The sequence below is a fragment of the Pan troglodytes genome, chromosome 6 (assembly GCF_028858775.2).
Source record: "Pan troglodytes isolate AG18354 chromosome 6, NHGRI_mPanTro3-v2.0_pri, whole genome shotgun sequence".
NCBI lineage: Eukaryota > Metazoa > Chordata > Mammalia > Primates > Hominidae > Pan > Pan troglodytes.
The window spans coordinates 64,739,416-64,811,504 of record NC_072404.2 but is presented as its reverse complement, the minus strand read 5'-3'; positions in this window follow the sequence as shown (position 1 = coordinate 64,811,504).

Sequence of the window (72,089 nt, the reverse complement as noted above, 5' to 3'; positions counted from 1 at the left end):
CATTCCATTGCATTCCATTCCATTCTATTCCATTCCATTCCATTCCATTCCATTACATTACATTCGGGTTGATTCTGTTCAATTCCATTCCATTCCATTCCATTCCATTCCATTCGTGTTGATTCCATTCCATTCCATTTCATTCCATTCCATTCAGTTTGATTCCATTCCATGCCATCCCATTCTATTCCAGTTGATTCCATTTCATTCCATTACATTCCATTCGTGTTGATTCCATTCCATTCCATTCCATTCCATTCCATTCCATTGCATTGCATTCCATTCGGGTTGATTCCATTCCATTCAATTCCACTCCGTTCCATTCCATTCCATTCCATTCAGGTTGATTCCATACCATTCCATTCTATTCCAATCCATTCCATTCCATTCCATTCGCGTTGTTTCCATTCCATTCCATTCCCTTCCATTCAGGTTGAGTCCATTCCATTCCATTCCACTTCATTCCATACCATTCCATTTGGGTTTATTCCATTCCATTCCATTCCATTCTATGCAATTCCATTACATTCCATTCGTGTTCATTCCATTCCATTCCATTCCATTCCATTCCATTCCATTCCTTTGGTGTAGATTCCAATCCATTCCATTCCATTGCATTCCTTTCTATTCCATTCCACCCCATTCGGGTTGAATCCATTCCATTCCATTCCATTCAGGTTGATTCCATTCCATTCCATTCCATTCCATTCCATTCCATTCAATTCCGGGTTATTCCATTCCATTCCATTCCTTTCCATTCCATTCCATCCCATTGGGGTTGATTCCATTCCATTCCATTCCATTCCCTTCAGGTTGATTCCACTCCATTCCATTCCATTCCATTCGGGTTGATTCAATTCCATTCCATTCCATTCCTTTCCATTCCATTCCATTCACTTTGATTCCATTCCATTCCATTCGGGTTGATTCCATTCCTTTCCATTCCATTCCATTCCATTCCATTCCATTCCATTCCATTCGGGTTGATTCCATTCCATTCCTTTCCATTCCATTCCATTCCATTCCATTCCATTCCATTCCATTCCATTCCATTCGGGTTGATTCCATTCCGTTCCATTCCATTCCTTTCCGTTCCATTCCATCCCATTGGGGTTGATTCCATTCCATTCCATTCCATTCCATTCCATTCCCCTCAGGTTGATTCCACTCCATTCCATTCCATTCCATTTGGGTTGATTCGATTCCATTCCATTCCATTCCTTTCCATTCCATTCCATTCACTTTGATTCCATTCCATTCCATTCGGGTTGATTCCATTCCATTCCATTCCATTCCATTCCATTCCATTCCATTCCATTCCATTCCATTCCATTCGGGTTGATTCCATTCCGTTCCATTCCATTACATTCCATTCCATTCAGGTTGATTGCATTCCATTCCATTCCATTCCATTCCATTGCGGTTGATTGCATTCCATGCCATTCCATTCCATTCCATTCGGTTTGATTGCATTCCGTTCCATTTCATTGCATTTCATTCCATTCCATTCAATTCTTTCAGGTTGATTCCATTCCATGCCATTCCATTTCATTCAATTCCATTGCATTCCATTCCATTCCATTCCATTCCATTCCATTCCAATACGGTTGATTCCTTTCCATTGCATTCCATTCCATTCCATTCCATTCCATTCCATTCCATTCGGGTTGATTCCATTCCATTCCATTCCATTCCATTCGCGATGATTCCATTCCATACCATTCCATTCCATTCCATTCCATTCCATTCCATTCGGGATGATTCTATTCGATTCCATTCCATTCCATTCCATTCCATTCCATTCCATTCGGGTTGATTCCTTTCCATTCCATTCCATTCAATACCATTCGGGTTGATTCCATTCCCTTCCATTCCATTCCATTCCATTCGGGTTGATTCCATTCCATTCCATTCCATTCCATTCCACTCCATTCCACTCGGTTTGATTCCATTCCATTCCATCCCATTCTATTCCAGTTGATTCCATTCCATTCCATTCCATTCCATTCTTGTTGATTCCATTCCATTCCATTCCATTGCATTCCATTCCATTCTATTCCATTCCATTCCATTCCATTCCATTACATTACATTCGGGTTGATTCTGTTCAATTCCATTCCATTCCATTCCATTCCATTCCATTCGTGTTGATTCCATTCCATTCCATTCCATTCCATTCCATTCAGTTTGATTCCATTCCATGCCATCACATTCTATTCCAGTTGATTCCATTTCATTCCATTACATTCCATTCGTGTTGATTCCATTCCATTCCATTCCATTCCATTCCATTCCATTCCATTGCATTCCATTCGGGTTGATTCCATTCCATTCAATTCCACTCCGTTCCATTGCATTCCATTCCATTCAGGTTGATTCCATACCATTCCATTCTATTCCAATCCATTCCATTCCATTCCATTCGCGTTGTTTCCATTCCATTCCATTCCATTCCATTCAGGTTGAGTCCATTCCATTCCATTCCGCTCCATTCCATACCATTCCATTTGGGTTTATTCCATTCCATTCCATTCCATTCTATGCAATTCCATTACATTCCATTCGTGTTCATTCCATTCCATTCCATTCCATTCCATTCCATTCCTTTGGTGTAGATTCCAATCCATTCCATTCCATTGCATTCCTTTCTATTCCATTCCACCCCATTCGGGTTGAATCCATTCCATTGCATTCCATTCCATTCCATTCAGGTTGATTCCATTCCATTCCATTCCATTCCATTCCATTCCATTCAATTCCGGGTTATTCCATTCCATTGCATTCCTTTCCATTCCATTCCATCCCAATGGGGTTGATTCCATTCCATTCCATTCCATTCCCTTCAGGTTGATTCCACTCCATTCCATTCCATTCCATTCGGGTTGATTCAATTCCATTCCATTCCTTTCCTTTCCATTCCATTCCATTCACTTTGATTCCATTCCATTCCATTCGGGTTGATTCCATTCCTTTCCATTCCATTCCATTCCATTCCATTCGGGTTGATTCCATTCCATTCCTTTCCATTCCATTCCATTCCATTCCATTCCATTCCATTCCATTCCATTCGGGTTGATTCCATTCCGTTCCATTCCATTCCATTCCATTCCATTCCATTCCATTCGGGTTGATTCCATTCCGTTCCATTCCATTCCATTCCATTCCATTCGGGTTGATTCCATTCCAATGCATGCCATTCCATTCCATTCCATTCCATTCAGGTTGATTGCATGCCATTCCATTCCTTTTCATTCCATTCCGTTTTATTGCATTCCATTCAATTCCATTCCATTCCATTCCATTCGGTTTGATTCCATTCCATTCCATTCCATTCCATGGGGGTTGATTCCATACCATTCCATTCCATTCCTTTCCATTCCATTCCATTCCATTCCATTCCGGTTGATTACATTCCATTCCACTCCATTACATTCCATTCCGTTCCATTCCATTCCATTTGCGTTGATTCCATTCCATTCTTTTCGGATTGATTCCATTCCATTCCATTCCATTCCATTTGTGTTGATTCCATTCCATTCCATTCCACTCCATTCCATTCCGTTCGGGATGACTCCATTCCATTCTATTCCATTACATTCGCGTTGATTCCATTCCATTCCATTCCGTTCCATTCCCTTCCATTCCATTCGGGTGGATTCCATTCCATTCTACTCCATTCCATTCCATTCCATTCCATTCGGGTTGATTCCATTCCATTCCATTCCATTCCATTCCATTCGGGTTGATTCCATTCCGTTCCATTCCATTCCATTCCATTCGGGTTGATTCCGGTCCATTCCATTCCATTCCATTCGGGTTGATACCATTCCGTTCCATTCCATTCCATTCGGGTTGATTGCATTCCATTCCATTCCATTCAGGTTGATGGCATTCCATTCCATTCCATTCCATTCCATTCCGGTTTATTGCATTCCATTGTATTCCCTTCCCTTCCATTCCATTCCATTCGCGTTGATTCCATTCCATTACATTCCATTGCATTCGGGTTTATTCCGTTCCATTCCATTTCATTCCCTTCCATTCCATTCGTGTTGATTCCATTCCATTCCATTCCATTCCATTCACGGTGATTCCATTCCATTCCATTCCATTCCATTCCACTCCATTCCATTCCATTCCATTCGGGTTCTTTCCATTCCTTTCCATTCCATTCCATTCCATTCCATTCCATTCGGTTTGATTCCATTCCATTCCATTCCATTCCATTCCATTCGGGTTGATTCCATTCGATTGCATTCCATTCCATTCCATTCCATTGCATACCGGTTGATTCCCTTCCATTCATTCCATTCCATTGCATTCCATTCCATTCCATTCAATTCCATACGGATTGATTCCCTACCATTCATTCCATTCCAATCCATTCCAATCCATTCCATTCCAGTTGATTCCAATCCATTCCATTCCATTCCATTCCATTCCATTCCATTCCATTCCATTCCATTCGGGTTGATTCCAATCCATTCCATTCCATTCCATTCGAGTTGATTCCATTCCATTCCATTCCATTACATTCCATTGCATTGCATTTCATTCCATTCGGGCTGATTCAATTCCATTCCATTCCATTCCATTCCTTTCCGTCCACTGCCTTCGGGTTGATTCCATTCCATTCCATTCCATTCGGGTTGATTATTTTCCATTCCATACCATTCTATTCCAGTGCATTCCATTCCGGTTGATTCCATTCCGTTCCATTTCATTCCATTCCATTCCATTCCGGTTGATTCCATTCCAATCCGTTCCGTTCTACTCCATTCCATTCCATTCGGTTTGATTCCATTCCATTCCATTCCATTCCATTCCATTCCATTCCATTCCATTCCACTCGGGTTGATTCCATTCCATTGCATTCCATTCCATTCCATTCGGGTTGATGCTATTCCATTCCATACCATTCCATTCCATTCAATTCCATTCCAGTTGACTACATTCCGTTCCATTTCATTCCATTCCATTCCATTCCGATTGATTCCATTCCAATCCATTCCGCACTGTTCCATTCCATTGCATTAGGGTTCATTCCATTCGATTCCATTCCATTCCGTTCCATTCCATTTGTGTTGATTCCATGCCATTCCATACCTTTGCATTCTATTATATTCGGTTGGATTCCATTCCATTCCATTGCATTCCATTCTATTCCATACGGGTTCATTCCATTCCATTCCATTACATTCCATTCGGGTTGATTGCATTCAACTCCATTCCATTCCATTCCATTCCATTCCATTCCATTCCATTCGGGTTGTTTCCATTCCGTTCCATTCCATTCCATTCCATTCCATTCGGGTTGATTCCATTCCATTCCATTCCATTCAATTCCATTCGGGTTGATTCCATTCCATTCCATTCCATTCCATTCCATTCGGGTTGATTCCATTCCATTCCATTCAATTCCATTCCATTCCATTCCATTCGGGTTGATTCCATTCCATTCCATTCAATTCCATTCCATTCCATTCGACTTCTTTCCATTCCATGCCATTCCATTGCCTTCCATTTCATTCCATTCCATTCCATTCAGGTTGATTCCATTCCATTCCATTCCATTCCATTTGGCTTGCTTTCATTCCAATCCTTTCCACTCCATTCCATTCCATTCCATTTCCTTCCATTCCATTCGTTTTTTTGCCATTCCATTCGATTCCATCCCAATCCATTCCATTCCATTCCATTCGGGTTGACTTCTTCCATTCCATTATATTCCATTTCATTCCATTCCATGGGGGTTGACTCCATTCCATTCCATTGCATTCCATTCCATACCATTCGGGTTGATTCCATTCCATTCAATTCCATTCCAATCCATTCCATTCGAGTTGATTCCATTCCAATCCATTCTACTCCATTCCATTCCATTCCATTCTAATCCTTTCCGTTCCATTCCATTCCATTCTGGTTGACTCCATTCCATTCCATCCCATTCCATTCCATTCTGGTTGATTCCATTCCATTCCATTCCATTCCATTCCATTCGGTTTGATTCCATTCCATTCCATTCCATTCCATTCCATTCCTTTCCCTTTGGTTTGATTCCATTCCATTCCATTCCATTCCATTCCATTCCATTCCATTCCATTCTGGCTGATTCCATTCCATTGCATTCCATTCCATACCATTCCTTTCGGGTTGATTCCATTCCATTCCATTCCATTCCATTCAATTCCATTCCATTCCTTTCGGGTTGATTCCATTCCATTCCATTCCATTCCATCCCGTTCCATTCGGGTTGATTGCATTCCATTCCATTCCATTCCATTCCATTCCATTCCATTCCTTTCAGGTTGATTCCATTCCATTTCATTGCATTCCATCCCGTTCCATTCGGGTTGATTCCATTCCCTTCTATTCCATTCCATTCCATTCCATTGCATTCCATTCCATACCATTCGGGTTGATTCCATTCCATTCAATTCCATTCCAATCCATTCCATTCCGGTTGATTCCATTCGAATCCATTCTACTCCATTCCATTCTAATCCAATTCTTTCCGTTCCATTCCATTCTGGTTGATTCCATTCCATTCCATTCCATTCCATTCTGGTTGATTCCATTGCATTCCATTCCATTCCATTCCATTCCATTCGGTTTGATTCCATTCCATTCCATTCCATTCCATTCCATTCCATTCCATAGCATTCCATTCGCATTGATTCCATTCCATTCCATTCCATTCCATTCCATTCCATTCCAATCCATTCCATTCCATTCCATTCGGGTTGTTTCCATTCCATTCCATTCCATTCCGTTCCATTCTGATTGATTCCATTCCATTCCATTCCATTCCATTCGGGTGAATTCCATTCCATTCCATTCCATTGCATTCGGGTTGATTTCATTCCATTGCTTTCCATTCCATTCCATTCCATTGCATACGTGTTGATTCCCTTCCATTCCATTCCATTCCTTGCCATTCCCTTCCAGTTGATTCCATTCCGCTTCTTTCCATTCCATTCCTTTCCATTCCATTCGGGTTGATTCCATTCCATTCCATTCCATTCCCTTGCATTCCATTCTATTCCTTTCGGGTTGATTCCATTCCATTCTTTTCCATTCAATTCCATTCCATTGCACTGCATTCCATTCCATTCGGGTTAATTCCGTTCCATTCCTTTCCATTCCACTGCATTCCTGTTGATTCCATTCCATTCCATTCCATTTCATTCGGGTTGATTCTATTCCATTCCATATCATTCCATTGCATTCCATTCCATTCCGGTTGATTCCTTTCCGTTCCATTTCATTCCATTCCATTCCATTCCGGTTGATTCCATTCCAATCCATTCCGTTCTATTCCATTCCATTCCATTCCGGTTTATTCAATTCCATTCCATTCCATTTCATTGCATTCCATTGCATTCCATTCCATTCCACTCCATTCCATTTGGTTTGATTCCATTCCGTTCCATTCCATTCCATTCCATTCCATTCTATTCCATTCGGGTTGATTCCATTCCATTCCATTCCATTCCATTCGGGTTGATTCCATTTCATTCCATTCCATTCCATTCCATTCCATTCCATTCCATTCCATTCCATACGGGTTGATTCCGTTCCATTCCATTCCATTCCATCCCGTTCCATTCGGGTTTATTCCATTCCTTTCCATTCCAATCCATTGCATTCCATTGCATTCCCTTCCATTCCATTTATTTTAATTCCATTCCATTCCATTCCATAGCATTCGCGTTGATTCCATTTCATTCCATTCAATTCCATTTGTGTTGATTCCATTCCATTCCTTTCCATTCCATTCCATTCAAATCCATTCCATTCCATTCCGTTCTATTCCATTCCATTTGGGTTGATTCCATTGCATTCCATTCCATTCCATTCCTTTCCATTCCTTTGCATTCGGGTTGATTCCATTCCATTCCATTCTGCTCGATTCTATTCCATTCCATACCATTCCATTCTATTCCATTCCAGTTGATTCCATTCCGTTCCATTTCATTCCATACCATTCCATTCTGTTTGATTCCATTCCAATCCATTCTACTCCATTCCATTCAATTCTAATCCATTCCTTTCCATTCCATTCCATTCGGGTTGTTTCCATTCCATTCCATTCCATTCCGTTCCATTCTGATTGATTCCATTCCATTCCATTGCATTCCATTCCATTCGGGTGAATTCCATTCCATTCCATTCCATTCTATTCCATTCCATTCGGGTTGATTCCATTCCATTGCATTCCATTCCATTCCATTCCATTGCATACGGGTTGATTCCCTTCCATTCCATTCCATTCCTTGCCATTCCATTCCAGTTGATTCCATTCCGCTCCTTTCCATTCCATTACTTTCCATTCCTTTCGGGTTGATTCCATTCCATTCCATTCCATTCCCTTGCATTCCATTCCATTCCATTCGGGTTGATTCCATTCCATTCGGATTAATTTTTTCCATTCCATTCCATTCCATTCCATTCCATTCCATACCATTCGGGTTGATTCCATTCCATTCCATTCCATTCCATTCCATTTGTGTTGATTCCATTCCATTCCTTTCCATTCCACTCCATTCAATTCCATTCCATTCCATTCCTTTCCATTCCATTCGGGTTGATTCCATTGCATTCCATTCCATTCCATTCCATTCCATTCCTTTGCATTCGGGTTGATTCCATTTGATTCCTTTCCATTACATTCTGGTTGATTCCATTCCATTCCATACCATTCCATTCCATTCCATTCCAGTTGATTCCATTTCGTTTCATTTCATCCCATTCCATTCAGGTTGATTCCATTCCATTCCATTGCATTCCATTCCATTCCATTCAGGTTGATTGCATTCCATTCCATTCCATTACTTTGCATTGCATTCCATTCAATTCGGTTTGATTCCATTCCATTCCATTCCATACCGTTCCCTTCCATTCGGGTTGATTCCATTCCATTCCATTCCATTCCATTCCATTTAACTGCATTCGTGTTGATTCCATTCCATTCCATTCCATTCCATTCCATTCAATTCCGTTCCATTCGTATTGATTCTATTCCATTCCATATCATTCCAGTCCATTCCGGTTGATTCCATTCCAATCGATTTCATTCCTTTCCATTCCATTCCGGTTGATTCAATCGAATCCATTCCGTTCTATTCCATTAAATTCCATTCGGGTTTATTCCATTCCATTCCATTGCATTCCATTCCATTCAATTTGGGATGATTCCATTCCATTCCTTTCCGTTCCATTCCATTCTATTCCTTTCGGGTTGATTCCATTCCATTCCATTCCATTCCATTCGGGTTGATTCCATTCCATTCCATACCATTGCATTCGGGTTGATTCTATTCCATTCCATACCATTCCATTCCAGTGCATTCCATTCCGGTTGATTCCATTCCAATCCATTTCATTCTATTCCATTCCATTCCATTCGGGTTTATTCCATTCCATTCCTTTCCATGCCATTCCATTCCATTCCATTCCATTTGGGTTGATTCCATTCTATTGCATTCCATTCCATTCTATTCCATTCGGGTTGATTCCTTTCCATTGCATTCCATTCCATACCATTCCATTCCATTCCATTCCATTCCATTCGGGTTGATTCCAATCTATTCCATTCCATTCCTTCGGGTTGATGGCATTCCGTTCCATTTCATTGCATTCCATTCGGGTTGATGCTATTCCATTCCATACCATTCCATTCCATTTCAATGCACTCCAGTTGACTACATTCTGTTCCATTTCATTCCATTCCATTCCATTCCGAATGATTCCATTCCAATCCATTCCGTTCTATTCCATTCCATTCCATTCGAGTTTATTCCATTCCATTCCATGCCATTCCATTCCATTCCATTCCACTCCATTTCGGTTGATTCCATTCCATTGCATTCCATTCCATTCTATTCCATTCGGGTTGATTCCATTCCATTGCATTCCATTCCATTCCATTCCATTTCATACCATTCCATTCCATTCCATTCCATTCTGGTTGATTCCAATCCATTCCATTCCATTCCATTCCATTCCATTCCTTCGGGTTGATTGCATTCAATTCCATTCCATTCCATTCCATTCCATTCCATTCGGGTTGATTCCATTCCATTCCATTTCATTGCATTCCATTCGGGTTGATGCTATTCCATTCCATACCATTCCATTCCATTCCATTCCATTCCAGTTGACTACATTCTGTTCCATTTCAATCCATGCCACTCCATTCCGACTGATTCCATTCCTATCCATTCCGTTCTATTGCATTCCATTCCATTCGAGTTTATTCCATTCCATTCCATTCCATTCCATTTGGGTTGATTCCATTCCATTCCATTCCTTTCCATTCCATTCCTTTCCATTTGGGTTGATTCCATTCCATTCCATTCCTTTCCATTCTATTTCATTCTGTTTGATTCCATTCCATTCCATTGCATTCCATTCAATTCCATACGGGTTGATTCCATTCCATTCCATTCCATTCCATTCGGGTTGATTGCATTCAATCCCATTCCATTCAATTCCATTCCATTCCATTGTATTCGGGTTGATTCCATTCCATTCCATTCCATTCCATTCGGGTTGATTCCATTCCATTCCATTCCATTCCATTCCACTTGTGTTGAATCCATTCAATTCCTTTCCATTCCATTCCATTCCATTCCGTTCCATTCCATTCGACTTGATTCCATTCCATGCAATTCCATTGCATTCCATTCCATTCCCTTCCATTCCATTCAGGTTGATTCCATTCCATTCCAGTCCATTCCATTCGATTCCATTCCATTCGACTTGATTCCATTCCATGCCATTCCATTCCATTCCATTCCATTCCATTCCATTCCATTCAGGTTGATTCCATTCCATTCCATTCCATTCCATTCCTTTCCACTCCCGTTTATTCCATTCCATTCCATTGCATTCCATTCCATTCCATTGGGTTTGATTCCATTCCATTCCATTCCATTCCATTCCATTCCATTCCATTCGGGTTGATTCCACTCCATTACTTTCCATTCCATTCGGGTTGATTCGATTCCATTCCATTCCATTCCTTTCCATTCCATTCCATTCACTTTGATTCCAATCCATTCCATTCCATTCCATTCCATTCCATTCCATTCGGGTTGATTCCATTCCATTCCATTCCATTCCATTCCATTCCATTCCATTCGGGTTGATTCCATTCGATTCCACTTCATTACATTTCATTCCATTTCATTCCATTCGGGTTGATTCCATTCCATTCCATTCCATTCGGTATGATTGCATTCCATTCCATTCCATTCCGCTCCATTCGTCTTGATTCCATACCATTCCTTTCCATTCCATTCCGCTCCATTCGTCTTGATTCCATACCATTCCTTTCCATTCCATTCCACTCGGGTTGATTGCATTCCATTCCATTCGGTTCCATTCCATTCCATTCCATTCCATTCGGGTTGATTCCATACTATTCCATTCCATTCCATTCCATTTGGGTTGATTCCATTCCATTCCATTCCATTTCCTTCGATTCAGTTTGATTCTATTCCATGCCATTCCGTTCCATTCCATTGCATTCGGGTTTATTCCGTTCCATTCCATTTCATTCCCTTCCATTCCATTCGTGTTGATTCCATTCCATTCCATTCCATTCCATTCACGGTGATTCCATTCCATTCCATTCCATTCCATTCCATTCCATTCCATTCCATTCCATTCCATTCGGGTTCTTTCCATTCCTTTCCATTCCATTCCATTCCATTCCATTCGGTTTGATTCCATTCCATTCCATTCCATTCCATTCCATTCCATTCGGGTTGATTCCATTCGATTGCATTCCATTCCATTCCATTCCATTGCATACCGGTTGATTCCCTTCCATTCATTCCATTCCATTGCATTCCATTCCATTCCATTCAATTCCATACGGATTGATTCCCTACCATTCATTCCATTCCAATCCATTCCAATCCATTCCATTCCAGTTGATTCCAATCCATTCCATTCCATTCCATTCCATTCCATTCCATTCCATTCCATTCGGGTTGATTCCAATCCATTCCATTCCATTCCATTCGAGTTGATTCCATTCCATTCCATTCCATTACATTCCATTGCATTGCATTTCATTCCATTCGGGCTGATTCCATTCCATTCCATTCCATTCCATTCCTTTCCATTCCACTGCATTCGGGTTGATTCCATTCCAATCCATTCCATTCGGGTTGATTATTTTCCATTCCATACCATTCTATTCCAGTGCATTCCATTCCGGTTGATTCCATTCCGTTCCATTTCATTCCATTCCATTCCATTCCGGTTGATTCCATTCCAATCCGTTCCGTTCTACTCCATTCCATTCCATTCGGTTTGATTCCATTCCATTCCATTCCATTCCATTCCATTCCACTCGGGTTGATTCCATTCCATTGCATTCCATTCCATTCCATTCGGGTTGATGCTATTCCATTCCATACCATTCCATTCCATTCAATTCCATTCCAGTTGACTACATTCCGTTCCATTTCATTCCATTCCATTCCATTCCGATTGATTCCATTCCAATCCATTCCGCACTGTTCCATTCCATTGCATTAGGGTTCATTCCATTCGATTCCATTCCATTCCGTTCCATTCCATTTGTGTTGATTCCATGTCATTCCATACCTTTGCATTCTATTATATTCGGTTGGATTCCATTCCATTCCATTGCCTTCCATTCTATTCCATACGGGTTCATTCCATTCCATTCCATTACATTCCATTCGGGTTGATTGCATTCAACTCCATTCCATTCCATTCCATTCCATTCCATTCCATTCGGGTTGTTTCCATTCCGTTCCATTCCATTCCATTCCATTCCATTCGGGTTGATTCCATTCCATTCCATTCCATTCAATTCCATTCGGGTTGATTCCATTCCATTCCATTCCATTCCATTCCATTCCATTCCATTCCATTCTGGTTGATTCCATTCCATTCCATTCAATTCCATTCCATTCCATTCCATTCGGGTTGATTCCATTCCATTCCATTCAATTCCATTCCATTCCATTCGACTTGTTTCCATTCCATGCCATTCCATTGCCTTCCATTTCATTCAACTCCATTCCATTGCCTTCCATTTCATTCCATTCCATTCCATTCAGGTTGATTCCATTCCATTCCATTCCATTCCATTTGGCTTGCTTTCATTCCAATCCTTTCCATTCCGTTCCATTCCATTCCATTTCCTTCCATTCCATTCGTTTTGTTTCCATTCCATTCGATTCCATTCCAATCCATTCCATTCCATTCCATTCGGGTTGACTTCTTCCATTCCATTATATTCCATTTCATTCCATTCCATGGGGGTTGACTCCATTCCATTCCATTCCATTCCATTCCATACCATTCGGGTTGATTCCATTCCATTCAATTCCATTCCAATCCATTCCATTCGAGTTGATTCCATTCCAATCCATTCTACTCCATTCCATTCCATTCCATTCTAATCCTTTCCGTTCCATTCCATTCCATTCGGGTTGATTCCATTCCATTCCATTTCATTCCATTCCATTCGGGTTGATGCTATTCCATTCCATTCCATTCCATTCCATTCCATTCCAGTTGACTACATTCTGTTCCATTTCAATCCATTCCATTCCATTCCGACTGATTCCATTCCAATCCATTCCGTTCTATTGCATTCCATTCCATTCGAGTTTATTCCATTCCATTCCACTCCATTCCATTCCATTCCATTCGGGTTCTTTCCATTCCTTTCCATTCCATTCCATTCCATTCCATTCGGTTTGATTCCATTCCATTCCATTCCATTCCATTCCATTCCATTCGGGTTGATTCCATTCGATTCCACTTCATTACATTTCATTCCATTTCATTCCATTCGGGTTGATTCCATTCCATTCCATTCCATTCCATTCCATTCCATTCCATTCCATTCCATTCGGTATGATTGCATTCCATTCCATTCCATTCCGCTCCATTCGTCTTGATTCCATACCATTCCTTTCCATTCCATTCCGCTCCATTCGTCTTGATTCCATACCATTCCTTTCCATTCCATTCCACTCGGGTTGATTGCATTCCATTCCATTCGGTTCCATTCCATTCCATTCCATTCCATTCCATTCGGGTTGATTCCATACTATTCCATTCCATTCCATTCCATTTGGGTTGATTCCATTCCATTCCATTCCATTTCCTTCGATTCAGTTTGATTCTATTCCATGCCATTCCGTTCCATTCCATTCCATTCAGGTTGATTCCATTCCATTCCATTCCATTTGGGTTGATTCCGTTCCATTCCACTCCATTCCATTCCATTCCATTCCATTCCACTCCATTCCATTCCCTTCCATTCCATTCGTTTTCTTTCCATTCCATTCCATTCCACTCCATTCCATTCCCTTCCATTCCATTCGTTTTCTTTCCATTCCATTCCATTCCTTTCCAATCCATTCCATTCCATTCCATTCGGATTGACTTCTTCCATTCCATTCTATTCCTTTGCATTCCATTCCATTCGTGTTGATTCCATTCCATTCCATTCTATAACATTCGGGTTGATTCCATTCCTTTCAATTCCATTCCATTCCATTCCATTCCGGTTGATTCCATTCCAATCCATTCACCTCCATTACATTCCATTACATTCAACTCCATTCCATTCCATTCCATTCCATTCGGGTTGATTCCATTCCATTCCGTTCCATTCCATTCCATTCCATTCAATTCTGGTTGATTCCATTCCATTCTATTCCATTCCATTCCATTCCATTCCATTCGCGTTGATTCCATTCCATTCCATTCCATTCCATTCGAGTGAATTCCATTCTATTCCATTCCATTCCATTCCACTGCATTCTGGTTGATTGCATTCCATTGCATTCCATTCCATTCCATTCCATTGTATATGGGTTGATTCCTCTCCATTCCATTCCATTCCATTGCATTCAATTGCATTCCAGTGGATTCCATTCCGTTCCATTCCATTCCATTCCTTTACATTCCATTCGGGTTGATTCCATTCCATTCCATTCCATTCCCTTCCATTCCATTCCATTCGGGTTGATTCCATTCCATTCCATTCCATTCCATTGCATTGCGTTCCATTCCATTCGGGTTGATTCCATTCCATTCCTTTCCATTCAATTCCATTCCATTGCATTGCATTCCATTCCATTCGGGTTGATTCCATTCAATTCCATTCCATTCCATTCCATTCCTTTCCATTCCACTGCATTCGTGTTAATTCCATTCCATTCCATTCGGGTTGATTCTATTCCATTCCATACCATTCCATTCCAGTGCATTCCATTCCGGTTGATTCCTTTCCGTTCCATTTCATTCCATTCCATTCCGTTTGATTCCATTGCAATCCATTCCGTTCTATTCCATTCCACTGCATTCCGGTTGATTCCATTCCATAACATTCCATTCCATTGCATTGCATTCCATTCCATTCCATTCGGGTTGATTCCATTCCATTCCATTCCGTTCCATTCCATTCCATTCCATTCCATTGCATTCCATTCCATTCCATTCGGGTTGATTCCATTCCATTCCATTCCATTCCATTCCATTCCAATCCATTCCCTTCCATTCCATTCGTTTTTAATGCATTCCATTCCATTCCATTCCAATCCATTCCTCTCCCTTCGGGTTGATTCCATTCCACTCCGTTCCATTCCATTCCATTCGGGTTGATTCCATTCCATTCCATTCCATTCCATTCCATTCCATTCGGGTTGATTCCATTCCATTCCATTCCATTCCATTCCATACCATTCCATTCCATTCCATACCATTCCATTCCATTCCATTACAGTTGATTCCATTCCGTTCCATTTCATTCCATTCCATTCCATTCTGGTTGATTCCATTCCAATCCACTTCTTTCTATTCCGTTCCATTCCATTCGGGTTTATTCCATTCCATTCCTTTCCATGCCATTCCATTCCATTCCATACCATTCCATTCCATTCCCCTAAAATCGGGTTGATTCCAATCCATTCCATTCCATTCCATTCCATTCCATTCCTTCGGTTGATTGCATTCCATTCCATTCCATTCCATTCCATTCCATTCCATTCCATTCCATTCGGGTTGACTCCATTCCATTCCATTTCATTCCATTCCATTCGGGTTGATGCTATTCCATTCCATTCCATTCCATTCCATTCCATTCCATTCCATTCCATTCCATTCCATTCCATTCCAGTTGACTACATTCTGTTCCATTTCAATCCATTCCATTCCATTCCGACTGATTCCATTCCAATCCATTCCGTTCTATTGCATTCCATTCCATTCGAGTTTATTCCATTCCATTCCATTCCATTCCATTTGGGTTGATTCCATTCCATTCCTTTCCTTTCCATTCCATTCCTTTCCATTTCGGTTGATTCCATTCCATTCCATTCCTTTCCATTCTATTTCATTCTGTTTCATTCCATTCCATTCCATTGCATTCCATTCAATTCCATACGGGTTGATTCCATTCCATTCCATTCCATTCCATTCGGGTTGATTGCATTCAATTCCATTCCATTCCATTCCATTCCATTCGGGTTGATTCCATTCCATTCCATTCCATTCCATTCCATTTGGGTTGAATCCATTCAATTCCTTTCCATTCCATTCCATTCCATTCCATTCGACTTGATTCCATTCCATGCCATTCCATTGCATTCCATTCCATTCCATGAAATTCCATTCAGGTTGATTCCATTCCATTCCAGTCCATTCCATTCCATTCCATTCCATTTGGGTTGATTCCATTCCATTCCATTCCACTCCATTCCATTCCATTCCATTCCCCTCCATTCCATTCCCTTCCATTCCATTCGTTTTGTTTCCATTCCATTCCATTCCATTCCAATCCATTCCATTCCATTCCATTCGGGTTGACTTCTTCCATTCCATTATATTCCTTTTCATTCCATTCCATTCCGGTTGATTCCATTCCAATCCATTCTACTCCATTCCATTCCATTCCCTTCTACTCCATTCCATTCCATTCCATTCCATTCGGGTTGATTCCATTCCATTCCATTCCATTCCATTCCATTCTGGTTGATTCCATTCCATTCCATTCCATTCCATTGCATTCCATTCCATTCCATTCGCGTTGATTCCATTCCATTCCATTCCACTCCATTCCATTCCATTCCATTCGGGTTGTTTCCATTTCATTCCATTCCATTCTGGTTGATTCCATTCCATTCCATGCCATTCCATTCCATTCCATTCCATTCCGTTCTATTCCATTTGGGTTGATTCCATTCCATTCCATTCCATTCCATTCTATTCCATTCGGGTTGATTCCATTCCATTCCATTCCATTCCATTCCATTCCATTCCATACCATTCCATTCCATTCCATACCATTCCATTCCATTCCATTACAGTTGATTCCATTCCGTTCCATTTCATTCCATTCCATTCCATTCTGGTTGATTCCATTCCAATCCACTTCTTTCTATTCCGTTCCATTCCATTCGGGTTTATTCCATTCCATTCCTTTCCATGCCATTCCATTCCATTCCATTCCATTTGGGTTGATTCCATTCCATTGCATTCCATTCCATTCTATTCCATTCGGGTTGATTCCATTCCATTCCATTCCATTCCATACCATTCCATTCCATTCCATTCCATTCGGGTTGATTCCATTCCATTCCATTCCATTCCATTCCATTCCATTCCAGTTGACTACATTCTGTTCCATTTCATTCCATTCCATTCCATTCCGACTGATTCCATTCCAGTCCATTCCGTTTCTTTCCATTCCATTCCATTCGAGTTTATTCCATTCCATTCCATTCCATTCCATTCCTTTCCATTCCATTTGGGTTGGTTCCATTCTATTCCATTCCTTTCCATTCTATTTCATTCTGTTTGATTCCATTCCATTCCATTGCATTCCATTCAATTCCATACGGGTTGATTCCATTCCATTCCATTCCATTCTATTCGGGTTGATTGCATTCAATTCCATTCCATTCCATTCCATTCCATTCCATTCCATTCGGGTTGATTCCATTCCATTCCATTCCATTCCATTGCATTCGGGTTGATTCCAATCCATTCCATTCCATTCCATTCCATTTCATTCCATTCCATTCGGGTTGATGCTATTCCATTCCATACCATTCCATTCCATTCCATTGCATTCCAGTTGACTACATTCTGTTCCATTTCATTCCATTCCATTCCATTCCGAATGATTCCATTCCAATCCATTCCGTTCTATTCCTTTCCATTCCATTCGAGTTTATTCCATTCCATTCCATGCCATTCCATTCCATTCCATTCCATTCCATTCCATTCCATTTGGGTTGATTCCATTCCATTGCATTCCATTCCATTCTATTCCGCACGGGTTGATTCCATTCCATTGCATTCCATTCCATTCCATTCCATTCCATTCCATACCATTCCATTCCATTCCATTAAATTCGGGTTGATTCCAATCCATTCCATTCCATTCCATTCCATTCCATTCCATTCCTTCGGTTGATTGCATTCAATTCCATTCCATTCCATTCCATTCCATTCCATTCCATTCGGGTTGTTTCCATTCCATTCCATTTCATTCCATTCCATTCGGGTTGATGCTATTCCATTCCATTCCATTCCATTCCATTCCATTCCATTCCATTCCAGTTGACTACATTCTGTTCCGTTTCAATCCATTCCATTCCATTCCGTTTGATTCCATTGCAATCCATTCCGTTCTATTCCATTCCACTGCATTCCGGTTGATTCCATTCCATTCCATTCCATTGCATTGCATTCCATTCCATTCCATTCGGGTTGATTCCATTCCATTCCATTCCGTTCCATTCCATTCCATTCCATTCCATTGCATTCCATTCAATTCCATTCGGGTTGATTCCATTCCATTCCATTCCATTCCATTCCAATCCATTCCCTTCCATTCCATTCGTTTTTATTCCATTCCATTCCATTCCATTCCAATCCATTCCTCTCCCTTCGGGTTGATTCCATTCCACTCCGTTCCATTCCATTCCATTCGGGTTGATTCCATTCCATTCCATTCCATTCCATTCCATTCCATTCCATTCGGGTTGATTCCATTCCATTCCATTCCATTCCATTCCATACCATTCCATTCCATTCCATACCATTCCATTCCATTCCATTACAGTTGATTCCATTCCGTTCCATTTCATTCCATTCCATTCCATTCTGGTTGATTCCATTCCAATCCACTTCTTTCTATTCCGTTCCATTCCATTCGGGTTTATTCCATTCCATTCCTTTCCATGCCAATCCATTCCATTCCATTCCATATGGGTTGATTCCATTCCATTGCATTCCATTCCATTCTATTCCATTCGGGTTGATTCCATTCCATTCCATTCCATTCCATTCCATACCATTCCATTCCATTCCATTGCATTCGGGTTGATTCCAATCCATTCCATTCCATTCCATTCCTTCGGGTTGATTTCATTCCATTCCATTTCATTCCATTCCATTCGGGTTGATGCTATTCCATTCCATACCGTTCCATTCCATTCCAGTTGACTACATTCTGTTCCATTTCATTCCATTCCATTGCATTCCGACTGATTCCATTCCAGTCCATTCCGTTCCATTCCATTCCATTCCATTCGAGTTTATTCCATTCCATTCCATTCCATTCGGTTCCATTCCATTCCATTTGGGTTGGTTCCATTCCATTCCATTCCTTTCCATTCTATTTCATTCTGTTTGATTCCATTCCATTCCATTGCATTCCATTCAATTCCATACGGGTTGATTCCATTCCATTCCAATCCATTCCATTCGGGTTGATTGCATTCAATTCCATTCCATTCAATTCCATTCCATTCCATTCCATTCGGTTTGATTCCATTCCATTCCATTCCATTGCATTCGGGTTGATTCCAATCCATTCCATTCCATTCCATTCCATTCCTTCGGGTTGAATCCATTCCATTCCATTTCATTCCATTCCATTCGGGTTGATGTTATTCCATTCCATACCATTCCATTCCATTCCATTGCATTCCAGTTGACTACATTCTGTTCCATTTCATTCCATTCCATTCCATTCCGAATGATTCCATTCCAATCCATTCCGTTCTATTCCATTCCATTCCATTCGAGTTTATTCCATTCCATTCCATGCCATTCCATTCCATTCCATTCCATTCCATTCCATTTGGGTTGATTCCATTCCATTGCATTCCATTCCATTCTATTCCATACGGTTTGATTCCATTCCATTGCATTCCATTCCATTCCATTCCATTCCATTCCATTCCATTCCATACCATTCCATTAAATTCGTGTTGATTCCAATCCATTCCATTCCATTCCATTCCATTCCATTCCTTCGGTTGATTGCATTCAATTCCATTCCATTCCATTCCATTCCATTCCATTCCATTCCATTCCATTCCATTCCATTCGGGTTGATTCCATTCCATTCCATTTCATTCCATTCCATTCGGGTTGATGCTATTCCATTCCATTCCATTCCATTCCATTCCATTCCAGTTGACTACATTCTGTTCCATTTCAATCCATTCCATTCCATTCCGACTGATTCCATTCCAATCCATTCCGTTCTATTGCATTCCATTCCATTCGAGTTTATTCCATTCCATTCCATTCCATTCCATTTGGGTTGATTCCATTCCATTCCTTTCCTTTCCATTCCATTCCTTTCCATTTGGGTTGAATCCATTCCATTCCATTCCTTTCCATTCTATTTCATTCTGTTTGATTCCATTCCATTCCATTGCATTCCATTCAATTCCATACGGGTTGATACCATTCCATTCCATTCCATTCCATTCGGGTTGATTGCATTCAATTGCATTCCATTCCATTCCATTCGGGTCGATTCCATTCCATTCCATTCCATTCCATTCCATTCCATTTGGGTTGAATCCATTCAATTCCTTTCCATTCCATTCCATTCCCTTCCATTCCATTCCATTCCATTCCATTCGACATGATTCCATTCCATGCCATTCCATTGCATTCCATTCCATTCCATTCCATTCCATTCAGGTTGATTCCATTCCATTCCAGTCCATTCCATTCCATTCCATTCCATTTGGGTTGATTCCATTCCATTCCATTCCACTCCATTCCATTCCATTCCATTCCCCTCCATTCCATTCCCTTCCATTCCATTCGTTTTGTTTCCATTCCATTCCAATCCATTCCATTCCATTCCATTCGGGTTGACTTCTTCCATTCCATTATATTCCTTTTCATTCCATTCCATTCCGGTTGATTCCATTCCAATCCATTCTACTCCATTCCATTCCATTCCATTCCATTCGGGTTGATTCCATTCCATTCCATTCCATTCCATTCTGGTTGATTCCATTCCATTCCATTCCATTTCATTGCATTCCATTCCATTCCATTCGCGTTGATTCCATTCCATTCCATTCCACTCCATTCCATTCCATTCCATTCGGGTTGTTTCCATTTCATTCCATTCCATTCTGTTTGATTCCATTCCATTCCATTCCATTCCATTCCATTCCATTCCATTCGGGTGAATTCCATTCCATTTCTTTCCATTCCATTCCCTTCCTTTTGATTCCATTCCATTGCTTTCCATTCCATTCCATTCCATTGCATACGGGTTGATTCCCTTCCATTCCATTCCATTCCATTCCATTCCCGTGGATTCCATTCCGTTCCATTCCATTCCATTCTTTTCCATTCCATTCGGGTTGATTCCATTCCATTCCATTCCATTCCCTTACATTCCGTTCCATTCGGGTTCATTCCATTCCATTCCATTCCATTCCATTCCATTCCATTGCGTTCCATTCCATTCGGGTTGATTCCATTCCATTCCTTTCCATTCAATTCCATTCCATTGCATTGCATTCCATTCCATTCGGGTTGATTCCATTCAATTCCATTCCATTCCATTGCACTGCATTCGGGTTGATTCCATTCCATACCATTCCATTCCATTCGGGTTGATTATATTCCATTCCATACCATTCCATTCCAGTGTATTCCATTCCGGTTGATTCCACTCCGTTCTATTTCATTCCATTCCATTCCATTCCGGTTGATTCCGTTCCAATCCATTCCGTTCTATTCCATTCCATTCCATTCTTGTTGATTCCATTCCAATCCATTTCATTCTATTCCATTCCATTCCATTCGGGTTTATTCCATTCCATTCCTTTCCATGCCATTCCATTCCATTCCATTCTATTCCATTTGGGTTGATTCCATTCCATTCCATTCCATTCCATTCTATTCCATTCGGGTTGATTCCATTCCATTCCATTCCATTCCATTCTATTCCATTCGGGTTGATTCCATTCCATTCCTTTCCATTCCATTCCATTCCATTCGTGTTGATTCCAATCCATTCCATTCCATTCCATTCCTTCGGGTTGATTGCATTCAATTCCATTCCATTCCATTCCATTCCATTGCATTCGGGTTGATTCCATTCCATTCCATTCCATTCCATTCCATTCCATTCCATTCCATTCCAGTTGAGTACATTCTGTTCCATTTCAGTCCATTCCATTCCATTCCGACTGATTCCATTCCAATCCATTCCGTTCTATTGCATTCCATTCCATTCGAGTTTATTCCATTCCATTCCATTCCATTCCATTTGGGTTGATTCCATTCCATTCCTTTCCTTTCCATTCCATTCCTTTCCATTTGGGTTGATTCCATTCCATTCCATTCCTTTCCATTCTATTTCATTCTGTTTGATTCCATTCCATTCCATTGCATTCCATTCAATTCCATACGGGTTGATTCCATTCCATTCCATTCCATTCCATTCGGGTTGATTGCATTCAATTCCATTCCATTCCATTCCATTCCATTCCATTCCATTTGGGTCGACTCCATTCCATTCCATTCCATTCCATTCCATTTGGGTTGAATCCATTCAATTCCTTTGCATTCCATTCCATTCCATTCCATTCCATTCCATTCCATTCCATTCGACTTGATTCCATTCCATGCCATTCCATTGCATTCCATTCCATTCCATTCCATTCCATTCAGGTTGATTCCATTCCATTCCAGTCCATTCCATTCCATTCCATTCCATTTGGGTTGATTCCATTCCATTCCATTCCACTCCATTCCATTCCATTCCATTCCCCTCCATTCCATTCCCTTCCATTCCATTCGTTTTGTTTCCATTCCATTCCATTCCATTCCATTCCAATCCATTCCATTCCATTCCATTCGGGTTGACTTCTTCCATTCCATTATATTCCTTTTCATTCCATTCCATTCCGATTGATTCTATTCCAATCCATTCTACTCCATTCCATTCCATTCCATTCCATTCGGGTTGATTCCATTCCATTCCATTCCATTCCATTCTGGTTGAATCCATTCCATTCCATTCCATTCCATTGCATTCCATTCCATTCCATTCGCGTTTCCATTCCATTCCATTCCATGCCATTCCACTCCATTCCATTCCATTCCATTCGGGTTGTTTCCATTTCATTCCATTCCATTCTGTTTGATTCCATTCCATTCCATTCCATTCCATTCCATTCCATTCCATTCCATTCCATTCGGGTGAATTCCATTCCATTTCTTTCCATTCCATTCCCTTCCTTTTGATTCCATTCCATTGCTTTCCATTCCATTCCATTCCATTGCATACGGGTTGATTCCCTTCCATTCCATTCCATTCCATTCCATTCCAGTGGATTCCATTCCGTTCCATTCCATTCCATTCTTTTCCATTCCATTCGGGTTGATTCCATTCCATTCCATTCCCTTACATTCCGTTCCATTCGGGTTCATTCCATTCCATTCCATTCCATTCCATTCCATTCCATTCCATTGCGTTCCATTCCATTCGGGTTGATTCCATTCCATTCCTTTCCATTCAATTCCATTCCATTGCATTGCATTCCATTCCATTCGGGTTGATTCCATTGAATTCCATTCCATTCCATTGCACTGCATTCGGTTTGATTCCATTCCATACCATTCCATTCCATTCGGGTTGATTATATTCCATTCCATACCATTCCATTCCAGTGTATTCCATTCCGGTTGATTCCACTCCGTTCTATTTCATTCCATTCCATTCCATTCTGGTTGATTCCATTCCAATCCATTCCGTTCTATTCCATTCCATTCCATTCCGGTTTATTCCATTCCATTCCATTCCATTCCATTCCATTCCATTCCATTCGGGTTGATTCCATTCCATTCCATTGCATTGCATTCCATTCCATTCCATTGCATACGGGTTGATTCCCTTCCATACCATTCTGTTCCATTCCATTCCAGTTGATTCCATTCCGTTCCATTTCATTCCATTCCATTCCATTCTGGTTGATTCCATTCCAATCCATTTCATTCTATTCCATTCGATTCCATTCGGGTTTATTCCATTCCATTCCTTTCCATGCCATTCCATTCCATTCCATTCTATTCCATTTGGGTTGATTCCATTCCATTCCATTCCATTCCCTTCTATTCCATTCGGGTTGATTCCATTCCATTCCATTCCATTCCATTCCATTCCATTCCATTCGTGTTGATTCGAATCCATTCCATTCCATTCCATTCCATTCCATTCCATTCCATTCCATTCCATTCGGGTTGATTCCATTCCATTCCATTCCATTCCATTGCATTCCATACCATTCCATTCCATTCCATACCATTCCATTCCATTCCATTACAGTTGATTCCATTCCGTTCCATTTCATTCCATTCCATTCCATTCTGGTTGATTCCATTCCAATCCACTTCTTTCTATTCCGTTCCATTCCATTCGGGTTTATTCCATTCCATTCCTTTCCATGCAATTCCATTCCATTCCATTCCATTTGGGTTGATTCCATTCCATGGCATTCCATTCCATTCTATTCCATTCGGGTTGATTCCATTCCATTCCATTCCATTCCATTCCATACCATTCCATTCCATTCCATTCCATTCGGGTTGATTCCAATCCATTCCATTCCATTCCATTCCATTCCAATCCATTCCATTCCATTCCATTCGGGTTGACTTCTTCCATTCCATTATATTCCTTTTCATTCCATTCCATTCCGGTTGATTCCATTCCAATACATTCTACTCCATTCCATTCCATTCCCTTCTACTCCATTCCATTCCATTCCATTCCATTCGGGTTGATTCCATTCCATTCCATTCCATTCCATTCCATTCTGGTTGATTCCATTCCATTCCATTCCATTCCATTGCATTCCATTCCATTCCATTCGCGTTGATTCCATTCCATTCCATTCCACTCCATTCCATTCCATTCCATTCGGGTTGTTTCCATTTCATTCCATTCCATTCTGGTTGATTCCATTCCATTCCATTCCATTCCATTCCATTCCATTCGGGTGAATTCCATTCCATTTCTTTCCATTCCATTCCCTTCCTTATGATTCCATTCCATTGCTTTCCATTCCATTCCATTCCATTGCATACGGGTTGATTCCCTTCCATTCCATTCCATTCCATTCCATTCCAGTGGATTCCATTCCGTTCCATTCCATTCCATTCTTTTGCATTCCATTCGGGTTGATTCCATTCCATTCCATTCCATTCCCTTACATTCCGTTCCATTCGGGTTCATTCCATTCCATTCCATTCCATTCCATTGCGCTCCATTCCATTCGGGTTAATCCCTTTCCATTCCTTTCCATTCAATTCCATTCCATTGCATTGCATTCCATTCCATTCGGGTTGATTCCATTCAATTCCACTCCATTCCATTGCACTGCATTCGGGTTGATTCCATTCCATTCCATTCCATTCCATTCGGGTTGATTATATTCCATTCCATACCATTCCATTCCACTGCATTGCATTCCGGTTGATTCCACTCCGTTCTATTTCATTCCATTCCATTCCATTCCGGTTGATTCCATTCCAATCCATTCCGATCTATTCCATTCCATTCCATTCCGGTTTATTCCATTCCATTCCATTCCGTTCCATTCCATTCCATTCCATTCGGGTTGATTCCATTCCATTCCATTGCATTGCATTCCATTCAATTCCATTGCATACGGGTTGATTCCCTTCCATACCATTCCGTTCCATTCCATTCCAGTTGATTCCATTCCGTTCCATTTCATTCCATTCCATTCCATTCTGGTTGATTCCATTCCAATCCATTTCATTCTATTCCATTCCATTCCATTCGGGTTTATTCCATTCCATTCCTTTCCATGCCATTCCATTCCATTCCATTCCATTCCGTTCTATTCCATTTGGGTTGATTCCATTCCATTCCATTCCATTCCATTCTATTCCATTCGGGTTGATTCCATTCCATTCCATTCCATTCCATTCCATTCCATTCCATTCCATTCCATTCCATTCCATTCGTGTTGATTCCAATCCATTCCATTCCATTCCATTCCATTCCATTCGGGTTGATTCCATTCCATTCCATTCCATTCCATTCCATTCCATACCATTCCATTCCATTCCATACCATTCCATTCCATTCCATTACAGTTGATTCCATTCCGTTCCATTTCATTCCATTCCATTCCATTCTGGTTGATTCCATTCCAATCCACTTCTTTCTATTCCGTTCCATTCCATTCGGGTTTATTCCATTCCATTCCTTTCCTTGCCATTCCATTCCATTCCATTCCATTTGGGTTGATTCTATTCCATTGCATTCCATTTCATTCTATTCCATTCGGGTTGATTCCATTCCATTCCATTCCATTCCATACCATTCCATTCCATTCCATTCCATTCGGGTTGATTCCATTCCATTCCATTCCATTCCATTCCATTCCAGTTGACTACATTCTGTTCCATTTCATTCCATTCCATTCCATTCCGACTGATTCCATTCCAGTCCATTCCGTTTCTTTCCATTCCATTCCATTCGAGTTTATTCCATTCCATTCCATTCCATTCGATTCCTTTCCATTCCATTTGGGTTGGTTCCATTCTATTCCATTCCTTTCCATTCTATTTCATTCTGTTTGATTCCATTCCATTCCATTGCATTCCATTCAATTCCATACGGGTTGATTCCATTCCATTCCATTCCATTCTATTCGGGTTGATTGCATTCAATTCAATTCCATTCCATTCCATTCCATTCCATTCCATTCGGGTTGATTCCATTCCATTCCATTCCATTCCATTGCATTCGGGTTGATTCCAATCCATTCCATTCCATTCCATTCCATTTCATTCCATTCCATTCGGGTTGATGCTATTCCATTCCATACCATTCCATTCCATTCCATTGCATTCCAGTTGACTACATTCTGTTCCATTTCATTCCATTCCATTCCATTCCGAATGATTCCATTCCAATCCATTCCGTTCTATTCCATTCCATTCCATTCGAGTTTATTCCATTCCATTCCATGCCATTCCATTCCATTCCATTCCATTCCATTCCATTCCATTTGGGTTGATTCCATTCCATTGCATTCCATTCCATTCTATTCCGTACGGGTTGATTCCATTCCATTGCATTCCATTCCATTCCATTCCATTCCATTCCATTCCATACCATTCCATTCCATTCCATTAAATTCGGGTTGATTCCAATCCATTCCATTCCATTCCATTCCATTCCATTCCTTCGGTTGATTGCATTCAATTCCATTCCATTCCATTCCATTCCATTCCATTCCATTCCATTCCATTCGGGTTGTTTCCATTCCATTCCATTTCATTCCATTCCATTCGGGTTGATGCTATTCCATTCCATTCCATTCCATTCCATTCCATTCCATTCCATTCCAGTTGACTACATTCTGTTCCGTTTCAATCCATTCCATTCCATTCCGTTTGATTCCATTGCAATCCATTCCGTTCTATTCCATTCCACTGCATTCCGGTTGATTCCATTCCATTCCATTCCATTGCATTGCATTCCATTCCATTCCATTCGGGTTGATTCCATTCCATTCCATTCCGTTCCATTCCATTCCATTCCATTCCGTTGCATTCCATTCAATTCCATTCGGGTTGATTCCATTCCTTTCCATTCCATTCCATTCCAATCCATTCCCTTCCATTCCATTCGTTTTTATTCCATTCCATTCCATTCCATTCCAAGCCATTCCTCTCCCTTCGGGTTGATTCCATTCCACTCCGTTCCATTCCATTCCATTCGGGTTGATTCCATTCCATTCCATTCCATTCCATTCCATTCCATTCCATTCGGGTTGATTCCATTCCATTCCATTCCATTCCATTCCATACCATTCCATTCCATTCCATACCATTCCATTCCATTCCATTACAGTTGATTCCATTCCGTTCCATTTCATTCCATTCCATTCCATTCTGGTTGATTCCATTCCAATCCACTTCTTTCTATTCCGTTCCATTCCATTCGGGTTTATTCCATTCCATTCCTTTCCATGCCAATCCATTCCATTCCATTCCATTTGGGTTGATTCCATTCCATTGCATTCCATTCCATTCTATTCCATTCGGGTTGATTCCATTCCATTCCTTTCCATTCCATTCCATACCATTCCATTCCATTCCATTGCATTCGGGTTGATTCCAATCCATTCCATTCCATTCCATTCCTTCGGGTTGATTTCATTCCATTCCATTTCATTCCATTCCATTCGGGTTGATGCTATTCCATTCCATACCGTTCCATTCCATTCCAGTTGACTACATTCTGTTCCATTTCATTCCATTCCATTGCATTCCGACTGATTCCATTCCAGTCCATTCCGTTCCATTCCATTCCATTCCATTCGAGTTTATTCCATTCCATTCCATTCCATTCGGTTCCATTCCATTCCATTTGGGTTGGTTCCATTCCATTCCATTCCTTTCCATTCTATTTCATTCTGTTTGATTCCATTCCATTCCATTGCATTCCATTCAATTCCATACGGGTGGATTCCATTCCATTCCAATCCATTCCATTCGGGTTGATTGCATTCAATTCCATTCCATTCAATTCCATTCCATTCCATTCCATTCGGTTTGATTCCATTCCATTCCATTCCATTGCATTCGGGTTGATTCCAATCCATTCCATTCCATTCCATTCCATTCCATTCCTTCGGGTTGAATCCATTCCATTCCATTTCATTCCATTCCATTCGGGTTGATGCTATTCCATTCCATACCATTCCATTCCATTCCATTGCATTCCAGTTGACTACATTCTGTTCCATTTCATTCCATTCCATTCCATTCCGAATGATTCCATTCCAATCCATTCCGTTCTATTCCATTCCATTCCATTCGAGTTTATTCCATTCCATTCCATGCCATTCCATTCCATTCCATTCCATTCCATTCCATTTGGGTTGATTCCATTCCATTGCATTCCATTCCATTCTATTCCATACGGTTTGATTCCATTCCATTGCATTCCATTCCATTCCATTCCATTCCATTCCATTCCATTCCATACCATTCCATTAAATTCGTGTTGATTCCAATCCATTCCATTCCATTCCATTCCATTCCATTCCTTCGGTTGATTGCATTCAATTCCATTCCATTCCATTCCATTCCATTCCATTCCATTCGGGTTGATTCCATTCCATTCCATTTCATTCCATTCCATTCGGGTTGATGCTATTCCATTCCATTCCATTCCATTCCATTCCATTCCATTCCATTTCAGTTGACTACATTCTGTTCCATTTCAATCCATTCCATTCCATTCCGACTGATTCCATTCCAATCCATTCCGTTCTATTGCATTCCATTCCATTCGAGTTTATTCCATTCCATTCCATTCCATTCCATTTGGGTTGATTCCATTCCATTCCTTTCCTTTCCATTCCATTCCTTTCCATTTGGGTTGATTCCATTCCATTCCATTCCTTTCCATTCTATTTCATTCTGTTTGATTCCATTCCATTCCATTCCATTCCATTCAATTCCATACGGGTTGATTCCATTCCATTCCATTCCATTCCATTCGGGTTGATTGCATTCAATTCCATTCCATTCCATTCCATTCCATTCGGGTCGATTCCATTCCATTCCATTCCATTCCATTCCATTCCATTCCATTTGGGTTGAATCCATTCAATTCCTTTCCATTCCATTCCATTCCCTTCCATTCCATTCCATTCCATTCCATTCGACTTGATGCCATTCCATGCCATTCCATTGCATTCCATTCCATTCCATTCCATTCCATTCAGGTTGATTCCATTCCATTCCAGTCCATTCCATTCCATTCCATTCCATTTGGGTTGATTCCATTCCATTCCATTCCACTCCATTCCATTCCATTCCATTCCCCTCCATTCCATTCCCTTCCATTCCATTCGTTTTGTTTCCATTCCATTCCAATCCATTCCATTCCATTCCATTCGGGTTGACTTCTTCCATTCCATTATATTCCTTTTCATTCCATTCCATTCCGGTTGATTCCATTCCAATCCATTCTACTCCATTCCATTCCATTCCATTCCATTCGGGTTGATTCCATTCCATTCCATTCCATTCCATTCTGGTTGATTCCATTCCATTCCATTCCATTTCATTGCATTCCATTCCATTCCATTCGCGTTGATTCCATTCCATTCCATTCCATTCCATTCCACTCCATTCCATTCCATTCCATTCGGGTTGTTTCCATTTCATTCCATTCCATTCTGTTTGATTCCATTCCATTCCATTCCATTCCATTCCATTCCATTCGGGTGAATTCCATTCCATTTCTTTCCATTCCATTCCCTTCCTTTTGATTCCATTCCATTGCTTTCCATTCCATTCCATTCCATTGCATACGGGTTGATTCCCTTCCATTCCATTCCATTCCATTCCATTCCCGTGGATTCCATTCCGTTCCATTCCATTCCATTCTTTTCCATTCCATTCGGGTTGATTCCATTCCATTTCATTCCATTCCCTTACATTCCGTTCCATTCGGGTTCATTCCATTCCATTCCATTCCATTCCATTCCATTGCGTTCCATTCCATTCGGGTTGATTCCATTCCATTCCTTTCCATTCAATTCCATTCCATTGCATTGCATTCCATTCCATTCGGGTTGATTCCATTCAATTCCATTCCATTCCATTGCACTGCATTCGGGTTGATTCCATTCCATACCATTCCATTCCATTCGGGTTGATTATATTCCATTCCATACCATTCCATTCCAGTGTATTCCATTCCGGTTGATTCCACTCCGTTCTATTTCATTCCATTCCATTCCATTCCGGTTGATTCCGTTCCAATCCATTCCGTTCTATTCCATTCCATTCCATTCTGGTTGATTCCATTCCAATCCATTTCATTCTATTCCATTCCATTCCATTCGGGTTTATTCCATTCCATTCCTTTCCATGCCATTCCATTCCATTCCATTCTATTCCATTTGGGTTGATTCCATTCCATTCCATTCCATTCCATTCTATTCCATTCGGGTTGATTCCATTCCATTCCATTCCATTCCATTCTATTCCATTCGGGTTGATTCCATTCCATTCCTTTCCATTCCATTCCATTCCATTCGTGTTGATTCCAATCCATTCCATTCCATTCCATTCCTTCGGGTTGATTGCATTCAATTCCATTCCATTCCATTCCATTCCATTGCATTCGGGTTGATTCCATTCCATTCCATTCCATTCCATTCCATTCCATTCCATTCCATTCCAGTTGAGTACATTCTGTTCCATTTCAGTCCATTCCATTCCATTCCGACTGATTCCATTCCAATCCATTCCGTTCTATTGCATTCCATTCCATTCGAGTTTATTCCATTCCATTCCATTCCATTCCATTTGGGTTGATTCCATTCCATTCCTTTCCTTTCCATTCCATTCCTTTCCATTTGGGTTGATTCCATTCCATTCCATTCCTTTCCATTCTATTTCATTCTGTTTGATTCCATTCCATTCCATTGCATTCCATTCAATTCCATACGGGTTGATTCCATTCCATTCCATTCCATTCCATTCGGGTTGATTGCATTCAATTCCATTCCATTCCATTCCATTCCATTCCATTCCATTTGGGTCGACTCCATTCCATTCCATTCCATTCCATTCCATTTGGGTTGAATCCATTCAATTCCTTTGCATTCCATTCCATTCCATTCCATTCCATTCCATTCCATTCCATTCGACTTGATTCCATTCCATGCCATTCCATTGCATTCCATTCCATTCCATTCCATTCCATTCAGGTTGATTCCATTCCATTCCAGTCCATTCCATTCCATTCCATTCCATTTGGGTTGATTCCATTCCATTCCATTCCACTCCATTCCATTCCATTCCATTCCCCTCCATTCCATTCCCTTCCATTCCATTCGTTTTGTTTCCATTCCATTCCATTCCATTCCATTCCAATCCATTCCATTCCATTCCATTCGGGTTGACTTCTTCCATTCCATTATATTCCTTTTCATTCCATTCCATTCCGATTGATTCTATTCCAATCCATTCTACTCCATTCCATTCCATTCCATTCCATTCGGGTTGATTCCATTCCATTCCATTCCATTCCATTCTGGTTGAATCCATTCCATTCCATTCCATTCCATTGCATTCCATTCCATTCCATTCGCGTTTCCATTCCATTCCATTCCATGCCATTCCACTCCATTCCATTCCATTCCATTCGGGTTGTTTCCATTTCATTCCATTCCATTCTGTTTGATTCCATTCCATTCCATTCCATTCCATTCCATTCCATTCCATTCCATTCGGGTGAATTCCATTCCATTTCTTTCCATTCCATTCCCTTCCTTTTGATTCCATTCCATTGCTTTCCATTCCATTCCATTCCATTGCATACGGGTTGATTCCCTTCCATTCCATTCCATTCCATTCCATTCCAGTGGATTCCATTCCGTTCCATTCCATTCCATTCTTTTCCATTCCATTCGGGTTGATTCCATTCCATTCCATTCCCTTACATTCCGTTCCATTCGGGTTCATTCCATTCCATTCCATTCCATTCCATTCCATTCCATTCCATTCCATTGCGTTCCATTCCATTCGGGTTGATTCCATTCCATTCCTTTCCATTCAATTCCATTCCATTGCATTGCATTCCATTCCATTCGGGTTGATTCCATTGAATTCCATTCCATTCCATTGCACTGCATTCGGGTTGATTCCATTCCATACCATTCCATTCCATTCGGGTTGATTATATTCCATTCCATACCATTCCATTCCAGTGTATTCCATTCCGGTTGATTCCACTCCGTTCTATTTCATTCCATTCCATTCCATTCTGGTTGATTCCATTCCAATCCATTCCGTTCTATTCCATTCCATTCCATTCCGGTTTATTCCATTCCATTCCATTCCATTCCATTCCATTCCATTCCATTCGGGTTGATTCCATTCCATTCCATTGCATTGCATTCCATTCCATTCCATTGCATACGGGTTGATTCCCTTCCATACCATTCTGTTCCATTCCATTCCAGTTGATTCCATTCCGTTCCATTTCATTCCATTCCATTCCATTCTGGTTGATTCCATTCCAATCCATTTCATTCTATTCCATTCGATTCCATTCGGGTTTATTCCATTCCATTCCTTTCCATGCCATTCCATTCCATTCCATTCTATTCCATTTGGGTTGATTCCATTCCATTCCATTCCATTCCCTTCTATTCCATTCGGGTTGATTCCATTCCATTCCATTCCATTCCATTCCATTCCATTCCATTCGTGTTGATTCGAATCCATTCCATTCCATTCCATTCCATTCCATTCCATTCCATTCCATTCCATTCGGGTTGATTCCATTCCATTCCATTCCATTCCATTGCATTCCATACCATTCCATTCCATTCCATACCATTCCATTCCATTCCATTACAGTTGATTCCATTCCGTTCCATTTCATTCCATTCCATTCCATTCTGGTTGATTCCATTCCAATCCACTTCTTTCTATTCCGTTCCATTCCATTCGGGTTTATTCCATTCCATTCCTTTCCATGCAATTCCATTCCATTCCATTCCATTTGGGTTGATTCCATTCCATGGCATTCCATTCCATTCTATTCCATTCGGGTTGATTCCATTCCATTCCATTCCATTCCATTCCATACCATTCCATTCCATTCCATTCCATTCGGGTTGATTCCAATCCATTCCATTCCATTCCATTCCATTCCAATCCATTCCATTCCATTCCATTCGGGTTGACTTCTTCCATTCCATTATATTCCTTTTCATTCCATTCCATTCCGGTTGATTCCATTCCAATACATTCTACTCCATTCCATTCCATTCCCTTCTACTCCATTCCATTCCATTCCATTCCATTCGGGTTGATTCCATTCCATTCCATTCCATTCCATTCCATTCTGGTTGATTCCATTCCATTCCATTCCATTCCATTGCATTCCATTCCATTCCATTCGCGTTGATTCCATTCCATTCCATTCCACTCCATTCCATTCCATTCCATTCGGGTTGTTTCCATTTCATTCCATTCCATTCTGGTTGATTCCATTCCATTCCATTCCATTCCATTCCATTCCATTCCATTCGGGTGAATTCCATTCCATTTCTTTCCATTCCATTCCCTTCCTTATGATTCCATTCCATTGCTTTCCATTCCATTCCATTCCATTGCATACGGGTTGATTCCCTTCCATTCCATTCCATTCCATTCCATTCCAGTGGATTCCATTCCGTTCCATTCCATTCCATTCTTTTGCATTCCATTCGGGTTGATTCCATTCCATTCCATTCCATTCCCTTACATTCCGTTCCATTCGGGTTCATTCCATTCCATTCCATTCCATTCCATTGCGCTCCATTCCATTCGGGTTAATCCCTTTCCATTCCTTTCCATTCAATTCCATTCCATTGCATTGCATTCCATTCCATTCGGGTTGATTCCATTCAATTCCACTCCATTCCATTGCACTGCATTCGGGTTGATTCCATTCCATTCCATTCCATTCCATTCGGGTTGATTATATTCCATTCCATACCATTCCATTCCACTGCATTGCATTCCGGTTGATTCCACTCCGTTCTATTTCATTCCATTCCATTCCATTCCGGTTGATTCCATTCCAATCCATTCCGATCTATTCCATTCCATTCCATTCCGGTTTATTCCATTCCATTCCATTCCGTTCCATTCCATTCCATTCCATTCGGGTTGATTCCATTCCATTCCATTGCATTGCATTCCATTCAATTCCATTGCATACGGGTTGATTCCCTTCCATACCATTCCGTTCCATTCCATTCCAGTTGATTCCATTCCGTTCCATTTCATTCCATTCCATTCCATTCTGGTTGATTCCATTCCAATCCATTTCATTCTATTCCATTCCATTCCATTCGGGTTTATTCCATTCCATTCCTTTCCATGCCATTCCATTCCATTCCATTCCATTCCGTTCTATTCCATTTGGGTTGATTCCATTCCATTCCATTCCATTCTATTCCATTCGGGTTGATTCCATTCCATTCCATTCCATTCCATTCCATTCCATTCCATTCCATTCCATTCCATTCCATTCGTGTTGATTCCAATCCATTCCATTCCATTCCATTCCATTCCATTCGGGTTGATTCCATTCCATTCCATTCCATTCCATTCCATTCCATACCATTCCATTCCATTCCATACCATTCCATTCCATTCCATTACAGTTGATTCCATTCCGTTCCATTTCATTCCATTCCATTCCATTCTGGTTGATTCCATTCCAATCCACTTCTTTCTATTCCGTTCCATTCCATTCGGGTTTATTCCATTCCATTCCTTTCCTTGCCATTCCATTCCATTCCATTCCATTTGGGTTGATTCTATTCCATTGCATTCCATTTCATTCTATTCCATTCGGGTTGATTCCATTCCATTCCATTCCATTCCATACCATTCCATTCCATTCCATTCCATTCGGGTTGATTCCATTCCATTCCATTCCATTCCATTCCATTCCAGTTGACTACATTCTGTTCCATTTCATTCCATTCCATTCCATTCCGACTGATTCCATTCCAGTCCATTCCGTTTCTTTCCATTCCATTCCATTCGAGTTTATTCCATTCCATTCCATTCCATTCGATTCCTTTCCATTCCATTTGGGTTGGTTCCATTCTATTCCATTCCTTTCCATTCTATTTCATTCTGTTTGATTCCATTCCATTCCATTGCATTCCATTCAATTCCATACGGGTTGATTCCATTCCATTCCATTCCATTCTATTCGGGTTGATTGCATTCAATTCAATTCCATTCCATTCCATTCCATTCCATTCCATTCGGGTTGATTCCATTCCATTCCATTCCATTCCATTGCATTCGGGTTGATTCCAATCCATTCCATTCCATTCCATTCCATTTCATTCCATTCCATTCGGGTTGATGCTATTCCATTCCATACCATTCCATTCCATTCCATTGCATTCCAGTTGACTACATTCTGTTCCATTTCATTCCATTCCATTCCATTCCGAATGATTCCATTCCAATCCATTCCGTTCTATTCCATTCCATTCCATTCGAGTTTATTCCATTCCATTCCATGCCATTCCATTCCATTCCATTCCATTCCATTCCATTCCATTTGGGTTGATTCCATTCCATTGCATTCCATTCCATTCTATTCCGTACGGGTTGATTCCATTCCATTGCATTCCATTCCATTCCATTCCATTCCATTCCATTCCATACCATTCCATTCCATTCCATTAAATTCGGGTTGATTCCAATCCATTCCATTCCATTCCATTCCATTCCATTCCTTCGGTTGATTGCATTCCATTCCATTCCATTCCATTCCATTCCATTCCATTCCATTCCATTCGGGTTGTTTCCATTCCATTCCATTTCATTCCATTCCATTCGGGTTGATGCTATTCCATTCCATTCCATTCCATTCCATTCCATTCCATTCCATTCCAGTTGACTACATTCTGTTCCGTTTCAATCCATTCCATTCCATTCCGTTTGATTCCATTGCAATCCATTCCGTTCTATTCCATTCCACTGCATTCCGGTTGATTCCATTCCATTCCATTCCATTGCATTGCATTCCATTCCATTCCATTCGGGTTGATTCCATTCCATTCCATTCCGTTCCATTCCATTCCATTCCATTCCGTTGCATTCCATTCAATTCCATTCGGGTTGATTCCATTCCTTTCCATTCCATTCCATTCCAATCCATTCCCTTCCATTCCATTCGTTTTTATTCCATTCCATTCCATTCCATTCCAAGCCATTCCTCTCCCTTCGGGTTGATTCCATTCCACTCCGTTCCATTCCATTCCATTCGGGTTGATTCCATTCCATTCCATTCCATTCCATTCCATTCCATTCCATTCGGGTTGATTCCATTCCATTCCATTCCATTCCATTCCATACCATTCCATTCCATTCCATACCATTCCATTCCATTCCATTACAGTTGATTCCATTCCGTTCCATTTCATTCCATTCCATTCCATTCTGGTTGATTCCATTCCAATCCACTTCTTTCTATTCCGTTCCATTCCATTCGGGTTTATTCCATTCCATTCCTTTCCATGCCAATCCATTCAATTCCATTCCATTTGGGTTGATTCCATTCCATTGCATTCCATTCCATTCTATTCCATTCGGGTTGATTCCATTCCATTCCTTTCCATTCCATTCCATACCATTCCATTCCATTCCATTGCATTCGGGTTGATTCCAATCCATTCCATTCCATTCCATTCCTTCGGGTTGATTTCATTCCATTCCATTTCATTCCATTCCATTCGGGTTGATGCTATTCCATTCCATACCGTTCCATTCCATTCCAGTTGACTACATTCTGTTCCATTTCATTCCATTCCATTGCATTCCGACTGATTCCATTCCAGTCCATTCCGTTCCATTCCATTCCATTCCATTCGAGTTTATTCCATTCCATTCCATTCCATTCGGTTCCATTCCATTCCATTTGGGTTGGTTCCATTCCATTCCATTCCTTTCCATTCTATTTCATTCTGTTTGATTCCATTCCATTCCATTGCATTCCATTCAATTCCATACGGGTGGATTCCATTCCATTCCAATCCATTCCATTCGGGTTGATTGCATTCAATTCCATTCCATTCAATTCCATTCCATTCCATTCCATTCGGTTTGATTCCATTCCATTCCATTCCATTGCATTCGGGTTGATTCCAATCCATTCCATTCCATTCCATTCCATTCCATTCCTTCGGGTTGAATCCATTCCATTCCATTTCATTCCATTCCATTCGGGTTGATGCTATTCCATTCCATACCATTCCATTCCATTCCATTGCATTCCAGTTGACTACATTCTGTTCCATTTCATTCCATTCCATTCCATTCCGAATGATTCCATTCCAATCCATTCCGTTCTATTCCATTCCATTCCATTCGAGTTTATTCCATTCCATTCCATGCCATTCCATTCCATTCCATTCCATTCCATTCCATTTGGGTTGATTCCATTCCATTGCATTCCATTCCATTCTATTCCATACGGTTTGATTCCATTCCATTGCATTCCATTCCATTCCATTCCATTCCATTCCATTCCATTCCATACCATTCCATTAAATTCGTGTTGATTCCAATCCATTCCATTCCATTCCATTCCATTCCATTCCTTCGGTTGATTGCATTCAATTCCATTCCATTCCATTCCATTCCATTCCATTCCATTCGGGTTGATTCCATTCCATTCCATTTCATTCCATTCCATTCGGGTTGATGCTATTCCATTCCATTCCATTCCATTCCATTCCATTCCATTCCATTTCAGTTGACTACATTCTGTTCCATTTCAATCCATTCCATTCCATTCCGACTGATTCCATTCCAATCCATTCCGTTCTATTGCATTCCATTCCATTCGAGTTTATTCCATTCCATTCCATTCCATTCCATTTGGGTTGATTCCATTCCATTCCTTTCCTTTCCATTCCATTCCTTTCCATTTGGGTTGATTCCATTCCATTCCATTCCTTTCCATTCTATTTCATTCTGTTTGATTCCATTCCATTCCATTCCATTCCATTCAATTCCATACGGGTTGATTCCATTCCATTCCATTCCATTCCATTCGGGTTGATTGCATTCAATTCCATTCCATTCCATTCCATTCCATTCGGGTCGATTCCATTCCATTCCATTCCATTCCATTCCATTCCATTCCATTCCATTTGGGTTGAATCCATTCAATTCCTTTCCATTCCATTCCATTCCCTTCCATTCCATTCCATTCCATTCCATTCGACTTGATGCCATTCCATGCCATTCCATTGCATTCCATTCCATTCCATTCCATTCCATTCAGGTTGATTCCATTCCATTCCAGTCCATTCCATTCCATTCCATTCCATTTGGGTTGATTCCATTCCATTCCATTCCACTCCATTCCATTCCATTCCATTCCCCTCCATTCCATTCCCTTCCATTCCATTCGTTTTGTTTCCATTCCATTCCAATCCATTCCATTCCATTCCATTCGGGTTGACTTCTTCCATTCCATTATATTCCTTTTCATTCCATTCCATTCCGGTTGATTCCATTCCAATCCATTCTACTCCATTCCATTCCATTCCATTCCATTCGGGTTGATTCCATTCCATTCCATTCCATTCCATTCTGGTTGATTCCATTCCATTCCATTCCATTTCATTGCATTCCATTCCATTCCATTCGCGTTGATTCCATTCCATTCCATTCCATTCCATTCCACTCCATTCCATTCCATTCCATTCGGGTTGTTTCCATTTCATTCCATTCCATTCTGTTTGATTCCATTCCATTCCATTCCATTCCATTCCATTCCATTCGGGTGAATTCCATTCCATTTCTTTCCATTCCATTCCCTTCCTTTTGATTCCATTCCATTGCTTTCCATTCCATTCCATTCCATTGCATACGGGTTGATTCCCTTCCATTCCATTCCATTCCATTCCATTCCCGTGGATTCCATTCCGTTCCATTCCATTCCATTCTTTTCCATTCCATTCGGGTTGATTCCATTCCATTCCATTCCATTCCCTTACATTCCGTTCCATTCGGGTTCATTCCATTCCATTCCATTCCATTCCATTCCATTGCGTTCCATTCCATTCGGGTTGATTCCATTCCATTCCTTTCCATTCAATTCCATTCCATTGCATTGCATTCCATTCCATTCGGGTTGATTCCATTCAATTCCATTCCATTCCATTGCACTGCATTCGGGTTGATTCCATTCCATACCATTCCATTCCATTCGGGTTGATTATATTCCATTCCATACCATTCCATTCCAGTGTATTCCATTCCGGTTGATTCCACTCCGTTCTATTTCATTCCATTCCATTCCATTCCGGTTGATTCCGTTCCAATCCATTCCGTTCTATTCCATTCCATTCCATTCTGGTTGATTCCATTCCAATCCATTTCATTCTATTCCATTCCATTCCATTCGGGTTTATTCCATTCCATTCCTTTCCATGCCATTCCATTCCATTCCATTCTATTCCATTTGGGTTGATTCCATTCCATTCCATTCCATTCCATTCTATTCCATTCGGGTTGATTCCATTCCATTCCATTCCATTCCATTCTATTCCATTCGGGTTGATTCCATTCCATTCCTTTCCATTCCATTCCATTCCATTCGTGTTGATTCCAATCCATTCCATTCCATTCCATTCCTTCGGGTTGATTGCATTCAATTCCATTCCATTCCATTCCATTCCATTGCATTCGGGTTGATTCCATTCCATTCCATTCCATTCCATTCCAGTTGACTACATTCTGTTCCATTTCAGTCCATTCCATTCCATTCCGACTGATTCCATTCCAATCCATTCCGTTCTATTGCATTCCATTCCATTCGAGTTTATTCCATTCCATTCCATTCCATTCCATTTGGGTTGATTCCATTCCATTCCTTTCCTTTCCATTCCATTCCTTTCCATTTGGGTTGATTCCATTCCATTCCATTCCTTTCCATTCTATTTCATTCTGTTTGATTCCATTCCATTCCATTGCATTCCATTCAATTCCATACGGGTTGATTCCATTCCATTCCATTCCATTCCATTCGGGTTGATTGCATTCAATTCCATTCCATTCCATTCCATTCCATTCCATTCCATTTGGGTCGATTCCATTCCATTCCATTCCATTCCATTTGGGTTGAATCCATTCAATTCCTTTGCATTCCATTCCATTCCATTCCATTCCATTCCATTCCATTCCATTCCATTCGACTTGATTCCATTCCATGCCATTCCATTGCATTCCATTCCATTCCATTCCATTCCATTCAGGTTGATTCCATTCCATTCCAGTCCATTCCATTCCATTCCATTCCATTTGGGTTGATTCCATTCCATTCCATTCCACTCCATTCCATTCCATTCCATTCCATTCCCCTCCATTCCATTCCCTTCCATTCCATTCGTTTTGTTTCCATTCCATTCCATTCCATTCCAATCCATTCCATTCCATTCCATTCGGGTTGACTTCTTCCATTCCATTATATTCCTTTTCATTCCATTCCATTCCGATTGATTCTATTCCAATCCATTCTACTCCATTCCATTCCATTCCATTCCATTCGGGTTGATTCCATTCCATTCCATTCCATTCCATTCTGGTTGATTCCATTCCATTCCATTCCATTCCATTCCATTGCATTCCATTCCATTCCATTCGCGTTGATTCCATTCCATTCCATTCCATTCCATTCCACTCCATTCCATTCCATTCCATTCGGGTTGTTTCCATTTCATTCCATTCCATTCTGTTTGATTCCATTCCATTCCATTCCATTCCATTCCATTCGGGTGAATTCCATTCCATTTCTTTCCATTCCATTCCCTTCCTTTTGATTCCATTCCATTGCTTTCCATTCCATTCCATTCCATTGCATACGGGTTGATTCCCTTCCATTCCATTCCATTCCATTCCATTCCATTCCAGTGGATTCCATTCCGTTCCATTCCATTCCATTCTTTTCCATTCCATTCGGGTTGATTCCATTCCATTCCATTCCCTTACATTGCGTTCCATTCGGGTTCATTCCATTCCATTCCATTCCATTCCATTCCGTTGCGTTCCATTCCATTCGGGTTGATTCCATTCCATTCCTTTCCATTCAATTCCATTCCATTGCATTGCATTCCATTCCATTCGGGTTGATTCCATTCCATTCCATTCCATTCCATTGCACTGCATTCGGGTTGATTCCATTCCATACCATTCCATTCCATTCGGGTTGATTATATTCCATTCCATACCATTCCATTCCAGTGTATTCCATTCCGGTTGATTCCACTCCGTTCTATTTCATTCCATTCCATTCCATTCTGGTTGATTCCATTCCAATCCATTCCGTTCTATTCCATTCCATTCCATTCCGGTTTATTCCATTCCATTCCATTCCATTCCATTCCATTCCATTACATTCGGGTTGATTCCATTCCATTCCATTGCATTGCATTCCATTCCATTCCATTGCATACGGGTTGATTCCCTTCCATACCATTCTGTTCCATTCCATTCCAGTTGATTCCATTCCGTTCCATTTCATTCCATTCCATTCCATTCTGGTTGATTCCATTCCAATCCATTTCATTCTATTCCATTCCATTCCATTCGGGTTTATTCCATTCCATTCCTTTCCATGCCATTCCATTCCATTCCATTCTATTCCATTTGGGTTGATTCCATTCCATTCCATTCCATTCCCTTCTATTCCATTCGGGTTGATTCCATTCCATTCCATTCCATTCCATTCCATTCCATTCCATTCGTGTTGATTCGAATCCATTCCATTCCATTCCATTCCATTCCATTCCATTCCATTCCATTCGGGTTGATTCCATTCCATTCCATTCCATTCCATTGCATTCCATACCATTCCATTCCATTCCATACCATTCCATTCCATTCCATTACAGTTGATTCCATTCCGTTCCATTTCATTCCATTCCATTCCATTCTGGTTGATTCCATTCCAATCCACTTCTTTCTATTCCGTTCCATTCCATTCGGGTTTATTCCATTCCATTCCTTTCCATGCAATTCCATTCCATTCCATTCCATTTGGGTTGATTCCATTCCATGGCATTCCATTCCATTCTATTCCATTCGGGTTGATTCCATTCCATTCCATTCCATTCCATTCCATACCATTCCATTCCATTCCATTCCATTCGGGTTGATTCCAATCCATTCCATTCCATTCCATTCCATTCCATTCCATTCCATTCCTTCGGGTTGATTTCATTCCATTCCATTTCATTCCATTCCATTCGGGTTGATGCTATTCCATTCCATACCATTCCATTCCATTCCATTCCATTCCAGTTGACTACATTCTGTTCCATTTCATTCCATTCCATTCCATTCCGACTGATTCCATTCCAGTCCATTCCGTTCCATTCCATTCCATTCCATTCGAGTTTATTCCATTCCATTCCATTCCATTCGATTCCATTCCATTCCATTTGGGTTGGTTCCATTCCATTCCATTCCTTTGCATTCTATTTCATTCTGTTTGATTCCATTCCATTCCATTGCATTCCATTCAATTCCATACGGGTTGATTCCATTCCATTCCATTCCATTCCATTCCATTCCATTCGGGTTGATTGCATTCAATTCCATTCCATTCAATTCCATTCCATTCCATTCCATTCGGGTTGATTCCATTCCATTCCATTGCATTCGGGTTGATTCCAATCCATTCCATTCCATTCCATTCCATTCCTTCGGGTAGAATCCATTCCATTCCATTTCATTCCATTCCATTCGGGTTGATGCTATTCCATTCCATACCATTCCATTCCATTCCATTGCATTCCAGTTGACTACATTCTGTTCCATTTCATTCCATTCCATTCCATTCCGAATTATTCCATTCCAATCCATTCCATTCTATTCCATTCCATTCCATTCGAGTTTATTCCATTCCATTCCATGCCATTCCATTCCATTCCATTCCATTGCATTCCATTTGGGTTGATTCCATTCCATTCCTTTCCTTTCCATTCAATTCCTTTCCATTTGGGTTGATTCCATTCCATTCCATTCCTTTCCATTCTATTTCATTCTGTTTGATTCCATTCCATTCCATTGCATTCCATTCAATTCCATACGGGTTGATTCCATTCCATTCCATTCCATTCCATTCGGGTTGATTGCATTCCATTCCATTCCATTCCATTCCATTCCATTCCATTCCATTCCATTCCATTTGGGTCGATTCCATTCCATTCCATTCCATTCCATTCCATTTGGGTTGAATCCATTCAATTCCTTTCCATTCCATTCCATTCCATTCCATTCCATTCCATTCGACTTGATTCCATTCCATGCCATTCCATTGCATTCCATTCCATTCCATTCCATTCCATTCAGGTTGATTCCATTCCATTCCAGTCCATTCCATTCCATTCCATTCCATTTGGGTTGATTCCATTCCATTCCATTCCACTCCATTCCATTCCATTCCATTCCCCTCCATTCCATTCCCTTCCATTCCATTCGTTTTGTTTCCATTCCATTCCATTCCATTCCAATCCATTCCATTCCATTCCATTCGGGTTGACTTCTTCCATTCCATTATATTCCTTTTCATTCCATTCCATTCCGATTGATTCTATTCCAATCCATTCTACTCCATTCCATTCCATTCCATTCCATTCGGGTTGATTCCATTCCATTCCATTCTGGTTGATTCCATTCCATTCCATTCCATTCCATTGCATTCCATTCCATTCCATTCGCGTTGATTCCATTCCATTCCATTCCATTCCATTCCACTCCATTCCATTCCATTCCATTCGGGTTGTTTCCATTTCATTCCATTCCATTCTGTTTGATTCCATTCCATTCCATTCCATTCCATTCCATTCCATTCCATTCCATTCGGGTGAATTCCATTCCATTTCTTTCCATTCCATTCCCTTCCTTTTGATTCCATTCCATTGCTTTCCATTCCATTCCATTCCATTGCGTACGGGTTGATTCCCTTCCATTCCATTCCATTCCATTCCATTCCAGTGGATTCCATTCCGTTCCATTCCATTCCATGCTTTTCCATTCCAATCGGGTTGATTCCATTCCATTCCATTCCCTTACATTCCGTTCCATTCGGGTTCATTCCATTCCATTCCATTCCATTCCATTCCATTCCATTGCGTTCCATTCCATTCGGGTTGATTCCATTCCATTCCTTTCCATTCAATTCCATTCCATTGCATTGCATTCCATTCCATTCGGGTTGATTCCATTCAATTCCATTCCATTCCATTGCACTGCATTCGGGTTGATTCCATTCCATACCATTCCATTCCATTCGGGTTGATTATATTCCATTCCATACCATTCCATTCCAGTGTATTCCATTCCGGTTGATTCCACTCCGTTCTATTTCATTCCATTCCATTCCATTCTGGTTGATTCCATTCCAATCCATTCCGTTCTATTCCATTCCATTCCATTCCGGTTTATTCCATTCCATTCCATTCCGTTCCATTCCATTCCATTCGGGTTGATTCCATTCCATTCCATTGCATTGCATTCCATTCCATTCCATTGCATACGGGTTGATTCCCTTCCATACCATTCTGTTCCATTCCATTCCAGTTGATTCCATTCCGTTCCATTTCATTCCATTCCATTCCATTCTGGTTGATTCCATTCCAATCCATTTCATTCTATTCCATTCCATTCCATTCGGGTTTATTCCATTCCATTCCTTTCCATGCCATTCCATTCCATTCCATTCTATTCCATTTGGGTTGATTCGATTCCATTCCATTCCATTCCCTTCTATTCCATTCGGGTTGATTCCATTCCATTCCATTCCATTCCATTCCATTCCATTCCATTCGTGTTGATTCGAATCCATTCCATTGCATTCCATTCCATTCCATTCCATTCCATTCGGGTTGATTCCATTCCATTCCATTCCATTCCATTGCATTCCATACCATTCCATTCCATTCCATACCATTCCATTCCATTCCATTCCAGTTGATTCCATTCCGTTCCATTTCATTCCATTCCATTCCATTCTGGTTGATTCCATTCCAATCCACTTCTTTCTATTCCGTTCCATTCCATTCGGGTTTATTCCATTCCATTCCTTTCCATGCAATTCCATTCCCTTCCATTCCATTTGGGTTGATTCCATTCCATTGCATTCCATTCCATTCTATTCCATTCGGGTTGATTCCATTCCATTCCATTCCATTCCATTCCATTCCATACCATTCCATTCCATTCCATTCCATTCGGGTTGATTCCAATCCATTCCATTCCATTCCATTCCATTCCATTCCATTCCATTCCTTCGGGTTGATTTCATTCCATTCCATTTCATTCCATTCCATTCGGGTTGATGCTATTCCATTCCATACCATTCCATTCCATTCCATTCCATTCCAGTTGACTACATTCTGTTCCATTTCATTCCATTCCATTCCATTCCGACTGATTCCATTCCAGTCCAATCCGTTCCATTCCATTCCATTCCATTCGAGTTTATTCCATTCCATTCCATTCCATTCGATTCCATTCCATTCCATTTGGGTTGGTTCCATTCCATTCCATTCCTTTGCATTCTATTTCATTCTGTTTGATTCCATTCCATTCCATTGCATTCCATTCAATTCCATACGGGTTGATTCCATTCCATTCCATTCCATTCCATTCCATTCGGGTTGATTGCATTCAATTCCATTCCATTCAATTCCATTCCATTCCATTCCATTCGGGTTGATTCCATTCCATTCCATTCCATTGCATTCGGGTTGATTCCAATCCATTCCATTCCATTCCATTCCATTCCATTCCTTCGGGTTGAATCCATTCCATTCCATTTCATTCCATTCCATTCGGGTTGATGCTATTCCATTCCATACCATTCCATTCCATTCCATTGCATTCCAGTTGACTACATTCTGTTCCATTTCATTCCATTCCATTCCATTCCGAATGATTCCATTCCAATCCATTCCATTCTATTCCATTCCATTCCATTCGAGTTTATTCCATTCCATTCCATGCCATTCCATTCCATTCCATTCCATTCCATTTGGGTTGATTCCATTCCATTGCATTCCATTCCATTCTATTCCATACGGGTTGATTCCATTCCACTGCATTCCATTCCATTCCATTCCATTCCATTCCATTCCATTCCATACCATTCCATTCCATTCCATTAAATTCGGCTTGATTCCAATCCATTCCATTCCATTCCATTCCATTCTATTCCTTCGGTTGATTGCATTCAATTCCATTCCATTCCATTCCATTCCATTCCATTCCATTCCATTCGGGTTGATTCCATTCCATTCCATTTCATTCCATTGCATTCGGGTTGATGCTATTCCATTCCTTTCCATTCCATTCCATTCCATTCCATTCCATTCGACTTGATTCCATTCCATGCCATTCCATTGCATTGCATTCCATTCCATTCCATTCCATTCAGGTTGATTCCATTCCATCCCAGTCCATTCAATTCAATTCCATTCCATTTGGGTTGATTCCATTCCATTCCATTCCACTCCTTTCCATTCCATTCCATTCCCCTCCATTCCATTCCCTTCCATTCCATTCGTTTTGTTTCCATTCCATTCCTTTCCATTCCAATCCATTCCATTCCATTCCATTCGGGTTGACTTCTTCCATTCCATTATATTCCTTTTCATTCCATTCCATTCTGATTGATTCCATTCCAATCCATTCTACTCCATTCCATTCCATTCCCTTCTACTCCATTCGATTCCATTCCATTCTGATTGATTCCATTCCAATCCATTCTACTCCATTCCATTCCATTCCCTTCTACTCCATTCCATTCCATTCCATTCCATTCGGGTTGATTCCATTCCATTCCATTCCATTCCATTCTGGTTGATTCCATTCCATTCCATTCCATTCCATTGCATTCCATTCCATTCCATTCGCGTTGATTCCATTCCATTCCATTCCATTCCATTCCACTCCATTCCATTCCATTCCATTCGGGTTGTTTCCATTTCATTCCATTCCATTCTGGTTGATTCCATTCCATTCCATTCCATTCCATTCCGTTCCATTCCATTCGGGTGAATTCCATTCCATTTCTTTCCATTCCATTCCCTTCCTTTTGATTCCATTCCATTGCTATCCATTCCATTCCATTCCATTGCATACGGGTTGATTCCCTTCCATTCCATTCCATTCCATTCCATTCCATTCCAGTGGATTCCATTCCGTTCCATTACATTCCATTCTTTTCCATTCCATTCGGGTTGATTCCATTCCTTTCCTTTCCATTCAATTCCATTCCATTGCATTGCATTCCATTCCATTCGGGTTGATTCCATTCAATTCCATTCCATTCCATTGCACTGCATTCGGGTTGATTCCATTCCATACCATTCCATTCCATTCGGGTTGATTATATTCCATTCCATACCATTCCATTCCAGTGTATTCCATTCCGGTTGATTCCACTCCGTTCTATTTCATTCCATTCCATTCCATTCCGGTTGATTCCATTCCAATCCATTCCGTTCTATTCCATTCCATTCCATTCCGGTTTATTCCATTCCATTCCATTCCATTCCATTCCATTCCATTCCATTCCATTCGGGTTGATTCCATTCCATTCCATTGCATTGCATTCCATTCCATTCCATTGCATACGGGTTGATTCCCTTCCATACCATTCTGTTCCATTCCATTCCAGTTGATTCCATTCCGTTCCATTTCATTCCATTCCATTCCATTCTGGTTGATTCCATTCCAATCCATTTCATTCTATTCCATTCCATTCCATTCGGGTTTATTCCATTCCATTCCTTTCCATGCCATTCCAATCCATTCCATTCTATTCCATTTAGGTTCATTCCATTCCATTCCATTCCATTCCCTTCTATTCCATTCGGGTTGATTCCATTCCATTCCATTCCATTCCATTCCATTCCATTCCATTCCATTCGTGTTGATTCGAATCCATTCCATTCCATTCCATTCCATTCCATTCCATTCCATTCGGGTTGATTCCATTCCATTCCATTCCATTCCATTCCATTCCATTCCATTCCATACCATTCCATTCCATTCCATACCATTCCATTCCATTCCATTACAGTTGATTCCATTCCGTTCCATTTCATTCCATTCCATTCCATTCTGGTTGATTCCATTCCAATCCCCTTCTTTCTATTCCGTTCCATTCCATTCGGGTTTATTCCATTCCATTCCTTTCCATGCAATTCCATTCCATTCCATTCCATTTGGGTTGATTCCATTCCATTGCATTCCATTCCATTCTATTCCATTCGGGTTGATTCCATTCCATTCCATTCCATTCCATTCCATACCATTCCATTCCATTCCATTCCATTCGGGTTGATTCCAATCCATTCCATTCCATTCCATTCCATTCCATTCCATTCCTTCGGGTTGATTTCATTCCATTCCATTTCATTCCATTCCATTCGCGTTGATGCTATTCCATTCCATACCATTCCATTCCATTCCATTCCATTCCAGTTGACTACATTCTGTTCCATTTCATTCCATTCCATTCCATTCCGACTGATTCCATTCCAGTCCATTCCGTTCCATTCCATTCCATTCCATTCGAGTTTATTCCATTCCATTCCATTCCATTCCATTCCATTCCATTCCATTTGGGTTGGTTCCATTCCATTCCATTCTTTGCATTCTATTTCATTCTGTTTGATTCCATTCCATTCCATTGCATTCCATTCAATTCCATACGGGTTGATTCCATTCCATTCCATTCCATTCCATTCGGGTTGATTGCATTCAATTCCATTCCATTCAATTCCATTCCATTCCATTCCATTCGGGTTGATTCCATTCCATTCCATTCCATTGCATTCGGGTTGATTCCAATCCATTCCATTCCATTCCATTCCATTCCTTCGGGTTGAATCCATTCCATTCCATTTCATTCCATTCCATTCGGGTTGATGCTATTCCATTCCATACCATTCCATTCCATTCCATTGCATTCCAGTTGACTACATTCTGTTCCATTTCATTCCATTCCATTCCATTCCGAATGATTCCATTCCAATCTATTCCATTCTATTCCATTCCATTCCATTCGAGTTTATTCCATTCCATTCCATGCCATTCCATTCCATTCCATTCCATTCCATTCCATTTGGGTTGATTCCATTCCATTGCATTCCATTCCATTCTATTCCATACGGGTTGATTCCTTTCCACTGCATTCCATTCCATTCCATTCCATTCCATTCCATTCCATTCCATACCATTCCATTCCATTCCATTACATTCGGGTTGATTCCAATCCATTCCATTCCATTCCATTCCATTCCATTCCATTCCTTCGGTTGATTGCATTCAATTCCATTCCATTCCATTCCATTCCATTCCATTCCATTCCATTCGGGTTGATTCCATTCCATTCCATTTCATTCCATTCCATTCGGGTTGACGCTATTCCATTCCATTCCATTCCATTCCATTCCAGTTGACTACATTCTGTTCCATTTCAATCCATTCCATTCCATTCCGACTGATTCCATTCCAATCCATTCCGTTCTATTGCATTCCATTCCATTCGAGTTTATTCCATTCCATTCCATTGCATTCCATTAGGGTTGATTCCATTCCATTCCATTCCTTTCCATTCCATTCCTTTCCATTTGGTTTGATTCCATTCCATTCCATTCCATTCCTTTCAATTCTATTTCATTCTGTTTGATTCCATTCCATTCCATTGCATTCCATTCAATTCCATACGGGTTGATTCCATTCCATTCCATTCCATTCCATTCGGGTTGATTGCATTCAATTCCATTCCATTCCATTCCATTCCATTCCATTCGGGTTGATTCCATTCCATTCCATTCCATTCCATTCCATTTGGATTGAATCCATTCAATTCCTTTCCATTCCATTCCATTCCATTCCATTCCATTCGACTTGATTCCATTCCATGCCATTCCATTGCATTCCATTCCATTCCATTCCATTCCATTCCATTTGGATTGAATCCATTCAATTCCTTTCCATTCCATTCCATTCCATTCCATTCCATTCCATTCGACTTGATTCCATTCCATGCCATTCCATTGCATTCCATTCCATTCCATTCCATTCCATTCAGGTTGATTCCATTCCATTCCAGTCCATTCAATTCAATTCCATTCCATTTGGGTTGATTCCATTCCATTCCATTCCACTCCTTTCCATTCCATTCCATTCCTCTCCATTCCATTCCCTTCCATTCCATTCGTTTTGTTTCCATTCCATTCCTTTCCATTCCAATCCATTCCATTCCATTCCATTCGGGTTGACTTCTTCCATTCCATTATATTCCTTTTCATTCCATTCCATTCTGATTGATTCCATTCCAATCCATTCTACTCCATTCCATTCCATTCCCTTCTACTCCATTCCATTCCATTCCATTCCATTCGGGGTGATTCCATTCCATTCCATTCCATTCCATTCTGGTTGATTCCATTCCATTCCATTCCATTCCATTGCATTCCATTCCATTCCATTCGCGTTGATTCCATTCCATTCCATTCCATTCCATTCCATTCCACTCCATTCCACTCCATTCCATTCCATTCCATTCGGGTTGTTTCCATTTCATTCCATTCCATTCTGGTTGATTCCATTCCATTCCATTCCATTCCATTCCATTCCGTTCCATTCCATTCGGGTGAATTCCATTCCATTTCTTTCCATTCCATTCCCTTCCTTTTGATTCCATTCCATTGCTATCCATTCCATTCCATTCCATTGCATACGGGTTGATTCCCTTCCATTCCATTCCATTCCATTCCATTCCATTCCAGTGGATTCCATTCCGTTCCATTACATTCCATTCTTTTCCATTCCATTCGGGTTGATTCCATTCCATTCCATTCCATTCCCTTACATTCCGTTCCATTCGGGTTCATTCCATTCCATTCCATTCCATTCCATTCCATTGTGTTCCATTCCATTCGGGTTGATTCCATTCCATTCCTTTCCATTCAATTCCATTCCATTGCATTGCATTCCATTCCATTCGGGTTGATTCCATTCAATTCCATTCCATTCTATTGCACTGCATGCGGGTTGATTCCATTCAATTCCATTCCATTCCATTCGGGTTGATTATATTCCATTCCATACCATTCCATTCCAGTGCATTCCATTCCAGTTGATTCCACTCCGTTCTATTTCATTCCATTCCATTCCATTCCGGTTGATTCCATTCCAATCCATTCCGTTCTATTCCATTCCATTCCATTCCGGTTTATTCCATTCCATTCCATTCCATTCCATTCCATTCCATTCCATTCCATTCGGGTTGATTCCATTCCATTCCATTGCATTGCATTCCATTCCATTCCATTGCATACGGGTTGATTCCCTTCCATACCATACCGTTCCATTCCATTCCAGTTGATTCCATTCCGTTCCATTTCATTCCATTCCATTCCATTCTGGTTGATTCCATTCCAATCCATTTCATTCTATTCCATTCCATTCCATTCGGGTTTATTCCATTCCATTCCTTTCCATGCCATTCCATTCCATTCCATTCCATTCCATTCTATTCCATTTGGGTTGATTCCATTCCATTCCATTCCATTCCATTCTATTCCATTCGAGTTGATTCCATTCCATTCCATTCCATTCCATTCCATTCCATTCGTGTTGATTCCAATCCATTCCATTCCATTCCATTCCATTCCATTCCATTCCATTCCATTCCATTCCTTCGGGTTGATTGCATTCAATTCCATTCCATTCCATTCCATTTCATTCGGGTTGATTCCATTCCATTCCATTTCGTTCCATTCCATTCGGGTTGATGCTATTCCATTCCATACCATTCCATTCCATTCCATTCCATTCCAGTTGACTACATTCTGTTCCATTTCATTCCATTCCATTCCATTCCGATTGATTCCATTCCAATCCATTCTGTTCTATTCTATTCCATTCCATTCGAGTTTATTCCATTCCATTCCATTCCATTCCATTTGGGTTGATGCCATTCCATTCCATTCCTTTCCATTCTATTTCATTCTGTTTGATTCCATTCCATTCCATTGCATTCCATTCGGGTTGATTGCGTTCAATTCCATGCCATTCCATTCCATTCCATTCCATTCCATTCGGGTTGATTCCATTCCATTCCATTCCATTCCATTCCATTCCATTCCATTCCATTCCATTCCATTCGGGTTGATTCCATTCCATTCCATTCCATTCGGGTTGATTCCATTCCATTCCATTCCATTCGATATCATTCCATTCCATTCCATACCATTCCATTCCTTTCCATTCCAGTTGATTCCATTCCCTACCATTTCATTCCATTCCATTCCATTCTGGTTGATTCCATTCCAATCCATTTCATTCTATTCCATTCCATTCCATTCGGGTTTATTCCATTCCATGCCTTTCCATGCCATTCCATTCCATTCCATTCCATTTGGGTTGATTCCATTCCATTGCATTCCATTCCATTCTATTCCATTCGGGTTGATTCCTTTCCATTCCATTCCATTCCATACCATTCCATTCCATTCCATTCCATTCGGGTTGATTCCAATCCATTCCATTCCATTGCATTCCATTCCATTCCTTCGGGTTGATTGCATTCCATGCCATTTCATTCCATTCCATTCGGGTTGATGCTATTCCATTCTATACCATTCCATTCCATTCCATTGCATTCCAGTTGGCTACATTCTGTTCCATTTCATTCCATTCCATTCCATTCCGAATGATTCCATTCCAATCCATTACGTTCTATTCCATTCCATTCCATTCGAGTTTATTCCATTCCATTCCATGCCATTCCATTCCATTCCATTCCATTCCATTCCATTCCATTCCATTCCATTTGGGTTGATTCCATTCCATTGCATTGAATTCCATTCTATTCCATTCGGGTTGATTCCATTCCATTGCATTGCATTCCATTCCATTCCATTCCATTCCATTGCATACCATTCCATTCCATTCGGGTTGATTCCAATCCATTCCATTCCATTCCATTCCATTCCATTCCATTCCTTCGTGTTGATTGCATTCAATTCCATTCCGTTCCATTCCATTCCATTCCATTCGGGTTGATTCCATTCCATTCCATTTCATTCCATTCCATTCGGGTTGATGCTATTCCATTCCATACCATTCCATTCCATTCCATTCCAGTTGACTACATTCTGTTCCATTTCAATCCATTCCATTCCATTCCGACTGATTCCATTCCAATCCATTCCGTTCCATACCAGTCCATTCCATTCGAGTTTATTCCATTCCATTCCATTCCATTCCATTCCACTCCATTCCACTCCATTCCATTCCATTCCATTCGGGTTGTTTCCATTTCATTCCATTCCATTCTGGTTGATTCCATTCCATTCCATTCCATTCCATTCCATTCCGTTCCATTCCATTCGGGTGAATTCCATTCCATTTCTTTCCATTCCATTCCCTTCCTTTTGATTCCATTCCATTGCTATCCATTCCATTCCATTCCATTGCATACGGGTTGATTCCCTTCCATTCCATTCCATTCCATTCCATTCCATTCCAGTGGATTCCATTCCGTTCCATTACATTCCATTCTTTTCCATTCCATTCGGGTTGATTCCATTCCATTCCATTCCATTCCCTTACATTCCGTTCCATTCGGGTTCATTCCATTCCATTCCATTCCATTGTGTTCCATTCCATTCGGGTTGATTCCATTCCATTCCTTTCCATTCAATTCCATTCCATTGCATTGCATTCCATTCCATTCGGGTTGATTCCATTCAATTCCATTCCATTCTATTGCACTGCATGCGGGTTGATTCCATTCAATTCCATTCCATTCCATTCGGGTTGATTATATTCCATTCCATACCATTCCATTCCAGTGCATTCCATTCCAGTTGATTCCACTCCGTTCTATTTCATTCCATTCCATTCCATTCCGGTTGATTCCATTCCAATCCATTCCGTTCTATTCCATTCCATTCCATTCCGGTTTATTCCATTCCATTCCATTCCATTCCATTCCATTCCATTCCATTCCATTCGGGTTGATTCCATTCCATTCCATTGCATTGCATTCCATTCCATTCCATTGCATACGGGTTGATTCCCTTCCATACCATACCGTTCCATTCCATTCCAGTTGATTCCATTCCGTTCCATTTCATTCCATTCCATTCCATTCTGGTTGATTCCATTCCAATCCATTTCATTCTATTCCATTCCATTCCATTCGGGTTTATTCCATTCCATTCCTTTCCATGCCATTCCATTCCATTCCATTCCATTCCATTCTATTCCATTTGGGTTGATTCCATTCCATTCCATTCCATTCCATTCTATTCCATTCGAGTTGATTCCATTCCATTCCATTCCATTCCATTCCATTCCATTCGTGTTGATTCCAATCCATTCCATTCCATTCCATTCCATTCCATTCCATTCCATTCCATTCCTTCGGGTTGATTGCATTCAATTCCATTCCATTCCATTCCATTTCATTCGGGTTGATTCCATTCCATTCCATTTCGTTCCATTCCATTCGGGTTGATGCTATTCCATTCCATACCATTCCATTCCATTCCATTCCATTCCAGTTGACTACATTCTGTTCCATTTCATTCCATTCCATTCCATTCCGATTGATTCCATTCCAATCCATTCTGTTCTATTCTATTCCATTCCATTCGAGTTTATTCCATTCCATTCCATTCCATTCCATTTGGGTTGATGCCATTCCATTCCATTCCTTTCCATTCTATTTCATTCTGTTTGATTCCATTCCATTCCATTGCATTCCATTCGGGTTGATTGCGTTCAATTCCATGCCATTCCATTCCATTCCATTCCATTCCATTCGGGTTGATTCCATTCCATTCCATTCCATTCCATTCCATTCCATTCCATTCCATTCCATTCGGGTTGATTCCATTCCATTCCATTCCATTCGGGTTGATTCCATTCCATTCCATTCCATTCGATATCATTCCATTCCATTCCATACCATTCCATTCCTTTCCATTCCAGTTGATTCCATTCCCTACCATTTCATTCCATTCCATTCCATTCTGGTTGATTCCATTCCAATCCATTTCATTCTATTCCATTCCATTCCATTCGGGTTTATTCCATTCCATGCCTTTCCATGCCATTCCATTCCATTCCATTCCATTTGGGTTGATTCCATTCCATTGCATTCCATTCCATTCTATTCCATTCGGGTTGATTCCTTTCCATTCCATTCCATTCCATACCATTCCATTCCATTCCATTCCATTCGGGTTGATTCCAATCCATTCCATTCCATTGCATTCCATTCCATTCCTTCGGGTTGATTGCATTCCATGCCATTTCATTCCATTCCATTCGGGTTGATGCTATTCCATTCTATACCATTCCATTCCATTCCATTGCATTCCAGTTGGCTACATTCTGTTCCATTTCATTCCATTCCATTCCATTCCGAATGATTCCATTCCAATCCATTACGTTCTATTCCATTCCATTCCATTCGAGTTTATTCCATTCCATTCCATGCCATTCCATTCCATTCCATTCCATTCCATTCCATTCCATTCCATTCCATTCCATTTGGGTTGATTCCATTCCATTGCATTGAATTCCATTCTATTCCATTCGGGTTGATTCCATTCCATTGCATTGCATTCCATTCCATTCCATTCCATTCCATTGCATACCATTCCATTCCATTCGGGTTGATTCCAATCCATTCCATTCCATTCCATTCCATTCCATTCCATTCCTTCGTGTTGATTGCATTCAATTCCATTCCGTTCCATTCCATTCCATTCCATTCGGGTTGATTCCATTCCATTCCATTTCATTCCATTCCATTCGGGTTGATGCTATTCCATTCCATACCATTCCATTCCATTCCATTCCAGTTGACTACATTCTGTTCCATTTCAATCCATTCCATTCCATTCCGACTGATTCCATTCCAATCCATTCCGTTCCATACCAGTCCATTCCATTCGAGTTTATTCCATTCCATTCCATTCCATTCCATTCCACTCCATTCCACTCCATTCCATTCCATTCCATTCGGGTTGTTTCCATTTCATTCCATTCCATTCTGGTTGATTCCATTCCATTCCATTCCATTCCATTCCATTCCGTTCCATTCCATTCGGGTGAATTCCATTCCATTTCTTTCCATTCCATTCCCTTCCTTTTGATTCCATTCCATTGCTATCCATTCCATTCCATTCCATTGCATACGGGTTGATTCCCTTCCATTCCATTCCATTCCATTCCATTCCATTCCAGTGGATTCCATTCCGTTCCATTACATTCCATTCTTTTCCATTCCATTCGGGTTGATTCCATTCCATTCCATTCCATTCCCTTACATTCCGTTCCATTCGGGTTCATTCCATTCCATTCCATTCCATTCCATTCCATTGTGTTCCATTCCATTCGGGTTGATTCCATTCCATTCCTTTCCATTCAATTCCATTCCATTGCATTGCATTCCATTCCATTCGGGTTGATTCCATTCAATTCCATTCCATTCTATTGCACTGCATGCGGGTTGATTCCATTCAATTCCATTCCATTCCATTCGGGTTGATTATATTCCATTCCATACCATTCCATTCCAGTGCATTCCATTCCAGTTGATTCCACTCCGTTCTATTTCATTCCATTCCATTCCATTCCGGTTGATTCCATTCCAATCCATTCCGTTCTATTCCATTCCATTCCATTCCGGTTTATTCCATTCCATTCCATTCCATTCCATTCCATTCCATTCCATTCCATTCGGGTTGATTCCATTCCATTCCATTGCATTGCATTCCATTCCATTCCATTGCATACGGGTTGATTCCCTTCCATACCATTCCGTTCCATTCCATTCCAGTTGATTCCATTCCGTTCCATTTCATTCCATTCCATTCCATTCTGGTTGATTCCATTCCAATCCATTTCATTCTATTCCATTCCATTCCATTCGGGTTTATTCCATTCCATTCCTTTCCATGCCATTCCATTCCATTCCATTCCATTCCATTCTATTCCATTTGGGTTGATTCCATTCCATTCCATTCCATTCAATTCTATTCCATTCGAGTTGATTCCATTCCATTCCATTCCATTCCATTCCATTCCATTCCATTCGTGTTGATTCCAATCCATTCCATTCCATTCCATTCCATTCCATTCCATTCCATTCCTTCGGGTTGATTGCATTCAATTCCATTCCATTCCATTCCATTTCATTCGGGTTGATTCCATTCCATTCCATTTCGTTCCATTCCATTCGGGTTGATGCTATTCCATTCCATACCATTCCATTCCATTCCATTCCATTCCAGTTGACTACATTCTGTTCCATTTCATTCCATTCCATTCCATTCCGATTGATTCCATTCCAATCCATTCTGTTCTATTCTATTCCATTCCATTCGAGTTTATTCCATTCCATTCCATTCCATTCCATTTGGGTTGATGCCATTCCATTCCATTCCTTTCCATTCTATTTCATTCTGTTTGATTCCATTCCATTCCATTGCATTCCATTCGGGTTGATTGCGTTCAATTCCATGCCATTCCATTCCATTCCATTCCATTCCATTCGGGTTGATTCCATTCCATTCCATTCCATTCCATTCCATTCCATTCCATTCAATTCCATTCCATTCGGGTTGATTCCATTCCATTCCATTCCATTCGGGTTGATTCCATTCCATTCCATTCCATTCGATATCATTCCATTCCATTCCATACCATTCCATTCCTTTCCATTCCAGTTGATTCCATTCCCTACCATTTCATTCCATTCCATTCCATTCTGGTTGATTCCATTCCAATCCATTTCATTCTATTCCATTCCATTCCATTCGGGTTTATTCCATTCCATGCCTTTCCATGCCATTCCATTCCATTCCATTCCATTTGGGTTGATTCCATTCCATTGCATTCCATTCCATTCTATTCCATTCGGGTTGATTCCTTTCCATTCCATTCCATTCCATACCATTCCATTCCATTCCATTCCATTCGGGTTGATTCCAATCCATTCCATTCCATTGCATTCCATTCCATTCCTTCGGGTTGATTGCATTCCATGCCATTTCATTCCATTCCATTCGGGTTGATGCTATTCCATTCTATACCATTCCATTCCATTCCATTGCATTCCAGTTGGCTACATTCTGTTCCATTTCATTCCATTCCATTCCATTCCGAATGATTCCATTCCAATCCATTACGTTCTATTCCATTCCATTCCATTCGAGTTTATTCCATTCCATTACATGCCATTCCATTCCATTCCATTCCATTCCATTCCATTCCATTCCATTCCATTTGGGTTGATTCCATTCCATTGCATTGAATTCCATTCTATTCCATTCGGGTTGATTCCATTCCATTGCATTGCATTCCATTCCATTCCATTCCATTCCATTGCATACCATTCCATTCCATTCGGGTTGATTCCAATCCATTCCATTCCATTCCATTCCATTCCATTCCATTCCTTCGTGTTGATTGCATTCAATTCCATTCCGTTCCATTCCATTCCATTCCATTCGGGTTGATTCCATTCCATTCCATTTCATTCCATTCCATTCGGGTTGATGCTATTCCATGCCATACCATTCCATTCCATTCCATTCCAGTTGACTACATTCTGTTCCATTTCAATCCATTCCATTCCATTCCGACTGATTCCATTCCAATCCATTCCGTTCCATACCAGTCCATTCCATTCGAGTTTATTCCATTCCATTCCATTCCTTTCCATTCCATTCCATTTGGGATGATTCCATTCCATTCCTTTCCATTCCATTCCTTTCCATTTGGGTTGATTCCATTCCATTCCATTCCCTTCCATTGTATTTCATTCTGTTTGATTCCATTCCATTCCATTCCATTGCATTCCATTCAATTCCATACGGGTTGATTCCATTCAATTCCAATCCATTCCATTCGGGTTGATTGCATTCAATTCCATTCCTTTCAATTCCATTCCATTCCATTGTATTCGGGTTGATTCCATTCCATTCCATTCCATTCCATTCGGGTTGATTCGATTCCATTCCATTCCTTTCCATTCCATTTGGCTTGAATCCATTCAATTCCTTTCCATGCCATTCCATTCCATTCCATTCCATTCGACTTGATTCCATTCCATTCCATTCCATTCCACTCAGATTGATTCCATTCCATTCCAGTCCATTCCATTCCATTCCATTCCATTTGGGTTGATTCCATTCCATTCCATTCCACTCCATTCCATTCCATTCCATTCCACTCCATTCCATTCCCTTCCATTCCATTCGTTTTTTTCCATTCCATTCCATTCCATTCCAATCCATTCCATTCCATTCCATTCGGTTTGACTTCTTCCATTCCATTATATTCCTTTTCATTCCATTCCATTCCGGTTGATTCCATTCCAATACATTCTACTCCATTCCATTCCATTCCATTCTACTCCATTCCATTCCATTCCATTCCATTCGGGTTGATTCCATTCCATTCCATTCCATTCCATTCCATTCTGGTTGAATCCATTCCATTCCATTCCATTCCATTCCATTCCATTCCATTCCATTCGCGTTGATTCCATTCCATTCCATTCCATTCCATTCCATTTCATTCCTTCGGGTTGATTCCATTCAATTCCATTCCATTCCGTTCCACTGCATTCGGGATGATTCCATTCCATTCCATTTCATTCCATTCCATTCGGGTTGATGCTATTCCATTCCATACCATTCCATTCCATTCCATTCCATTCCAGTTGACTACATTCTGTTCCATTTCATTCCATTCCATTCCATTCCGATTGATTCCATTCCAGTCCATTCCGTTCTATTCTATTCCATTCCATTCGAGTTTATTCCATTCCATTCCATTCCATTTGAGTTGATTCCATTCCAATCCATTCCTTTCCATTCTATTTCATTCTGTTTGATTCCATTCCATTCCATTGCATTCCATTCGGGTTGTTTCCATTCCATTCCATTCCATTCGGGTTGATTCCATTCCATTCCATTCCATTCCATTCCATTCTACTTATTCCATTCCATGCCATTCCATTGCATTCCATTCCATTCCATTCCATTCCATTCAGGTTGATTCCATTCCATTCCATTCCATTCCATTCCATTCCATTCCATTCCATTTGGGTTGATTCCATTCCATTCCATTCCACTCCCTTCCATTCCATTCCATTCCACTCCATTCCATTCCCTTCCATTCCATTCGTTTTCTTTCCATTCCATTCCATTCCATTCCAATCCATTCCATTCCATTCCATTCGGGTTGACTTCTTCCATTGCATTATATTCCTTTAAATTCCATTCCATTCGTGTTGATTCCATTCCATTCCATTCCATAACTTTCGGGTTGATTCCATTCCTTTCAATTCCGTTCCATTCCATTCCATTCCGGTTGATTCCATTCCAATCCATTCACCTCCATTCCATTCCATTATATTCTACTTCATTCCATTCCATTCCATTCCATTCCATTCGGGTTGATTCCATTCCATTCCGTTCCATTCCATTCCATTCCATTCCATTGAATTCTGGTTGATTCCATTCCATTCTATTCCATTCCATTCCATTCCATTCGCGTTGATTCCATTACATTACATTCCATTCCATTCCATTCCATTCCATTCGAGTGAATTCCATTCTATTCCATTCCATTACATTACATTACATTGCATTCTGGTTGATTGCATTCCTTTGCATTCCATTCCATTCCATTCCATTGCATATGGTTTGATTCCCTTCCATTCCATTCCATTCCATTCCATTCAATTCCATTCCAGTGGATTCCATTCCGTTCCATTCCATTCCATTCCTTTACATTCCATTCGGGTTGATTCCATTCCATTCCATTCCATTCCCTTCCATTCCATTCCATTCGGGTTGATTCCATTCCATTCCATTCCATTCCATTGCATTGCGTTCCATTCCATTCGGGTTGATACCATTCCATTCCTTTCCATTCAATTCCATTCCATTGCATTGCATTCCATTCCATTCGGGTTGATTCCATTCAATTCCATTCCATACAATTCCTTTCCATTCCACTGCATTCGGGTTCATTCCATTCCATTCCATTCGGGTTGATTCTATTCCATTCCATACCATTCCATTCCAGTGCATTCCATTCCGGTTGATTCCTTTCTGTTCCATTTCATTCCATTCCATTCCATTCCGTTTGATTCCATTGCAATCCATTCCGTTCTATTCCGTTCCACTGCATTCCAGTTGATTCCATTCCATTCCATTCCATTGCATTGCATTCCATTCCATTCCATTCAGGTTGATTCCATTCCATTCCATTCCATTCCATTCCATTCCAATCCATTCCCTTCCATTCCATTCGTTTTTATTCCATTCCATTCCATTCCATTCCAATCCATTCCTCTCCCTTCGGGTTGATTCCATTCCATTCCGTACCATTCCATTCCATTCGGGTTGATTCCATTCCATTCCATTCCATTCCATTCCATTCCATTCGGGTTGATTCCATTCCATTCCATTTCATTCCTTTCCATTCCCTTCCGGTTGATTCCATTCTATTCCATTCCAACCCATTCCATTCCAATCCGTTCCATTCAATTCCATTCCATTCCATTCCATTCCATTCCAGTTGATTCCATTCCATTCCATTCCATTCCATTCGTGTTGATTCCATTCCATTGCAATCCATTCCATTCCATTCCATTCCATTCCATTCGTGTTGATTCCATTCCATTCCATTCCATTCCATTCCATTCCTTTCCATTCGGGTTGATTCCTTTCCATTCCATTTCATCGCATTGCATTCCATTCCATTCGGGTTGATTGCATTCCATTCCTTTCCATTCCATTCCATTCCATTCCTTTCAATTCCATTCCCTTCCATTCCATTCCTTTCCATTCCATTCCATTCCATTCGGGTTGATTCCATTCCATTCCATTCCATTCCATACCATTCCATTCCTTTCCATACCATTCCATTCCATTCCATTACAGTTGATTCCATTCCGTTCCATTTCATTCCATTCCATTCCATTCTGGTTGATTCCATTCCAATCCATTTCATTCTATTCCGTTTCATTCCATTCGGGTTTATTCCATTCCATTCCTTTCCATGCCATTCCATTCCATTCCATTTGGGTTGATTCCATTCCATTGCATTCCATTCCATTCTATTCCATTCGGGTTGATTCCATTCCATTCCATTCCATTCCATTCCATTCCATTCCATTCCATTCCATACCATTCCATTCCATTCCATTCGGGTTGATTCCAATCCATTCCATTCCTTTCCATTCCATTCCATTCCTTCGGGTTGATTTCATTCCATTCCATTTCATTCCATTCCATTCGGGTTGATGCTATTCCATTCCATACCATTCCATTCCATTCCATTCCATTCCAGTTGACTACATTCTGTTCCATTTCATTCCATTCCATTCCATTCCGACTGATTCCATTCCAATCCATTCCGTTGTATTCCATTCCATTCCATTCGAGTTTATTCCATTCCATTCCATTCCATTCCATTCCATTCCATTCCATTCCATTCCATTCCATTTGGGTAGATTCCATTCCATTCCATTGCATTCCATTCAATTCCATACGGGTTGATTGCATTCCATTCCATTCCATTCCATTCGGGTTGATTGCATTCAATTCCATTCCATTCAATTCCATTCCATTCCATTCCATTCGGGTTGATTCCATTCCATTCCATTCCATTCCATTCCATTCCATTCCATTCGGGTTGATTCCATTCCATTCCATTCCATTCCATTCCTTTCCATTCGATTCCACTCCATTCCATTCCCTTCCATTCCATTCAATTTCATTCCATTCCATTCGACTTGATTCCATTCCATGCCATTCCATTGCATTCCATTCCATTCCATTCCATTCCATTCCATTCAGGATGATTCCATTCCATTCCATTCCATTCCATTCCATTCCATTCCATTCCATTTGGGTTGATTCCATTCCATTCCATTCCACTCCATTCCTTTCCATTCGATTCCACTCCATTCCATTCCCTTCCATTCCATTCGTTTTGTTTCCATTCCATTCCATTCCATTCCAATCCATTCCATTCGGGTTGACTTCTTCCATTCCATTATCTTCCTTTTCATTCCATTCCATTCGGGTTGATTCCATTCCTTTCCATTCCATAACATTCTGGTTGATTCCATTCCATTCAATTCCATTCCATTCCATTCCATTCCGGTTGATTCCATTCCAATCAATTCCATTCTACTCCATACCATTCCATTCCATTCCATTCCGGTTGATTCCATTCCAATCCATTCCGTTCTATTCCATTCCATTCCATTCCGGTTTATTCCATTCCATTCCATTGAATTCCATTCCATTCCATTCCATTCGGGTTGATTCCATTCCATTCCATTCCATTCCTTTGCATTCGGGTTGATTCCATTCCATTCCATTCCATTCGGGTTGATTCTATTCCATTCCATACCATTCCATTCCATTCCATTCCAGTTGATTGCATTCCATTCCATTCCATTCCGTTCCATTCAGGTTGATTCCATTCCATTCCATTCCATTCCATTCCATTCCATTCGGGTTTATTCCATTCCATTCCTTTCCACTCCACTCCTTTCCATTCGATTCCACTCCATTCCATTCCCTTCCATTCCATTCGTTTTGTTTCCATGCCATTCCATTCCATTCCAATCCATTCCATTCGGGTTGACTTCTTCCATTCCATTATTTTCCTTTTCATTCCATTCCATTCGGGTTGATTCCATTCCTTTCCATTCCATAACATTCTTGTTGATTCCATTCCATTCAATTCCATTCCATCCCATTCCATTCCGGTTGATTGCATTCCAATCCATTCTACTCCACTCCATTCCATTCCATTCTACTCCATTCCATTCCATTCCATTCCATTCGGGTTGATTCCATTCCATTCCATTCCATTCCATTCCATTCTGGTTGATTCCATTCCATTCCATTCCATTCCATTCCATTCCATTCCATTCGCGTTGATTCCATTCCATTCCATTCCATGCCATTCCATTCCATTCCACTCCATTCCATTCCATTCCATTCGGGTTGTTTCCATTTCATTCCATTCCATTCTGGTTGATTCCTTTCCATTCCATTCCATTCCATTCCATTCCATTCCATTCCATTCGTGTGAAATCCATTCCATTCCATTCCATTCCATTGCATTCTGGTTGATTCCATTCCATTGCATTCCATTCCATTCCATTCCATTGCATACGGGTTGACTCCCTTCCATTCCATTCCATTCCATTCCATTCCATTCCATTCCATTCCAGTGGATTCCATTCCGTTCCATTCCATTCCATTCCTTTCCATTCCATTCTGGTTGATTCCATTCCATTCCATTCCATTCCCTTCCATTCCGTTCCATTCGGGTTCATTCCATTCCTTTCCATTGCATTGCGTTCCATTCCATTCGGGTTGATTCCATTCCATTCCTTTCCATTCAATTCCATTGCATTGCACTGCATTCCATTCCATTCGGGATGATTCCACTCAATTCCATTCCATTCCATTCCTTTCCATTCCACTGCATTCGGGTTGATTCCATAGCATTCCATTCCATTCCATTCGGGTTGATTCTATTCCATTCCATACCATTCCATTCCAGTGCATTCCATTCCGGTTGATTCCACTCCGTTCCATTTCATTCCATTCCATTCCATTCCGGTTGATTCCATTCCAATCCATTCCGTTCTATTCCATTCCATTCCATTCCGGTTTATTCCATTCCATTCCATTGAATTCCATTCCATTCCATTCCATTCGGGTTGATTCCATTCCATTCCTTTCCATTCCATTCCATTCCATTCCATTCCATTCCTTTGCATTCGGGTTGATTCCATTCCATTCCATTCCATTCCATTCGGGTTGATTCTATTCCATTCCATACCATTCCATTCCATTCCATTCCATTTGATTCCATTCCATTCCATTTCATTCCATTCCGTTCCATTCTGGTTGATTCCATTCCAATCCATTTCATTCTATTCCATTCCATTCCATTCGGGTTTATTCCATTACATTCCTTTCCATGCCATTCCATTCCATTGCATTCCATTTGGGTAGATTCCATTCCATTGCATTCCATTCCATTCTATTCAATTCGGGTTGATTCCATTCCATTCCATTCCATTCCGTTCCATTCCATTCCATTCCATTTCATTCGGGTTGATTCCAATCCATTCCATTGCATTCCATTCCATTCCATTCCATTCCTTCGGGTTGATTGCATTCAATTCCATTCCATTCCATTCCATAGCATTCGGGTTGATTCCATTCCATTCCATTTCATTCCATTGCATTCGGGTTGATGCTATTCCATTCCATACCATTCCATTCCATTCCACTCCATTCCAGTTGACTACTTTCTGTTCCATTTCATTCCATTCCATTCCATTGCGATTGATTCCATTCCAATCCATTCCGTTCTATTCTATTCCATTCCATTCGAGTTTATTCCATTCCATTCCATTCTATTCCATTCCATTCCATTCCATTCCATTTGGGTTGATTCCATTCCATGCCATTCCTTTCCATTCTTTTTCACTCTGTTTGATTCCATTCCATTCCATTGCATTCCATTCAATTCCATACGGGTTGATTCCATTCTATTCCATTCCATTCTATTTCATTCGGGTTGATTCCATGCCATTCTATTCCATTCCATTCCATTCCATTCCATTCGGGTTGATTCCATTCCATTCCCTACCGTTGCATTCGGGTTGATTGCATTCCATTTCATTCCATGTCATTCCATTTCATTCCATGTCATTCCATTTCATTGCAATCCATTCGGGTTGATTCCGTTCCATTCCATTCCTTTCCATTCCATTCCATTCGGGTTGACTCCATTCCATTCCATTCCATTCCATTCCATTCCATTCCATTCCATTCGACTTGATTCCATTCCATTCCATTCCATTCCAGTTGATTCTATTCCATTCCATTCCATTCCATTCGAGTTGATTCCATTCCATTTCAATCCATTCCATTCCATTCATGTTGATTCCATTCCATTCCATTCCTTCCCATTCGGGTTAATTCCATTCCATTCCATTACATCGCATTGCATTCCATTCCATTCGGGTTGATTGCATTCCATTTCTTTCCATTCCATTCCATCCAATTCCATTCCATTCCATTCCATTCCATTCCATTCCATTCCATTCGGGTTGATTCCATCCCATTCCATTCCATTCCATACCTTTCCATTACATTCCATACCATTCCATTCCATTCCATTCCAGTTGATTCCATTCCGTTCCATTTCGTTCCATTCCATTGCATTCTGGTTGATTCCATTCCAATCCATTTCATTCTGTTCCATTCAATTCCATTCGGGTTTGTTCCATTCCATTCCGTTCCATGCCATTCCATTCCATTCCATTCCATTCCATTCCATTCCATTTGTGTTGATTCCATTACATTGCATTCCATTCCATTCTATTCCATTCGGGTTGATTCCATTCCATTCCATTCCATTCCATTCCATACCATTCCATTCTATTCCTTTCCATTCGAGTTGATTGCAATCGATTCCATTCCATTCCATTCTATTCCATTCCTTCGGGTCGATTGCATTCCTTTCCATTTCATTTCATTCCATTCCATTCGGGTTGATGCTATTCCATTCCATACCATTCCATTCCATTCCATTCCATTCCAGTTGACTACATTCTGTTCCATTTCATTCCATTCCATTCCATTCCGACTGATTCCATTCCAATCCATTCCGTTCTATTCCATTCCATTCCATTCGAGTTTATTCCATTCCATTCCTTTCCATTCCATTCCATTTGGGTTGATTCCATTCCATTCCATTCCTTTCCATTCCATTCCATTTGGGTTGATTCCATTCCATTCCATTCCTTTCCATTCTATTTCATTCTGTTTGATTCCATTCCATTCCATTGCATTCCATTCGGGTTGATTGCATTCAATTCCATGCCATTCCATTCCATTCCATTCCATTCCATTCGGGTTGATTCCATTCCATTCCATTCCATTCCATTCCATTCCATTCCATTCCATTCCATTCGGGTTGATTCCATTCCATTCCATTCCATTCGGGTTGATTCCATTCCATTCCATTCCATTCCATTCGACTTGATTCCATTCCATTCCATTCCATTTGGGTTGATTCCATTCCATTCCATTCCACTCCATTCCATTCCATTCCATTCCACTCCATTCCATTCCCTTCCATTCTATTCGTTTTCTTTCCATTCCATTCCATTCCATTCCAATCCATTCCATTCCATTCCATTCGGGTTGACGTCTTCCATTCCATTATATTCCTTTGCATTCCATTCCATTCGTGTTGATTCCATTCCATTCCATTCCATAATATTCGGGTTGATTCCATTCCTTTCAATTCCATTCCATTCCATTCCATTCCGGTTGATTCCATTCCAATCCATTCACCTCCATGCCATTCCATTCCATTCCATTCCATTCCATTCGGGTTGATTCCATTCCATTCCGTTCCATTCCATTCCATTCCATTCAATTCTGGTTGATTCCATTCCATTCTATTCCATTCCATTCCATTCCATTCCATTCGCGTTGATTCCATTACATTCCATTCCAGTCCATTCCATTCCATTCCATTCGAGTGAATTCCATTCTATTCCATTCCATTCCATTCCATTACATTGCATTCTGGTTGATTGCATTCCATTGCATTCCATTCCATTCCATTCCATTGCATATGGGTTGATTCCCTTCAATTACATTCCATTCCATTCCATTCCATTCCATTCCAGTGTATTCCATTCCGTTCCATTCCATTCCATTCCTATACATTCCATTCGGGTTGATTCCATTCCATTCCATTCCATTCCCTTCCATTCCATTCCATTCGGGTTGATTCCATTCCATTCCATTCCATTCCATTGCATTGCATTCCATTCCATTCGGGTTGATTCCATTCCATTCCTTACCATTCAATTCCATTCCATTGCATTGCATTCCATTCCATTCGGGTTGATTCCATTCAATTCCATTCCATTCCATTCCTTTCCATTCCACTGCATTCGGGTTGATTCCTTTCCATTCCATTCCATTCCATTCGGGTTGATTCTATTCCATTCCATACCATTCCATTCCAGTGCATTCCATTCCGGTTGATTCCTTTCCGTTCCATTTCATTCCATTCCATTCCGTTTGATTCCATTGCAATCCATTCCGTTCTATTCCATTACACTGCATTCCGGTTGATTCCATTCCATTCCATTCCATTGCATTGCATTCCATTCCATTCCATTCGGGTTAATTCCATTCCATTCCATTCCGTTCCATTCCATTGCATTCCGTTCCATTCCATTGCATTCGGGTTGATTCCATTCCATTCCATTCCATTCCATTCCATTCCAATCCATTCCCTTCCATTCCATTCGTTTTTATTCCATTCCATTTCATTCCATTCCAATCCATTCCTCTCCCTTCGGGTTGATTCCATTCCATTCCGTTCCATACCATTCCATTCGGGTTGATTCCATTCCATTCCATTCCATTCCATTCCATTCCATTCCATTCCATTCGGGTTGATTCCATTCCATTCCATTCCATTCCATTGCATTGCGTTCCATTCCATTCGGGTTGATTCCATTCCATTCCTTTCCATTCAATTCCATTCCATTGCATTGCATTCCATTCCATTCGGGTTGATTCCATTCCATTCCATTCCATTCCATTCCTTTCCATTCCACTGCATTTGGGTTGATTCCATTCCATTCCATTCCATTCCATTCGGGTTGATTCTATTCCATTCCATACCATTCCATTCCATTGCATTACATTCCGGTTGATTCCTTTCCGTTCCATTTCATTCCATTCCATTCCGTTTGATTCCATTGCAATCCATTCCGTTCTATTCCATTACACTGCATTCCGGTTGATTCCATTCCATTCCATTCCATTGCATTGCATTCCATTCCATTCCATTCGGGTTGATTCCATTCCATTCCATTCCGTTCCATTCCATTCCATTCCATTCCATTCCATTCCATTCCATTCCATTGCATTCGGGTTGATTCCATTCCATTCCATTCCATTCCATTCCATTCCAATCCATTCCCTTCCATTCCATTCGTTTTTATTCCATTCCATTCCCTTCCATTCCAATCCATTCCTCTCCCTTCGGGTTGATTCCATTCCATTCCGTTCCATACCATTCCATTCGGGTTGATTCCATTCCATTCCATTCCATTCCATTCCATTCCATTCCATTCGGGTTGATTCCAATCCATTCCATTTCATTCCATTCCATTCCATTCCGATTGATTCCTTTCTATTCCATTCCATCCCATTTCATTCCAATCCATTCCATTCCATTCCATTCCGTTCCATTCCATTCCATTCCAGTTGTTTCCATTCCATTCCATTCCATTCCATTCCATTCCATTCCATTCGAGTTGATTCCATTCCATTCCAATCCATTCCATTCCATTCCATTCCATTCCATTCGTGTTGATTCCATTCCATTCCATTCCATTCCATTCCATTCCATTCCTTTCCATTCGTGTTGATTCCTTTCCATTCCATTACATCACATTGCATTCCATTCCATTCGGGTTGATTGCATTCCATTCCTTTCCATTCCATTCCATTGAATTCCATTCCATTCCATTCCATTCCATTCCATTCCATTCCATTCCATTCGGGTTGATTCCATTCCATTCCATTCCATTCCATTCCATTCCATTCCATTCCACTCGGGTTGATTCCATTCCATTCCATTCCATTCGGGTTGATTCCATTCCATTCGACTTGATTCCATTCCATGCCATTCCATTGCATTCCATTCCATTCCATTCTATTCCATTCAGGTTGATTCCATTCCATTCCATTCCATTCCATTTGGGTTGATTCCATTCCATTCCATTCCACTCCATTCCATTCCATTCCATTCCACTCCATTCCATTCCCTTCCATTCCATTCGTTTTCTTTCCATTCCATTCCATTCCATTCCAATCCATTCCATTCCATTCCATTCGGGTTGACTTCTTCCATTCCATTATATTCCCTTGCATTCCATTCCATTCGTGTTGATTCCATTCCATTCCATTCCATAACATTCGGGTTGATTCAATTCCTTTCATTTCCATTCCTTTCCATTCCATTCCGGTTGATTCCATTCCAATCCATTCACCTCCATTCCATTCCATTACATTCTACTCCATTCCATTCCATTCCATTCCATTCCATTCGGGTTGATTCCATTCCATTCCATTCCATTCCATTCCTTTCCATTCCATTCCATTCCATTCCATTCAATTCTGGTTGATTCCATTCCATTCCATTCCATTCCATTCCATTCCATTCCATTCGAGTGAATTCCATTCTATTCCATTCCATTCCATTCCATTGCATTCTGGTTGATTGCATTCCATTGCATTCCATTCCATTCCATTCCATTGCATATGGGTTGATTCCCTTCCATTCCATTCCATTCCATTCCATTCAATTCCATTCCAGTGGATTCCATTCCGTTCCATTCCATTCCATTCCTTTACATTCCATTCGGGTTGATTCCATTCCATTCCATTCCTTTACTTTCCATTCGGGTTGATTCCATTCCATTCCATTCCATTCCCTTCCATTCCATTCCATTCGGGTTGATTCCATTCCATTCCATTCCATTCCATTGCATTGCGTTCCATTCCATTCGGGTTGATTCCATTCCATTCCTTTCCATTCAATTCCCTTCCATTGCATTGCATTGCATTCCATTCGGGTTGATTCCATTCAATTCCATTCCATTCCATTCCTTTCTATTCCACTGCATTCGGGTTGATTCCATTCCATTCCATTCCATTCCATTCGGGTTGATTCTATTCCATTCCATACCATTCCATTCCAGTGCATTCCATTCCGGTTGATTCCACTCCGTTCTATTTCATTCCATTCCATTCCATTCCGGTTGATTCCATTCCAATCCATTCCGTTCTATTCCATTCCATTCCATTCCGGTTTATTCCATTCCATTCCATTCCATTCCATTCCATTCCATTCGGGTTCATTCCATTCCATTCCATTGCATTGCATTCCATTCCATTCCATTGCATATGGGTTGATTCCCTTCCATACCATTC